We start from the raw sequence: 72,089 nt of genomic DNA, 5'->3' as shown, positions 1-72,089 counted from the left end.
TTCATGGGTGACACTTTCACATATGCATTCTCTCCAATTTCAAATTCCACGGGCCTTCTTTTCATGTCTGCCCAGCTTTTCTGTCGATCTTGTGCAGCTTTTAGTCGCTCTTTGATCATAGCAACTTTATCCACTGTTTCTTGGATTAGTTCGGGTCCAACGATGGCTTTTTCCCCTACTTCATCCCAATACAATGGTGATCGACATTTTCGTCCATACAGAGCTTCGTATGGTGCCATCCCAATACTGCTGTGGTAACTATTATTGTAGGCGAACTCGATTAAAGGTAGGTGCTCACTCCAATTACCACTGAAATCTAGAGCACATGCTCTCAGCATATCTTCTAGAGTTTGAATTGTCCTCTCAGTTTGGCCATCAGTTTGAGGGTGGTACGCCGTACTAAGAGTAACTTTTGTCCCCATAGCTTGTTGAAAGCTCTTCCAAAATCGAGATGTAAACCTAGGGTCTCTGTCTGACAGTATGCTAGCTGGAACTCCATGCAATCGTACGATCTCATTCATGTACAATGTGGCTAGCTTGTCCAAATTATAACTCATGCGGACAGGTAAGAAATGAACAGATTTCGTGAGTCTATCTACGATTACCCAGATACCGTCATGACTTTGTCTAGACTTTGGTAACCCGACAACAAAGTCCATGGAGATATGTTCCCATTTCCATTCTGGAATTTCTAGAGGTTGTAGAAGTCCCCCAGGTCTTTGGTGCTCTGTCTTGACTTGCTGGCACACGTGACACTTGGGAACATACATTGCCACGTCTTTCTTCATTTCACTCCACCAAAAATTTTTCTTCAAATCTCTGTACATCTTGGTACTGCCAGGATGTACTGAAAATTTTGACTTATGTGCTTCTGACATTACTTCTTGTCGAAGGTTATCGATGTCTGGTACGCACAATCGTCCTTTCATCCACAAGATTCCTTTGTGGTCCATAACGAAGTCTGGTGATTTCCCTTCTTTAGCTTGCTCTTTCAGTTTCACCAAAGCGGAATCTCTATCTTGACTTATCTTGATAGTCTCTCGAAGGCATGGTTGTGATGAAAGTGATGTCAGGATCTTCTTACTCATATTCTTTCAACTTAAAGCATCTGCTACCTTGTTGTCTTTGCCTGGGTGGTAGCTTATCGTCAAGTCGTAATCCTTCATGAGTTCAATCAATCGCCTCTGCCTCATGTTTAACTCTTTCTGAGTGAACAAGTACTTGAGGCTTTGATGATCGGTGAATATTTCACATCTGGCACCATATAAACAGTGTTTCCAAATCTTGAGTGCAAATACCTCTGCTGCTAGCTCGAGGTCATGTGTTGGGTAATTCTGTTCATACGTCTTCAACTGTCTCGACGCGTATGCAATCACTCTTCCCTCTTGCATGAGTACACATCATAAACCTCCTTTAGATGCATCACTGTAGATGGTGAAGTCTTTGCCTTCAGTTGGCAATACTAACACCGGAGTTGAGATAGGCTTCTTCTTCAAAGTCTCGAAGCTTTGCTCACATTTTTCACTCTTATTGAAACTTGGAGTTCTTCTGTGTGAGCTAGGTGAGGGGTATGGCTATTGAAGAAAATCCTTCAACAAATTTTCGGTAATAGCCCGCTAATCCAAAAAAAAAACTTCTAATTTCTGTCATTGACTTTGGTCTCGGTCAATCTGAAATTGCTTCTACTTTCTTATAGTCCACAGCTACTCCTGCTGCTGATATGATGTGACCCAAGAATGTGACGCTTTCTAGCCAAAATTCGCATTTCTTGAACTTGGCGTATAGCTCTTTTTCTCTCAGTGTCTGGAGGGTGAGACGAAGATGTTCTTTGTGATCTTCCTCACTTGAAGAATATACCAGAATATCGTCGATGAATACCACCACAAACTTTTCAAGAAGTGGTTTGAACACCCTGTTCATGAGATCCATGAACACTGCTGGAGCGTTGGTTAATCCGAATGGCATTATCATGAACTCATAGTGTCCATATCTTGTTCTGAAGGATGTCTTCGGAATATCGTCTGTCTTGACCTTCAATTGATGGTAGCCTGACCTTAAGTCGAGCTTGGAAAAGACTGAAGCTCCTTTGATTTGGTCAAACAGGTCATCTATCCTTGGAAGCAGATACTTGTTTTTTATTTTGATCTTATTCAGTTCTCTGTAATCGATACCCAATCTCATGCTTATGTCCTTCTTCTTTACGAACAGGACAGGAGCTCCCCACGGAGATGCGTTTGGTCGAATTTTCTTCTTATCCAACAATTCTTGAAGTTGTTCTTTGAGTTCTTTCAACTCTGCTGGAGCCATACGGTATGGTGCTTTTGAGATTGGTGTAGCATTGTGCACTAAATTAATCTCAAATTTCACTTCACGGTCGGGGATTGTACCAGGGATTTCTTCGGGAAAGACGTCCGAAAATTCCTGAATAACTGGAATATCATCTATCTTTAGAGTAACTTCGTTATTTACCTCGCTGATCATTGCTAGTTAGACTTTCTAGGTCTGAGAAGTAGAAAGGAAGGATTTCTGTTCCTTATCTTTACCACGAAGTACGATTTATTCTTGGATTGGGGTTTGGCATTCTTATCCCGTCAATCTACCATTACATGATTCTTGTCCAACCAATCAATTCCTATAGTATACTGTATAAGATCGGCACTTAATATATGCGTATCCATACTTATTTTATTCTATCTTAGAATTACCACGATTACTAACTCAAATCTTGAAACCAATATAGAATCTTAGAATATAACTCCTTATCAGCCGATTGCTTCAAGTCCCAATAATTATAACTTAGTTAAAATTTCTTTCAACCTTGAACGGAAGAAACTAAATCCTCAGACAATTCTTCTTTTACTAAATCTTTCCTTAATCAAAACTATGAGTCTAGCATGTTTTAACACAAACAAGTTTCATTGGAGGTCCTTCACTTAGCATCCCAAATTTAATGTACATATCATTAATTATTGACACAAAATTTTTCCTACTTATATAATCCTTATCTCATATTTTCATAAATAATTTATTATCCTCGAGTCAAACAATTCATCTTAAGTCAGAAGCTTATCTTCGATAGGTAAATTCCCAAAAATGTAAGTCAACTTATATCAGATAGGTACATTCCCAATATGATTCAACTTATCTTGGTACATTTCCAAATAATATTACACTTCTTTCTTTTCGTATGATAATACCAATCTAGTCTACCTTATCATCTCTCCATTATCACTGTTCTTTTTTCACTACATCTATAGGTACTTCTTCTTCTCTAAGCTCTTAATGTAGCTACTCTGATCAGTCATAATCTTCATCTAAAACAGGAGAGTGGATGTTCAGAATTGATCTCAAGAGTACAGGTTGAGTTATAGACAATTACTGGAATGAACAAAATCAGTACTGTCTATGCATTCAATGAAAGAAAATAGCTCAAAATTTTTCGGTCTCAGAATTCCGTAAAAAATTTACTAAAAATCCTTCACATCAAGAACATGAATGGTACCAAATTTGGTGTAAAAATGCTAAGCCGTTTGGAAATGAAAATTCCTCAAAGTTTCGAAAAGTTGAAAATTTTACGGAAATGATGATATCCCTATCTAAACGAAGGATTTTGGGGTTCGTCGGCGGTGCTAGAACAAATGTTGGTTCGAGGTTAGGTTCTCCTCGTCGAGAGCTTTCCAACGCTTACTTTTAATAGTAAAAATTCCTCCTGGATCAAAAGTTATGGCTGTATGAAGTTTGCGCGAAAAACACCTCAACTCCCATGCCATTTTGCAGGGTCTAGTGCATGTGCTTGCTGGAATACACTATCTACTGCAACTCTGATGCTACTGCAATCAGTCTGCTGCTTTTCCAGCATTGTCTGCTGCTTCCAGCACTGTTAGAACCAGTCTGCTGCATTCCGAGTCTACTGCCCCGTCTTCTGCATTCAGACCTACTGGTTTCCATCTACTGGTTCTGGATTCGGGCTACTGGTTTTGGGTCTACTGATTTTTTTATTTTTTTTCTGCTTATTTCAGACATGCTGCTTATTTCAGACATGCTGCTGAAACACTCAGAGCTCTACTGTATTCTGATTTGTTTCCCTTACTGATTTTTCCCAATGGTTCGTAGTTAGTCTATATTTTCAGTAGTCTATTACAGTAGTTAATTTTCAGAAGTCTATTACAGTAGCTTATTTTCAGTAATCTATTACCGTAATTATTAGGACTTATTTTCATAAGTCTATCAGAACTTATTATTTCTAGTTCCTCCTCCCCAGATTATGAAACCTGGTTTGCTCTGATACCACTTCAATGTCACGCCCCGGGACGAGGGTTGGTTGACACCGACGTTGCTCTCAAATTTGCATTCGAAAACAACCAGCCTCAGAGTACAGAATTCAGAAACCAGTCTTTTATTCATAATACGAAATAAATTAATTGTCTGTTACAACTCGAATACTGACGTTTTACAGCGAAAATGTAAAACCAGACATAACAGTGTCTTAACAGATACAGCGGAATTAATATAAAAATAAACTGAGAACAATAATCTTTTTCACCAGCCCCAGAACTGGATCTGCTCTTCTTTTTATAATTTTTCTTCCTCGTTCTTATCTGAGATGGATTTGGTGGGTGAGTGATATGATTGTCACTCAGTAAGCGGAGGCGGGAATAACTCCCAATTTTCGAAATCATTTTCAACAGGACAGTAAAACAGTAATATGCAGAAAACTCTTATTTTCAGAACAGAAATCAGAATTCATAAATCACAGATTTCAGAACAGAAATCAGAATTAGTAAGCACTGAGCACGTTAGTGAATTTCATGGCTAAACTGATATCAGTCCCCTATATGTTCTCTCCTCTAAGGGGTGAGGCCAGAATCAGAATCAGAATTCAGAAATGTTCAGAATATATATTCCTACCATTAGTTCACTAGGGAGTTTCAGTGCTTCAAAATCATATATCAGAAATTAAACATACAGAAACTATGATTTAAAACAGAATTATCAAACTGATTTCAAGATATTTACACATAAGCCCACTTACAGTATTTTGCTTGAAGGATTTCGGTTGCAGTCTTCTGGAATCTGGTTGCCTCGCTACTGGATTTTACAGCTTCGAAATATGCACTCTCTTAGCTCTAATTTCAAGTGATAACTCAAGGTTTTGGTAACATCAATTTCAGGGATTGAGGATGCTATTTATAGGCCAAAAATTTGACTGTTAGCCTTCCAATTAATGACCATAATATGCCATCAACAACCTTTATTCCATGTTAAATACTTCAGTTACCAGTCCTGAGCAGAACCAGTAGCTATCTGCTGGAATCTCGCTACTGAACTCTTCCGCTGCTGGATTTTGTCTGCTGGAAAATAACATCTTCTGAAATATGAGTTGCTGCCGAAATTGATAGCTTCTACTGAAATCTGCTAGCTGCCACTGCTGCTGCTGCTACTGCTGTGCTACTGCTGGAATTCCAGGATCTCACATGTATGATGAAATTCCTACTTTGATCAAACCAAGGTCCAAATGTTCCTTGATTATAATCTGCATATCCCTTTGATCAATTATGTTCATTGGGATAGGTTTGCATCAGACAAATTCATATTCTTTGTCTTCCTTAATTTAACGCAAGCTTTGATTTGATTTTTGTCCCACCATGCCAAGGGATCCTCATTGTAATTTTCTTTGATCCTTTTCTTGACATCTTCTAATGATACCTTATATTCAAACTCTACTTCATTCTTTTATAGAGGTATCTTAAGGCATTCTATTTCTTCTGGTTGGAGCTCTTTACTTGCTCTTAGTTGGAGCATTGTTTCTCCAAACCGTCTAGAATCCTTCATTTTTGGGTTCAGAAATTTTCCTTCATCACCACGCTTGCTGCGAAACTGGCTTGGCAATTTTTGATAAAATGTCTCTCTTAGTCTCTGGACTATAATTTTGTGATCACAAGGTGTTGTGAACACTAATCTTCTAGTCCCATTTTCTTGCGTATAGGATTTAAACATTTGTAGGAAATAGTTTCCTAGCAAAATGTTAGCTCATGTATCATGAAAATAATTGGTGGTGTTTTTACCTTGTACCAAGGTGTTTGTCCAGCACCGCCAATTACAATTTCAGTCATCTTAATCCCTTTGCATAAGATTAAGATTCTTCTGGAAAAGTCTCTTCCAGCAATCTTTGGTAATTCTTCTTCCAAATTATTTGGAAAAACTCCTCGTTTTGCTGTACATATTCCAGCACCCAAATCAATATAGGCACCAAAATATTCTGCCATATATTGTTCATCTAACATTCATACTGGAATGTATATCGAGAATGGTTCATTCCATACTCTAGACGTTTCCAAGGTTTGTGTTCCTCGAGAAACTCTAGTCCAAGGACCAATCGGTCTGGTTCTTTCCCAAGAATCCCTTTGATATGAACTTCCAATTCTCCGATATTAATCATTCCTTGGTAAGTTCCTATCATAGGTTGTTCCAAATAGTATAGGCTATTACAAGGAAATTGATTCCTTTGTTCCGTAATATCGAATACTATTTCTACTTCCTTCCACCCTTTTGGGCATCTAAGCTTTCCTATGGTAGAAAAACTTTTTGGCTCCTGTTGGGTTTCTTGAACATGCGCTTTTCTCCATCTGTAACTTGTAATTATATTTCCCTGAAAAGATAGTCTTCTTGATTCTAATCTAAGACTTTGATTCCTTTGTAGAATCGGTTTGTCTTGTATTTGGATATATGTTTCATGTATTAAAGAAACTCAACTCTTTCTGGATAAATTGTATGGGCAACTTTTTCAAATATCTCAAGTATTTCAATGAACTCATTTCTAATAAACAACTCTGAATGATGTGTATTAGATAGAGCATATGAAATCTGATAGGTAATAGAATATGGTCTATTACCTTCTTTCATCAGCATTTTTTCTTTAAAATTCTGATGTAATGTCAAAGCTTGGCTGAAATCTCGATCTGCCAGATTGTAGGCTATTCTTGGATAGATTACTCCTACAATTTTTCCCGCGCAGAGATTTTCTGAGATAGTTCCCAGTAGTGAATTTCTTGAAGGTTCCCCATTCTTTTATCGCATATAGCAATATCAATGGGTGAATCTATTCCTTCTTTGAAAGTAGCTTTTATCATAATATGGATTGCTCCGATAAGAATCCATGACATATTCCTTGCTACTTCTATCTTGCGTTTTTGTAATTCCTCCTTAATTTTTTCGGAAGGAATTAGTTGCATCTCCATTCTATTTCCTATAAGTTCCATAGGAATTGTCGTTTTCCTCCTGAAAACTTTATAGATTAGATGATGCTTTCTGTTTCTTAGGCCAAGACTTCCAAAGAACTTTTCTACCTGTCCTGCAGAGAATCCTTGATATCTCTGAAGATTAGGATTTTCTCTCGTGATCCTTTGGACCATGTTATGAGATATTGTTGTCTGGCTATAGAAACCAGACAAATCTTCATGTGTTTCTTGTCGAAACCCCCGTATTCAGTCAGATTCCGCTTCAGTTCCATCAGATTCTTCCTGACTCAAGACTTCTTCTTCATATATACTTTCCTCTGAGGCAATATCCTCAAATCGGTATATCTGAATGAGATCTTGGTAATAAACTGCTTCTTCAATATCCGAAGTTGGATCGAAGCATTTTATTCCTCTTTTTTCATTTTCTGGACAGTTGGTTGAGATATGAGTTTGCTCCACATGTCCAGTAATTACAATCTTTGAAACTTTCATTAGCTCGAGTATGAGCTCTTCTGAAAGTTTTCTTCGTAGGTGTTCTTCCTGTGCTTCGAGATGTACTCGATGCTTGGGATGATATCCTACTTCTTGATGGTCCACTTCTTTGCCCAGATTTATAAGATTTGGCCTTTTGTTTAGACCAAACTGTTCTTGGTTTCCAAGAACTTCTTCCACTTCTAGCATAAGGATGAGTTCTAAAACTTTTTCTCCCATGCTTTTATGGTTTACTTTCAATAACTGTTGGAAGATCATTTTCCTTACAACAAAAAGGAGTATGTTTGTTAATACCCCTTAATCATTTGTATTCTTTTGTAATGCTGCCATATGACACCATTCTGCCAATTTTCCTTTAAGAAAAGAGGCTCTTCGTGCCAATGCGTCAGGATTGACAGGTACATATTCTCTTATGATCATTTCTCTCCAAGAACTCGGTATTTTAGCGAAGGAAAGCTGCATAACTATATTTTCTTCGACCCCTGAAATCCCATCTATATTTAGTGAATAACATAATATATTCATCCATCAAACATATGTCATGTAATTCAAGGCTATACAGAGCTTGAGTATATTTCTTCCTGTTAGAATCGATTAGGGGGTAATCGTTGAGCTACAATAGCTCGGTTCTTGAAATATTGAACACCGATAAATTAAATCGAGTTTGGCTTAAAAAACCAAGCGGAAAATACTCGAAATGATCCTTCGTAAAAACCGATTAAATATTTTGTAAAGCATTTAAAATATATGCAAGTTGAATGAGTAAAATATTTTTTGTTGAAGCATTTTATCAAACACTTGGTATCCAATATTTTGGTATTTGAAGAACACATAAAATGCTTCAACAATGCATCTTTAAAACTATGAAAATGATAAATAATGCAATAGACAAATATACACAAATTTGTTTAGGGATGTTCGGAGACTTCAAATGTTCTTACGTCACCCCTTCTTCCCCTTGGGAAGAATTCACTAGAAAACTTTGATTTATACAACTCTTTATACAAACACACTCAGCTAGGACTTACCCACTGCCTAAACTGAACTCCTAGAACTCAAGATTGTAGGCAGGACCTCACAATCAGCATATTGTGTAATGTCTCATATGCAAAGACTACATACACATGTTTATTGTCTTTGTGCAAGACTCACTCAACTAAAATTTGAAGTTCAACTCTCTTGTATATGTATGAGTGATTGTGTGTGAGGAATTTTTCTTTAAAGTGTACATCTTAAATGTATCATCACACAAGGTTTTGTGCTTTCAACTAGCTGATTTCTTCATGATAACTGCACATGCTTTGAATCCACTTCAAAAGCTGTTGTTTGATCTTCAATATGTTGTATTTATAGGCTCCAACAATGATATATACGTTAGACACAAGAATATGACCGTTTGAAAAGTTTATGTACTGTTTTTGGAATTGCAACGGTCAAATTCGCCTTGCTGGACATTTTCCCGAATGGTCAACTCTGGTCAACTCAACTGGTCAACTCTGGTCAACTCAACTGGTCATTCAGTTCAACTGGTCAGCAGCTGGTTCAGTTAGATGGTCTGGTTCAGTTGGTCAGCAGCTGGTTCAGTTCAGTTGGTCTAGTTCAGTTTCAGTTGGTGTGCTGAAATCAGCCTAACTGATTTCAGTTTGTGCAGAACCAGTAGCTTCATCGTCATTTATCAGCATCTTACGCTTCGATTCAGACTTTGACTTCTGAAGATGATTTGTAGATCTTCGTCTTGTCTTTCCAATGCATACTGAATCGCTTCATTTCAATAACTGAGGTGAGAGATATGACCGCAACTGCTCAAACCCAACTGATTGCTGTTTTCGTGTGATCAGTTCGATAATTTAGCGATCAGTTAGACCATGATAACATCCGATTTTGCCCAACTGACCTGAGATACGACTTGTTCCAAATTGAGTTTTCTAATCAGTTTAGTTGGCGGATTGTTATTTGGATCATCCAGTTGAGAGATATTGTCAAAACACCAAAGCTTGCCAGAAATTCAGTTTGTGCAAAATTCAGTTTCGATTTGCTTCTTGTGTTAATAACTTCAGACTTGAGTAAATATGTTAGAAACACAATAACAAGTTTTGTTAACATCAAAATCAAGATTGCGAACATGAAATGTTCCAACAATCTCCCCCTTTTTGATGATCACAAAATTTGGATAAACAATCAACTCAACTAACATATTTCTCCCATTTTTTGTGTGAATCAAAAAGTCATATTTTAAAAATATTTTAAACAAAATTTTCTCCCTCTTAATATTTAAAAATAATCAACTCATTAAAATTATAACGAGTTCTCCCCCTATGTTTTTGGAAATTTGAAATTTATAAAAGAAGAGTGATAACTAACCAATTTTCTCCATGGCTCATTTTCTGCCGCATCACATATGTTCTGCATTCAATGAATAAACTGTATTTTCTCGAGCATAACTAGGATGCAAATTTTACACCGCTGTAAACCTCTATGAGTCTAGTTTGCAACATAAAAAGCGGTTTGTCATTTGGACATTCGAGCAAGGAGATATGTCATTTTTCCTACGGTCGCTGCAAGCTGCACGAAAATTCAGTTTTGCATATATATGTGTAAAAAATCTGAAATTTTCGAATTTTAAACATCAAAATCAGTTTCAATGTTCTTTCAAGAACATCGCTCTTATATCAATTGTTAGGATCGATTAGAGGGTTATCGTTGAGCTACAATAGCTCGGTTCTTGAAATATTGAACACCGATGAATTAAATCGAGTTTGGCTTAAAAAACCAAGCGGAAAATACTCGAAATGATCCTTCGTAAAAACCGATTAAATATTTTGTAAAGCATTTAAAATATATGCAAGTTGAATGAGTAAAATATTTTTTGTTGAAGCATTTTATCAAACACTTGGTATCCAATATTTTGGTATTTGAAGAACACATAAAATGATTCAACAATGCATCTTTAAAACTATGAAAATGATAAATAATGCAATAGACAAATAGACACAAATTTGTTTAGGGATGTTCGGAGACTTCAAATGTTCTTACGTAACCCCTTCTTCCCCTTGGGAAGAATTCACTAGAAAACTTTGATTTATACAACTCTTTATACAAACCCACTCAGCTAGGACTTACCCACTGCCTAAACTGAACTCCTAGAACTCAAGATTGTAGGCAGGACCTCACAATCAGCATATTGTTTAATGTCTCATATGCAAAGACTACATACACATGTTTATTGTCTTTGTGCAAGACTCACTCAACTAAACTTTGAAGTTCAACTCTCTTGTATATGTATGAGTGATTGTGTGTGAGGAATTTTTCTTTAAAGTGTACATCTTAAATGTATCATCACACAAGGTTTTGTGCTTTCAACTAACTGATTTCTTCATGATAACTGCACATGCTTTGAATCCACTTCAAAAGCTGTTGTTTGATCTTCAATATGTTGTATTTATAGGCTCCAACAATGATATATACGTTAGACACAAGAATATGACCGTTTGAAAAGTTTCTGTACTGTTTTTGGAATTGCAACGGTCAAATTCGCCTTGCTGGACATTTTCCCGACTGGTCAACTCTGGTCAACTCAACTGGTCATTCAGTTCAACTGGTCAGCAGCTGGTTCAGTTCAGATGGTCTGGTTCAGTTGGTCAGCAGCTGGTTCAGTTCAGTTGGTCTAGTTCAGTTTCAGTTGGTGTGCTGAAATCAGCCTAACTGATTTCAGTTTGTGCAGAACCAGTAGCTTCATCGTCATTTATCAGCATCTTACGCTTCGATTCAGACTTTTAATTCTGAAGATGATTTGTAGATCTTCGTCTTATCTTTCCAATGCATACTTAATCGCTTCATTTCGATAATTGAGCTGAGAAATATGACCAAAATATCGCAACTGCTCAAACCCAACTGATTGTTGTTTTTGTGTGATCAGTTTGGTAATTCAGCGATCAGTTAGACCATGATACCATCCGATTTTGCCCAACTGACCTGAAATACGACTTGTTACAAATTAAGTCTTCTAATCATTCCAGTTGGCGGATTGTCATTTGGATCATCCAGTTGAGAGATATTGTCAAAACACCAAAGCTTGCCAGAAATTCAGTTTGTGCAAAATTCAGTTTCGGTTTGCTTCTTGTGTTAATAACTTCACACTTGAGTAAATATGTTAGAAACACAATAACAAGTTTTGTTAACATCAAAATCAAGATTTCGAACATGAAATGTTCCAACAATCTCCCCCTTTTTGATGATCACAAAACTTGGATAAACAATCAACTCAACTAACATATTTCTCCCCCTTTTTGTGTGAATCAAAAAGTCATATTTTTAAAACATTTTAAACAAAATTTTCTCCCCCTCAATATTTAAAAATAATCAACTCATTAAAATTATAACGAGTTCTCCTCCTATATTTTTGAAAATTTGAAATTTATAAAAAGAAGAGGGATAACTAACCAATTTTCTCCATGGCTCATTTTCTGCCGCAGCACATATGCTCTGCCTTCAACGAATAAACTGTATTTTCTCGTGCATAACTAGGCTGCAAATTTTATACCGCTGTAAACATCTATGAGTCTAGTTTGCAACGCAAAAAAGCCGTTTGTCATTTGGACACTCGAGCAAGTAGATATGTCATTTTTCCTACGGTCGGTGCAAGCTGCGCGAAAATTCAGTTTTGCATATATATGTGTAAAAAATCTGAAATTTTCGAATTTTAAAAATCAAAATCAGTTTCAATGTTCTTTCAAGAACACCCGCTCTGATACCAATTGTTAGGATCGATTAGAGGGGTAATCGTTGAGCTACAATAGCTCGGTTCTTGAAATATTAACTACCGATGAATTAAATCGAGTTTGGCTTAAAAAACCAAGCGGAAAATACTCGAAATGATCCTTCGTAAAAACCGATTAAATATTTTGTAAAGCATTTAAAATATATGCAAGTTGAATGAGTAAAATATTTTTTGTTGAAGCATTTTATCAAACACTTGGTATCCAATATTTTGGTATTTGAAGAACACATAAAATGCTTCAACAATGCATCTTTAAAACTATGAAAATGATAAATAATGCAATAAACAAATAGACACAAATTTGTTTAGGGATGTTCGGAGACTTCAAATGTTCTTACGTCACCCTTTCTTCCCCTTGGTAAGAATTCACTAGAAAACTTTGATTTATACAACTCTTTATACAAACCCACTCAGCTAGGACTTACCCACTGCCTAAACTGAACTCCTAGAACTCAAGATTGTAGGCAGGACCTCACAATCAGCATATTGTTTAATGTCTCATATGCAAAGACTACATACACATGTTTATTGTCTTTGTGCAAGACTCACTCAACTAAACTTTGAAGTTCAACTCTCTTGTATATGTATGAGTGATTGTGTGTGAGGAATTTTTCTTTAAAGTGTACATCTTAAATGTATCATCACACAAGGTTTTGTGCTTTCAACTAGCTGATTTCTTCATGATAACTGCACATGCTTTGAATCCACTTCAAAAGCTGTTGTTTGATCTTCAATATGTTGTATTTATAGGCTCCAACAATGATATATACGTTAGACACAAGAATATGACCGTTTGAAAAGTTTCTGTACTGTTTTTGGAATTGCAACGGTCAAATTCGCCTTGCTGGACATTTTCCCGACTGGTCAACTCTGGTCAACTCAACTGGTCATTCAGTTCAACTGGTCAGCAGCTGGTTCAGTTCAGATGGTCTGGTTCAGTTGGTCAGCAGCTGGTTCAGTTCAGTTGGTCTAGTTCAGTTTCAGTTGGTGTGCTGAAATCAGCCTAACTGATTTCAGTTTGTGCAGAACCAGTAGCTTCATCGTCATTTATCAGCATCTTACGCTTCGATTCAGACTTTTAATTCTGAAGATGATTTGTAGATCTTTGTCTTATCTTTCCAACACATACTTAATCGCTTCATTTCGATAATTGAGCTGAGAGATATGACCAAAATATCGCAACTGCTCAAACCCAACTGATTGTTGTTTTTGTGTGATCAGTTTGGTAATTCAGCGATCAGTTAGACCATGATACCATCCGATTTTGCCCAACTGACCTGAAATACGACTTGTTACAAATTGAGTTTTCTAATCATTACAGTTGGCGGATTGTCATTTGGATCATCCAGTTGAGAGATATTGTCAAAACACCAAAGCTTGCCAGAAATTCAGTTTGTGCATAATTCAGTTTCGGTTTGCTTCTTGTGTTAATAACTTCACACTTGAGTAAATATGTTAGAAACACAATAACAAGTTTTGTTAACATCAAAATCAAGATTTCGAACATGAAATGTTCCAACACTTCCTCTTCTATCTTAACTGTTAAAATAGTCTACCCTTATAAATTGTGCTTTAAACAGGGTAGCCATTTTTCCAGTTATCTAACTGAGAGATTCTCCAGCCAGGACTGACTCTTTAGTTTCTAATGAAGTCATGTCTCAAGCAATTTACTGATCCCATAAGGCTCATTTCTAAAAGTTTAATGAATCATTCTCTGTTGAGATCAAGTGTTCCCGCAACGATTCTCACAGCAGATGTCTAGTCATCTATGAGATCTTCTCTGTTTTTAAATCTAGTGCATCAAGGTTAAGCATAACCCCATAAGGATGTATATATTCTAAAACAGTTTCCCATAGGGTGTTTGGTGCAAGAGAATCTGATTTCTCCTTGTCCTTGTTCCCGCTAGGTGTGATTCCCCACCGGTATGGAAATCGGGTTGAGATTCTCTCATATTTATATTCTGAGATCCCACACTTTCCCTTGGTGGTTCCTGAGAAGATGACCAGGTTATAGAAGGTGGTTCACCTCCCGTTGTGTTCATCTTCAGATCTACAACTTTGAGATTTGCAAAAGATTCTGCAAGCTTTGTAGATCCTTTAGACCAATCCTTTTTAAAGTTGTCATCAGATGAATTTCTTTTCTGAGACAGATTTAATTAGATTGATCATTTTTCTTCTTTAGTCAAAGGTTTTGACACTACTTTGGCCTTCTCTTTTTGATTTAACAAAGGTTTAGTACCAAAGGATGGTGGTAACCTTCCTTTTGAAGTTCTCTTACTAGAACTTGGTTGTTGTTCTAGGATTTGAATTCTTGTTCGAATATCCTTTAATATTCCAAGAATTACTTCCTAGTTTTCAAGGATTTTCTCCACATTTTGTAGTACGTAATACAACATATTTCCATAATTTTATACCGTTTTCTGAATTTCTCTAAGATCTTCAGAGAGTTTGGAGGAATCAAGTACTATTTTTAGGAACCTGTTGTTTGGAATCATAAGTTTACCTTAGAACTCTGATAAGTTCATTCTTGATATCTAACCTTGGTTAGATTTTCCGGTTTCAAATATTCCCGAGTTCTAGAATAAATCATGTAAATAAACAATATCGAACCTGGGTTCGGATTCATGTTATTTGAGAAAATTCTCCTCCTCAAACATTTAATTACTTCATAATAATAAATTTGTATGTTTGAAATAATTTTACATAGGCTCTGATACCATTTCTCTCAGAAAAATCAATCATTTAATATGTAAGGGTATTTTTTTCAACTTCAAACTTTTTAGAGAGTTTGGGCAAAGTTTTTGAGGTGTAGGGAGTTAGGATAAAGTTGAGTTTGAGTTTGAGGATTTAAAATCAATTTTTCCATTAATTAATTAGGACAAGACAATGGAAATAATAATTATATATTATTTTTTAAATAATAAATTAATTTATGTAAAGTGTATAACTATTAAAAATAAAAAACATTAAAATTATGTTGGAACATTTCATGTTCGCAATCTTACTTGATTTTGATGATAACAAAACTCGTTATTTTGTTACTAATGAACTTACCTAAGTGTGCAGTTAGCTGAACATAAATGCAGCCTATCGAAGAATGCAAACTGAAAGTATCAACTGATTAATCGAACTGAACCAGTTCAACTGGTGAATCATAAACCAGTTCAACTGATTGTCCAGCTGATAGCTGGTTCAGCAGAAGACCTTCAGAAGCCTGACCAGCTGATGAAGAGTTCAACTGATAAAGAGCTCAGCTGACCAGTTCAACTGAAAGAGTGAAATCAGTTCAACTGACGAGTCGACTGATTTCACCAGCCCAACTGAATATCAGTTCAGAACATCAGTTAGAATCAATCAGTTGCAGAACACGACAAGCTTATTCAATGGAATCCAGTTGTGCACACAGGTACGAAAACAATTGTCCAGTCAAAAGGACAATAATAGACGTTGCATCAGTGTTTAAAACCAAAACGCTCCAGAATGGTTGACGGAAAGTACAAGACAAATATCAAGGAACGGATTCAAAATGCAACAGATACAATAATTGAGTCTCACTGTACGATCAAATTTTGTGCCTATAAATAGAAGATGAAGTTCAGTAAAGACAAATAGAACAACTAATGTGTGAAGATCAAAAGAAGAAGGACACGCTCAACTCATATCTGCTTACAAAAGCAAATAACCCAGATTTGAGATAACACTTCAAAGTGTTATCAGCTCAGTTTAGGAGTATTTTTCTCTCAGTGTGTGAGGACACTTTCGTATTGTATTCATAGATTAGTTCTCACACACGCACACACACAATCAGTCACATATACAGAGAGTAGAGCTTATTGAATAGCTGACTGAGTCTTGCACAAAGACAATAAACTTGTATATGTAGTTTTGACACATAGATGTTAAACAAGTGTTGATTGAAAGATGTTGCCTTCAGTCTTGGCTAGGAGTTCATATTAGGCAGTAGTGTAAGTCCTAAGCTGAGTAGGTTTGTACAAGGTGTTGTATAAATCAAAGTCTTCTAGTGTATCATACCCGAGGTGGTAGAAGGGGTGACGTAGGAGCAGTTGAAGTCTCCGAACATCCAGAAACATATCTTGTGTATTTAACTGCTTAACTTTCATTTTAAAACTGATTTGATTAGTTCAGCTGATAATAGTTCAGTTCTCACCATAACTGAACTGATACAAGCTCGAACTGCTCCCCTTATATCAGTTAATCAGTTTACATTAAAAGCCTTTAAATTTATTAGATTTCTTAGCGAAGAATTATTTCGAGTATTTTCCGCTTGGTTTAAAACTAAACTCGACCTAATTCATCGTTGTTTACATTCTTAGAACACGAGCTATTGCAGCTCATTGAGAATATTATGTTTGAAGCAATTTCGCAGGTGCCTGGAACCGATCCATCAAATTAAATTATATCAAATCTTTCGATAAAATAATTCAATGACAAGTTAATGAATAATTTGACTTAAAAAATTAAATATGAACGAAAAATTTAAATAAAGTGTAAGTTTTTAAATAATTATATATAGTAAATTCGTGTTAAATTTATTTTGTATAAAATAATACTTATATATAGTTTAATTCGTGTTAAATTTATTTCGTCTTATCTCATCTTTATACTGTCTTGAAAAAGTAAAATGTATGAAAACTAATGAGTTATTTGTATTATTTGTATCCGTTTATTGTAAAATCAAAATCGTTAGATCATTTAATTCAGATAAATGATACGAAAAGATTGTTACAACTAGTAAAAATATTATTATTAATATAATACAGTTTAATTTTAAAATCATTAAACTTAATAAAATTAAACTATATATATTATTTTATACAAAATAAATTTAATATAAATAATTATTTAAAATTTTACCCATTAGTTAAATTTTTTGTTTAGATTTACTTTTTAAGTAAAACTAATCATTAATTTATCACTGATGTATTATATCTGGAGATTTTGGTTTAATTTAATTTTTCTATAAGTTTTTTAAAATTTGTAAAGTAATATGTTTTGCATGAATTAATTGAATATTTAAAAATTAATATATAATAATTATTTTTATCCATCTTGTGTTATTTAATTAACTGAGCAAACCAAAATGAGGGAAACAAATTTTTTTTAAAAAAAAAGTTTTGACAGAACGCATAACACTGTATGCTGTTTTTCTTCTCACAGTGAGGGATCCTCTCCCCAAATTTACTTAAATATCTATCAAAAAAATTAAGTGTTTGCTATTCTTGAGCCAAAACAAAGTGTATTTGTGCTCCTACTAACGTGTATTTTTTCTGATGAAAACGATATAAAAATAAAAATATATGATACTAATATACGATATTTGAGTACTAACTATTTCAGATCTTATACTAATATATGATTTTTGAGTACTCTGACATATATAAGACATATAACAAATATTGGTATAAATGAAACATTTATTTTTTTTGGATGAAAATCGTTACGGAACATTGAAAATATGATACAAATATATGATATTTGAATACAAATTGTTTCAGATATAATATCAATATATGATTTTTGAGTACGAAAATATGTGTATTAAATGGTGATATTAATAAATTTGTTATAATTTTATACCCAAAATATTATATTTTTTACCAGATCTAAAAGAGTTGGTACTCAAGTATAATATATTAATATCATATTTTAAATATTTTGTATCGATATTTATCGACAAATTTTTCATTAATACGAATATTTGCTATACATGTTCAAAAATCATGTTTCAATACCAGATTTGAAACAAATGATACTCAGATATCATATATTAATCCTATATTTTTAATTTTTTATACAAATTTTCTTCCAAAAAATACATGTGAGTACAGAGAGTTCAAACACATTTTTTCTGATACGAGAACTGAAAGCATTTTTTTTTCTTTTGGGGTTTTGAGCAATCTACCGATATTCCTTTCTCACTAAATTTTTATTTGCTCATTGTATTTTAAAATTAATGGTAATAATAATTTAGAGGAAAAGTTAATGTGTATTCTTGAGACTCTTAAAAAAATATTGGCTTGTCATGTTATGAAGACACCGGTGTTTTCAAAAACAAATTGAACGGATTAAGTTCAACAGGTTCGACTAGGAATCGATTAAGGGTTTGGATAACTCCTAAAAATCGTTTGACCTGTCAAACCGATAAAAAATCGGTTAGACCGGTGAAATGGTTAAAAATCAGTTGGACCGGTTCACTTTTTTTTAATTTTTTAAGGTTATATTTATTATTATACGGATTTTGAAATTTGTTAAAAATATTATTATAGTAGTATTAAAACTTATTTGATTTTTAAACATTTATAAATATATGTTTTTATTTTTATATACACATTTAAGATTTTAAGAATTTAAATATATTATTTATCATATTATTATTTTATATAATATTACAATGTTCTGGTGCGATCTTTCGGTTGAACTAGTCCGACCAGTTGAGTCACTACTTTAAAGTAGATCGTTGATTCACTACTTTAAAGTAGATCGTTGATAATTGATCTGATTATAAAAATATTATTGGACATGTCTCTATATTTTGTCATATAATCATGTTTTTTCTACACGGACCGAGGAAATGATTTGAGAATTCAAACAATCCGATTGTACTTATCTTGTAAGAAATATGGTACTATATATTATTATCGCGGAACAATCCTAACTTGAGATAACCCGGGTAGAATGCTTCCCGGGAGCTACCCGGGAGCTTGTATGAAAGACCGTACTTCTGGCAACCCGAGGAGAAGATATCTCGGGCACTTACCTGCCTGGTTTCCTGACGAACTCTTCCTGCAGGTTTACCCTGATTTGAGCTATCCATATAATATCCCGGGTAATCTATGACCCGGGCTCTAATGGGGTGTCAAGTACTATTGAAACATAAGCATGCAGAAGGCTTCTACTATCTTTATACTTAAGATGTGGTTTGTTTCTTAAGCTATCAAAAAGTTTTGATTTTTCTTAAATAATCCGAATTACCACAATTCATAACTTCAACTTTTAATGAAAATAAATAAAGCTGAAACGAACAAACTGAGGTAGCTGATTCTTCTTAAAAATAAAACCCAATTTCAGAATTAATTGAATCAAATTTCAAATTAATTTTGACTTGATTCGAAATATTGATCAAGGAAGTCAAGCTATTAATATTCAAACCAATGGTTATTGATGAATAATTTTTTAAAAATATATTAATTTGAAATAAAAAATGAAAAAATTGACTTACAAGACTTCTAATATGCTTTACAAAAGAATTGAAACGAAATTTACTATACATTCAAACAAATATTTTTGTTTTGATAAAATACTTCTGCATATTGCTTAGTCAAAAAATATCTATGAAATTGATCGATGTCTATATGGAACAATTTTACATTTGTTTGAAAAAAATACCATCACATAAAAATTAATTTTTTTTTAAATCCTTTCTCTCTTATTCCCAATTTTGTCTCTCTAATTTTACGTGTGCTAATTACGTCTTTCAAGTTTTAAATTGTGTCACATCCCAATTTTATCTCACCAATGAGTAGGTTTCTTATAGACGGTTTCACGAATTTTTATCTGTGAGACGAGTCAACCCTACCGATATTCACAATAAAAAGTAATATTTTTTCATGGATAACTCAAATAAGATATATGTCTCACAAAATATGACCCTGACACCGTCTCACACAAGTTTTTGCCAAAAATCAATTCTCAACATTCAATCAAAAGCCGAGACGAAATCGATACAGAAGGATATAATTAGTACAAAATTGATAATAAAAACATACTATAAAAGAATATAATTGTTAATTATCTCAATTTTACCAGGTGTCAAACAACGCACTTTGCCAACCCTTGGGCTTGCCAAACAGATTGACAATCTACTGGTTTGGACTCATTTCCACACAATTGAACAAGAGAACATGTCGCAAATTTTGTGAAACATTTGGACTCATTTCCGTACAATTGAACATGAGAACATGCCACAAATTTTGTTGAAACAAGCGGATCAATTTGAATCACAAATTCATAGGGCAATATTTCAGTTTTATGCATTAATTTACAAAAATTTGAAAAATTATTCAAGATTTGTGTCCTCCTGAATTCAAATGAAGATCATAAATCAAAACCGAATGATTTATGCATTAGCTAGACACCAAACATGGTTCATTTGTGCAATGACGCTTTTCACCTATGACTCGTTCATAAAAACAGTACCATGTCCATTAGCTTTCAAAAACTTCTTCAGTAGAAGGAGTAGTATAGCAATCGTAAGCCCAAAAGCTGCCCACGTGAACAACCTGTCATCAGCCTGCTTTGGAGCTCTTAATTCAGGGTTTCGCAACAGCTGCTGCCCGTTTGTGGGGACGTTAGAAGTGATTTGCGATGTTTGAGTTCTATTGGCAGTTGGAGGAGTTTCATTTGGTTCCTCGACAATCCCATTTTCGTCATCTGCATGAGGATGGGACTCGGTAGTAGCATCGACCACGTCATTTTGGGGATCGCCCTGATCTTCATTCTCATCACTTCTAGACCGTGCTTCAGAGATTTGGTTGCCTTGAGGCTCTGAGGGTGCTTTGCTCAGTATATATTCATGAATCTGAGTAAGAAAATTATCAGTTCAAGATCAAGTGATGTTTATAGAAACTAGAAAAGTAGGTGACAACAAACCTCGTCAATTAACTTCTGGCGTTCAGATGACCCAAAAGTCGGTGAAGCTTCACGAGATCTCACCGCAAGTTTTCGCCTCTCTTCTGTTGGGTAATCCAATGATCCCAGCGCACCATTTGGGCTTGTAGGCATGAATGCAATTAGTGCGACCAAGGCAGTTCGAACTGCCAAAATAACTTTATTGTAGTTCTTCATAGATAAATAAATAAAAATAGAGTATGATAATGTGAGACTCCTCATGTATCAGAAAGAAACACGCCCTAGAGACTAAAATCTCGTTTCTCCACATCTGTTCACATGCTGCATTCCTTGCTATTTTTATTTCAACACCTGAGCTCGTATCACTCACAGAGACTTCCACACTACGGGAAGAATAGCTTGACTATCATAAAAGAAAGCTCAGATTCATAATTCAAAGACAAACGCAATCAAAAGTAATGTGCACTTGATACAAAGAATATGGATAATGACAGCATACACAAGTCGCAGCATCTACTACTATTCTTATCAATTTGTCATATACTACCCATGGTTGTATGATCGGTCTGCCTGTAAATTTTTAAATAATAAGAAACTTAAACTACATACAGCAAATTCAATACACCAGTACACACAAGATGCCCAAATCCTTAGCATTTATATTGTAAACAATTGATACTACGAGAAAGCATATTTATCAGAAACAAAAAATGAAGAAATAAATACCACTCCAGGATGGTTGCCAGTGTTCTGGATGATGATTGGAAATGCTCAAGCATATCTTAGTTTGGGTTTCAAATCGACCATTTGGCTGCGAACAAAATTTCAATTGATCATCATACAATAAGACAAACTGAGCATAGTCATAGTAAATAGAAGATGTACATTCTTCATGCACACTAATAAACTATATGATGAGACATAGACAGTACCGTCAACAACATAAATGAAGGAGGCTTGAAAGGATATTCAGCAGGCAACTGAATTCTTCCATGGTAAATCCCCCCCTCAAACTCTGAATCCCTGGGTCCCCTAATTGCAAATTGCCATTCAAATATATTTTCCTGAAAACTACAAAGCCTATCAGCCAGGTTTCACGGATAAGAAAAAAGAAAACATAAAACAAAAGAGAAAATAAATCATCCTGCTTTGTACACGGTAAAGAGAAAAAGGAATAAAAAGAGGATTCGAATCTCCATTTTCAATCCGTGAAAACGTAGATTTTGTGAATAACAATATCAAACATAAAGTTTAGAATAATCGAATTCCCTAATACTTAAAAACATAAACAAGTAAACTAATTCGAAACTTCCCAGGTGAATTCCGTAACAAAAAATAATCATAAAAACCAAAACGACCTTTAAGATCCATAAGCTCATAAAAATCAACACAATCAAATTCACAAGCAATAAAAGATCTCGAATCGAATTTCGTCGATCTGAAATCAATTGCCCCCAAAAATCATACCTCGAGAGGAAGGCTCATGAAATCATCGGACGGATTGGATTGCAACTCTTTGAGCTCCTGCAAAATCCTCTTCACCGCAGGGTTCTTCCGATTGTACTTCTCCTCCGCCATAATCTCTCCCCAATTCTACTGACGATGGATTTTGTTTGATAAAAACAAGAAAAAAAACAGAAAATGTCGGAATTCTTTCGTACGGAGGGGTGTGCGTTTCATATTTAAGGTGGGTAACACGTCATTATGATAATATTTGACGTGGCACAATTTCATTGGTTCGGTTTCTTAGACTCTTGTTTTGATATATATTGTCGGTTTATTTCTTCCTATCCATGTAGACATTGATGGATGACCAAAATTTACCCATGCATATATAAGATCCATTTTTTTTAAAATTGTATGTGTGATAAAATCTTTCCCGTTGAAATGAAGTGAAGATAAGAATCTCATTAGCATATCGTGTCAACCTCCCGTGCAATGTTTTCATTAATGGTGATCAAATTTTTTCATATTCATTCTAATTATCTAATCAATCATTTTTTTCTAATATTTAATAAAAATCACGATTAATAATAATAATAATAAATTGTGTTGGATATATGATTAAGTAATTTTTTTCTTCCAATACCATATCGTCCCGTCTAAATAATTTGTCATAATATTTGACCTATGATTATAATATTTTATAAACAATATCATTTTCTATATCTCAACTATCTTCAAAGTTGTCACTCCTACAAAAAACTCATCTTCTTAATTATTCTTTATATTAGAGTTTTATTGGAGTATTTATTTCTTCTACTATAAATTTTAGCTTGAGTTTGGAAGTAAAAAATGACAAAATAGTGTAAACGGCATTTTTGTTGTGAGTGTGTTGTGTTGTTCATTATTATTAACTTAATATTGAATTTTGATTATTGTTTTATCTAACTTTATCTTTGTATGATTTGAGCTATATTTTATATATGAAAGACAATGTATTGTAATTATTTTCGAATCAATTCGAATATATGTTCTAATAATTTTCATTAAAAAAACCGCAACCGACCAAAACCGTAAAATAATTTTACATATAAAACCACTATTATTTTTAAAATTTACTAAATGACTGTATATAATAATTCAGTTTGAATAAAAAAAAAAAACGAAAACCACTCGTGAACACTCCTACTTTCATAATCGGATTAGTGATCGAATCGGTTTACCTTGAAAAACGGTTCAACCGGCCAGATCGGTTGACGGTCATACCGAAAATTCGTCATGTTAAATAAAACTAGTATTTTACTCGTGCGATACACAAAAATTATTTTATGTAATTAATTATTAAAATTATTAGGTAATAATGATTGAAAATTTATTAAAATTATTGATATAATATAATAAATATTTTTAAATTTTAACTATTATTATAAAAAATTTATATCATTTGAGATAGAGTTTAAACGAAGATAACACTTATTTGCTGTTAGTCGTTAGATTGATATTTTTATCTTGACTGAATGGAAATATTACTAATTTTAAAAATAGGAAATATATATATATAAAAATTCATTATTCATATATTATTTTGTCTATCAAAATTTTAAATAATAAATAGATATTTTCAAAAAATAAAATTTTATCATTTATTAGATAAATAAATTTTGATTTCTTCTATTAAATTATTTTTGTGAACATATTTAAAATATTTATATTGAAATTCTAATTAAGATACATAATAATAAAAATAATAGCAATCTATGGACAATCAATATACCAAAATTTAGTCATAACTCTTTAAAAAAGTTGAAAAACTTAATATTATTTAAAAAATTATATTTAATTAATATGATAGAGAGTAATGATACTAAATATATAAAAGTACTCCCTCAATCCCTCTTATTTATATTACATTTTTTTTCAGATGTCCCAATTATATAGTCAATTTTTCGTATTTAGTGTTACTTTCCTACTCTTTTATTATTTTGCCCCTATTAAATTAATATCATTACTACTTGTATAATTTTTTATCTCATTAAAGTATTCATTATATAAAGCTAAAATAGAAAATTGTTTTATAAAATTAACCATTCCAAACACTGCCTTAATCTATGTTAAAACATACACAAGCCTAAACGAGTGAGACAGAGGGAGTATGATAGGATCGTTCGGATGACAAACATTGAGCTACAATAGCTCAGTTCTTGAAATATTGAACATCGAGAAAATAAATCGAGTTTGGTTTCAAACCAATCGAAAAACATTCAAAATAATCCATCACAAAAATCGGTTAAATATTTTGAAAAGCACTTAAAAGATAGTTTGATAAGAACGACATATAACTCTTTTAGGACTTTATTTTATCGTATATGTGGTTATTTAATATTTTTATTCCGAGTTTTACGCTTAGATGACAATATTTTTATTGTCGAAGGTTTGACCAAAAGGTGTAAATCGTATAATTGTGGAGATAAAGTCGAAGAATTTAATGTCTAGTAGAAAAGGTTTCCGATAACGAAAGAAATAGTTGATTGTTGGAACTTTTCAAGTTCGCAATCTTGATTTTGATGTTAACAAAACTTGTTATTTTGTGTTACTAATAATCTACCTTAGTGTGCATAAGCTAGGATCAGTCACGAGCTGTTTACATCGCAAACTGAGAACTCAACTGATTGCACAAACTGAATCAGTCTAACTGTTACGTCAATTGAGCAGTCCAGCTGATTGTCCAGTTGATAGGTGGTTCAGCAGGAGAACCTCAGAAGCCTGGCCAGCTGAAGGAGTGTTCAACTGATGAAGAAACTCAGCTGATCAGTTCAACTGAACGAGAGTGAAATCAGTTTAACTGACGAGTCAACTGATTTCACCAGCCCAACTGAAGATCAATTCAGCTGACTAGTTCGAAGCATCAGTCAGAATCTTTCAGTTGTAGATCAAGACAAGCTCTTTCTAGTGTATTCCAGCTTTACACAAAGGTACAAAACAATTGTCTAGTCAAAGGACAATAAATGGACGTTGCATCAGATCATTAAAGACAAAACGTTTAAGAAGGGCAGTCGAAAAGTCGAGACACGAAGTCCAAGAAACGAATTCAAGATGCAACGGATATAATAATTGAGTCTCACTGTACGACCAGTTTTCTCGCCAATATAAAGAGAAGATCAGTGAAGAATCAACACAGATATTTAGAGAAAAGAAGCTTCAACGAAAATACGAGAGAAAAAGGGCACGCGCATTGAACATCAGCTTTCAGAAGCAATCAGCCCAGAGGGAACTCTTCACAGTCATATCAGCTTAGTTTAGAAGCTTATTTCCCTCAGTGTGTGAGAACATCCTTGTTCAGTTCTCCCACACAATAACTCTCACCATCACTCAAATACAGTCTTGCACAAATACGTTAAACTTGTGTATGTAGTCTTTGACACATAGACGTTAAAGAAGTGTTGGCTGGAAGGTGCTGACTTCAGTCGTAGCTAGGAGTTCAGTTTAGGCAGTAGTGTAAGTCCTAGCTGAGTGAGTTTGTACAAGTAGTTGTATAAATCAAAGTCTTCTAGTGGATCCTACAGGTGGAGGTAGAAGGGGTGACGTAGGAGCAGTAGAAGTCTCCGAACATCCATAAACACATCTTGTGTATTTAACTGATTAACTGCTGTTTTCAAACTGTTTGGATCAGTTAGAGTATCCGTCAGTTCAGCTGTCACCATAACTGAACTGATGAATGCAAAAAATAATCTACCATTTTTCAGTTATTCAATTTACACGAGTTAAAATGTTTTCTAATATAACAGTCTTCTTCACGAAGGATTACTTCGAGTTTCTTCTGCTTGGTTTTAAACCAAACTCGATTTAATTCATCGGTGTTAACATTCTTAGAACACGAGCTATTGCAGCTCATTGGAGAATATAGTGTTCGAAGTGCCTTCCAAGGCACTAGCACACTCGATCCTATATTGAAGAAGAGTTTTTCCTATCATTCAAGAATATTTATGATAAGATCAAGGAAGTTTTATGATCTTGGAACAAATTTGGGCTAGAAATGTGATTTTTATAACATTTGAAGTTGTCAATATGGAGTTTTGAAATAATGCAAAAATTAGAAGAGATTCTAAAATAAGGCTTGGTCATTCCCTGTTTCTGCTTCACTTATGTCTTGTAACTGCATGAAGGAGCTCGAAATTAATAATAAAAATAACATATTTTAAAAATCTTGATTGTTGTATTTGATTTATTGAATATTTTGGAGAGAGAGAAAACAATAAAAATAACATATTTTAAAAATCTTGATTGTTGTATTTGATTTATTGAATATTTTGGAGAGAGAGAAAACTTTCAGGATTGAGATAAGACAAGATTTGATATAATTTTTATGTAAAAACTCAATCTTCCTTATTGATAGACTTCATCCAATCATAAGAAGAGGAGTTTTTTGTATATTATTTTTTTTCTCTCTCTCTCTAGAACCATTTGCAGACATCATCGAGACGTGAAGAACAAGGATGAGAAGACACACCGGACGAGAAAAATTCACGCTCCATCGCTGAGATTTCTTATTTTTATCTTTATTTCTTTAATTTTATGAATTCAAACATTAGATTTTTGTCTAATTTTGATTTTATGGAGTAGTCGTCTTATGACTGAAACCAAGATATGACCAAACTTGTGATCATTGTTTCCATATTGGATTGATTAGAATTTTGATTTATTTTATGTTATTGTTTGATATTTGTGTAAACTTCTTGCATTTAATCTGTCCAATTAATTGCATGTTTGTTTTTTGATCTTGACTCGAAAGAGAATAGATTGAAAATAGCTTCAAAAATATTGATCAACACATTATTAAATCGATTAAAAATAATATTTGGTTTTAATGTAAGATTTTAGGAAAAAAGCTGGAATTTCATAGTTGTTAAATTCGTTTTTATTTAATTAAATTTAATTAGAAATAGTTGGACTGTTAAATAAAAATATGATTATTAATTCTAGAAATAGATTAATAATTAAAACAGAGAATTTCATCATGACTTTAAAATATTTATTGTTTGATTAAATCCAATAATTGATGTTTGGTACCGTTGTGTGTTCTAGTTCATTTTATTTGAATTTGAATTTATACTAAGCTTAATCCATTATTTTATTGAATTGTGTTATTTGCTTTAAAATCATTTAATTTATTTTAATTAGTCTAATTATTAACATAAATCACTTCTTTTATTTAATCTAAATTAAATTAAATAATTTATATATTAGTAATTTGATAATATTCTCTGTGAGAATTAATGACTTGAACTAACTATATTATTACTTGACCTAATGCACTTGCTAGTTTTCACAACCGAAATCGTCGGCCAAGTTTTTGGCGACGTTTTCGGGAGCTATTTGTTTAATATTAGGATTAATTATTTGTTTGAGACTAAGTTTTAAATTTTTATTTTTAAATTTTTTTATTTTAAGGTTTAATTATTTCTTTCATCCGGTGGTTGAATTGGGCACTTTGTTTTGATTTCATGAGTTTAGCTCGTGTTATATGAACCATGCTCGAGAAATTAAAAACCTCGTGCCACTTGATTTGGAGATTGAAAGCACTCTTCGACACATTTGTAGGGCCCGGAGGCAGAATAACCTAGCTCTTGAGTTTAAATTTGAGGAGGAATTTGACAGACTGTAAGGAAGAATGTGCAGAGAGTTCTGAAGATATCGCTAGAGAAGAAGATAATCGTACTCTGATGGAGCTTCATCGACCAGTGGTTGGAGGTTATTGGTCTAGCATTGTTCGTAGAACGATTCAAGCAAATACATTTGAGCTTAAGCCATCCATTATCCAGATAATTCAACTTAAATTCAGATTTAGGGGTTTACCCTCCGAGGATACAAATGCACATCTAGAACAATTTTTGTCGATCTGTGATACCATCAAATTCAATGGTGTAAGCAACGATGTTATTTGATTGAGGCTATTTCCATTTTCATTGCAAGGAGAGAAGATGGAGTGGCCCCATGATTTACCAGCGGGTCCTATCACCACATGGGATGGTTTGTTGAGGTCTTCATAAACAGGTATTTTCCACCAACTAGAATTACACAACTGCGAAATGATATCACATCTTTTAAGCAGAAGGATGAGGAATCATTGAATTCAGCATGGGTGAGATTCAAAAAAAAGTTGAGAATGTGTCCTAGACATGAGTTCTCAACATGCCAACAAGTTGAGACTTTGTACTGCAAGTTGGGTCCATCTGTGTGATCTATGCTTGATGCAACTTCTAATGGTAACCTATACAGAAAGACACCAGCAGTAATACTTGAAATCTGTTAGAATTAGAATTTCAGAGTTTGACAAATAAAGTTTTTGAAGATTGCAGAACTGATCGGATCAACTGAATTAATTCGATCTTAAAATACCCAAACTGAAGTTTCCCGAACTGATAATTAATTAGCTAAATAATCAAAGACAATCGAACTGATCGAAGCTAACTGAATCTCCAAAGATAACTAAACTATCAGTTGGAACTGATCAGTTATACATTTAGCTCAATTGATCGGCTATATAGTCAACTAATATTCAGTCTAGCACGTCATCAGTTAAAGCATAGCCAACAACTGACAAATTGTACAAAAACATACTGTAACTCATAGTGGAAGCGTCGCATATCAGACTGCCACCGTGTTTATTGTCAGAAGAATGTTGACACTTTCAGAAAGGACAAATCAACAGATATAATTCATTTAATGCATTCAATATTATTGTTGGAAGCAAAGCCTATAAATAGCTGTGGAGTTCAGCTGAGAGAAGTACTTTTGATTTGTTACTATGATTGATTTTTGAATATACAATGTTCAGCTACGATATTTTTACAGAAAAGCTCACGCTTAACAGAAGTATCAATAGCTTCCAGCCTATTATTTGAGCAAAAATACTAGCACATTATACTGTTGTATTCGATCTTTTAAGATCAATTGTGCTAAGAAAGAAAATCAGTTGTAGACTGATAAGTGTAAAGGAATTAAGAGTTTCAGTTTTGGCAGTGTCTAAATCCAAACTGAAGTGGGTTATTACAGCCACTGTATTTAATCAAAGTCTTTTAGTGAAAATCCTATCATTGTGATAGAAGGGGTAACGTAGGAGCATTTGAAGTCTCCGAACATCCATAAAATCTTTGTGTTCTTTGTTTCAGTTATTCGTTGAGTATCCAATCTATCAGTTAGTTTATTTCCACACTTAAACTAGTTAACTGACTAACATCGACAACAAGATTCCTGGATTCAGTTTATCACTAAATTAATTCACATTTATTGAAAAAAAGTCAAAATTTTATAGTGTTTATTCAACCCCCCTTCTAAATACTTCAACCCTTCAAACTAATCCTAACAAGTGGTACCAGAGCAGTTTCAATCTTTTTTCTGAATACTTCTATTCTTATGCCTAATCATCATGTCTTCCTTCAATAAAATTCTTATGTTCTCAAGAGAAGAATTCAATGATTGAAAAATAAGAATGCATGCTAATTTAACTGCACAAGATGACGATATGTCGTACGTTATAACTGACGGACCAATGAAAATAATGAAAGCAAATACATCTATTTTCATAACTGATGGAGCACCTCATCGTATTGAAAAACCAAGAGAAGAGTGGACTGCTGAAGACAAAAAAAAAAAAAAGCGAACTTGGATAATATGGCAAACGATATTCTATACAAAACATTGGATAATATCACATTCAGCAAAATCAAGATGTGAAAAAAGCCAAAGAGATATGGGAAAAGTTGATCCAGCTGTGTGAAGACAATGAGCAAACAAAGGAAAACAAACTCTCAGTTGTTGTACAAAAGGGCAAAGCACCTGCCACATCTGAAATCTTGTCTCCTGAAATGCCTATAGCTACTGATATCATGATTGAAGTAATTCAGTCCAGTTTGCACAACCTAATCTCAACTGTCTCCGACATGAAATCAACTCAGCTAATGCACACGCTTAAAATTGATTCTATGAAAGAGAATACAATGAAGAACTTCCAGCAGGTTACCAAGGATATCACCTCATTAGCTGAAGAAAGACCGAGTGTCAGTTCCAGCTCTCTTCCATACTCAAGAAACGGGAAGTCTCCGAACATCCATAAAATCTTTGTGTTCTTTGTTTCAGTTATTCGTTGAGTATTCAATCTATCAGTTAGTTTATTTTCGCACTTAAACTAGTTAACTGACTGATATCGATAACAAGATTCTTGTATTCAGTTTATCACTAAACTAATTCACCTTTGTCGAAAAAGAGTCAACAATCTTACAGTGTTTATTCAATCCCCCTTCTAAACACTTCAACCCTTCAAACTGATACTAACAAAATCATATCAAATATGGCTGAAAGTATTGTGGGTTGGCAAGGCAACAGAAGAGAGAAGAAAGTAGGATTTCTTGAGATGAATGCTCTAACAGCGATCACAACAAAACTTGATGGATTAACACACCACATGGCTCATTTGAAAGCTATTCAAACAAGAGAATCAATTCCAAGGAAGCACTTAGATAGCTGGGGGATCATCGAGTGGCACACAATTCATGCAAGCCACACCTTATAAAGGACCATCAATTTTTGAATGAGAATAGGTAAACTATGAGGGGAACCAAAGGGCTACAACAGTACAATCCATTTAGTTTCTCAAATAATCTGAGTTGGAGAAGTCATTCGAATTTTGGTTGGAAGCCAACGGAAAATCATGCCGAACCACACTACTTCAATCATTCCCAACATCCCCCACAACAAAAGTCTCATCAACAACCAGTTAAACCTTCACAAAGTACTGGACCTTCTATGCCACCAGGTTTCAAACAATCTGAGAGCAAGTCAAATCTTGAGGATATGATTGCTAAGTACATACCTAGAAATGAGATGAGATGGCAAAACCATGATGCTATGATGCAAATGACGGAAACACAATGGGAAAGTTGGCGAACTAGTTTGCTACGTGAGCTTCAAGCTCATTACCTAGTGACACATAAAAGAATCCAAAGGATGTCAATGCAATCATAATGGCTACACAATTGAAGAATGATGATGTTGATGTTGAAGGAGCTGGCTAGGAGAAATTATCATCTAAGAAGAGATGCGAGAATGCAAGAGAGAAATGTAAGTCTCTAAACTCTAAGGTTAAGATTGATATTGATATCAATTCTCTACCCTTTTCCCAAAGAGCAAAGATTTAGCTCAAATGCCCTCTTACACATAAATGTCCCTCTTACACATCAATTCTCTAAGGTTTCTTGAGATCTTTAAGAAGTTGCACATAAATATCCCGTTTGCAGAAGCTTTAGCCAAAATGCCCTCTTATACAAAATTTTTGAACGAGATTTTATCAAACTAGAAAAAACTGGTAGACTTTGAGATGGTTATGCAATTTTACAAAATAAATCCCTCGAAGCTTAAGGATCCAGGTAACTTTCTATTCCTTGTACCATTGGAAGTTCATTCTTTAGCAAAGTCTTGTGTGATCTTGGTGCAAGCATAAACTTAATGCCTTATTCATGTTTAAGAAGCTAGGAATTGGTGAAGTTAAACCAACTACAATTTCCCTACAATTAGTGATAGATCTATTAAATACCATGGGGGAGTTGTAGAGGATGTCTAAGTGAAAGTTGATAAGTTTATTTTCCTAGTAGACTTTTTTTGTTGGATATGGCAGAGGATCATGAGATTCCTCTTATTTTAAGTAGATCATTTTTAGTCACTGGAAAACATAGTGGATGTGCAATAAGGTGAATTGGTGTTGAGATTGAATGATGATATTGTGGTTTTTAATGTTTTCCATCCTATTAAATATCCCAATGATGTTTCAAACTGTTTTAGAATTGATATTACTGATGAGTGCTGAGTGTCATATGCATGAATTAATTTGTGAGTGTCCTTATGGAGATTTGTTTGACTCATTTATGTTCAAGAAAGTTGGAGAATGAAGAGATTGCGGGATACGTGCATTATTTGGAAGCAGGAAAACCGCTTTCAAGAACGGTGAATTCTAGGATTGGGGGTTTGGGCATGTCTCGATTGCACTAGAGATCTAAACGAAATTTGCATCGAGATTGGATCGCCGGAATTTCAGAAATCATGTGGCGATGCGGTCGTGGAACTAGCCGAATTTTTCTTTAAAATTTGTGTGGTGGTTGCAATTTTGCAAGGAAAGAAATGAGAACATTTTTGGTGAAAAAATTGTCTTATTCCATATAACCCTTAATGAAATATTTCTAGACTATAATTCATGATCACATCAAGAATCTCACTCTTATTAGGATTCATAATCATAATCACATTAGGGTTCTTTTATTTTAATTAATTAATTAAAATTCACATGATGTTAAAGTCAATTATTATATATATATATATATATATATATATACACACATGTATATACACATATGTAAAATTAAATAACCATTATTTAAATTTTTTAATTAATTATAATTTAATTAATCAATTCTAGAACCACTCTAGAATATTTCATGAGAATCTTGTACATATTCATAGTCATCACTACTGACACTATAATTTAATTAGTAGATTCTAAATTTACTAAATAAATAATTGTAAACTCATTATAACTCTGATCGACGAACGATCAGGCAGCACCGATGTATCGAGTGTATAAATCTCGTTCGTATAATGAAAATTTCGAAAATCAAAATTTCCACAAATCCATTTTTGACAACTATTAGTTTTGTGAGCTCTTTCACGTTCACAAAACAAGTATTTTCACTTTCCTAAATTAGTTAGCAGTTAAGCAAACTTCAAAACATCCAATACATGGAATTAAATTATAAACTCCTTTATAAGCAATTTGTTTGATCTCCATCAAACTACAGTCGTCGAATTCAACTCCTTGAACTTGACTATTTCAACGAGAACAAAAAATCCAATATTTGTGTAACCCTCAATGGTTCAGGTATACAACTAGTCGTGAGTTCACAATTTCATGTGATTAAGAATAACATTTATTCTTATTCAAACTTATCATAATCAGTCTCTTTCTTTTTATCAACCACTTGATCAAGAATGTCAGAACTCAAGTCTGATTGAATATATCGGATCAAGGTAATAACGTCTAGTAATATCACCTCTTGATCTCCTAGGTATCATTGATAGTACCTGCAAGAAGCTTAAGTTATGGTTAGTGTGCAATACGGTCTCTTCAACTCATATATCCATGTCAAATCTGCAACCAGTGGTATATCGAGAGTTACAATTGAATTTGGCAACAACGTGATCTATCTTTAATTAATAAGAGTGACATGATATATGCAATTAAGAAAACATATTTTCCTAAAGCACGTGTCTTGCTCTGGTCAGAAATTCCTTATACTATTAACTCATCATATCACATATGATATCTTCACTCATAGGCAAACAATGAATCCTCGACTACAACGCGTTGGCTCGTACGTATTTCGAAACTACATCCAACCTCACCACCTGATGATCCTCAATGGAGTCGGTAAACGAATCAAAGTTCAGTGCTGATATGCTGAGCTTCCATGTTGTCCCGGGTCAAAGAACTAATGGTGTACAACCATAACCGCATACTATTCCACTCGATAAGTGATAACCACTTGGACAGTTCGAATGAGATTTTTCAGTGCATCATCAAATAATCACCCACTTGTATGAACGAACATCTTCATGCCCTTACAAGTGAAACATGATGTTTATATCACAGATGCTAGTCTCAAGCTTAACCGACTTTTATCTTTATTTTAGGCGGTCGATTTGACTAGGAACCTGTTTATAATATACTCTTCCTAATGAGTTTTATGATCTTATGTTGCGAGACATACATCATGATACATATTGTATATTCAAGGACTTTATCTATGTAGCTTGCATGACTATATAGATAAAGTAGTTGTCATATTTGTATAAAACCGTAAAATGTTATTAAAATAAAGATTATTTTTTTTAACATAAAAATCAATAAAACCCAAGTCATAAGTTGGCTCGCTGAACACCTATTCTAACCAAGACAACCCGATCATGTTTTCCATTCCGTTTCGACAGGTCAGCAAACACGGGATTCGGGTGTGCAGTACTCTCCGGTGGTTCGGGAAAGATATTCTTCTATCAAAGAAAGACTCATGACGGAATGTAAGTTTTTTGTCGTGATTTCAGTGTAATGTTCTAGGTGGATTCTCAATTAGATTTCAACTATTACTGGTGATGCCAAGAATGTGCCGATATATTTTAAATGTGAATGATCGAAATTGGAAATATCGAAGGCATTGACTTCAAACCAATTTCTTGTCCAAATCCCTTCCCTATGAAAGTTTGTCCTTGTTAATGATGTCGGAATATTGTCGCCATCACCAAGGTCTGTATACATGTTTATATGGAAGTCATTGTCATGTGCTTGAGAAATATAAATATTTTATTTCTCGATTAGAATGATCATTATATGATTAAGAATGAATAGAGGAGTGGCGGAACGTCGTTTTGCAGCCGAATTCGAGGGAGTGTTTGTTGGTAGACCGTCTATAAGATGTTCACCAATATTTCACAGAATGAGTAAATTCACAGAAGCAGAAGGTTTAGATCAGTATGGATTATCAACCAGTCCAGAGATATTGGCAGAGCAGAATGGCCTCTGGGGAGGTGATCAAGAACAGGGAGAGTCGTGTATGGATGTGGATTTGTTTGGTTATGACACAGGATTCGAGTACGATACCGCCTATTCTGCACTTCCCATCTCAAAATCACACAGTTATCAACCTATGCAACGGTATGAAGATTTTGTAAGTTCAGATAATTTGTCTCCGGATGTTGTCTGGCCACGAAATCTATCTCACGGCAATGAGTTCAGGAATGTTGTTAGAAAGGATAACTTGGAGAGAATCGAACATGAGAAGAAGGGACCTTTCTTGTTTCATTCAGCATCATTTGAGATTTTGAAGAGATATGGAAGCAGGTGCAGAAAGTTAGATGGTGAGAAGATGAATGATGCAGAACCCAGAAAGGGGAATGATCCAACCCCAATGTCTACCGAAACCATCATCCGGTTAGCTGCAGAAAGATTCATCCAGTCCACTTCTCAAAGCGGCGACGAGATCTCCATTCTTAGCCATCCATATCCGTCTTCGATTTTGTGCCATTCGGCTAAAGATTCTGAAGGCGTTCAACTAGTCCAAAATCTCCTGTCTTGCGCGGAAAAAGTGGGGGAGCAGAAGTACGAGTGTGCGAGAAAACTTTTGGAGGAATGTGATAGATTAGGTTCCTCTAGGGCGGGAAGTCCAGTTCAGAGGCTGGTGTTCTACTTTACCGAAGCTTTACATGAGAGGATTGATAGGGAAACAGGGAGAGTTACTCCAAAGGGTTTGGGGAAAAAGTTCGAGGCTCCATTAGAAGCATTGACCACCCCGAACAACTCGGCCTTGATCGCGTTTCACAATAATTTACCTCTCTCTCAGGTAACCAAATTTGCCGGTATTCAAGCCATATTGGATCATGCATCAGAAGCTGGCAAGATCCATGTCATTGATTTCGAGATCAGAACCGGATTACATTTTACGATCCTGATGCAAGCTCTAGCAGTCCGATGCAAACATCCTCTAGAGCTTCTCAAGGTCACTGCTGTAGGGACCAGATCAAAGAAGACATTGGAGGAGGCAAGTAGGCGTCTGACCAACTTCGCCGATTCTCTGAACTTGAAGTTTTCTTTCAATGTAGTTATGGTGGCAGATATCCTAGATCTTGTTCCCACTATGTTTGAGCTGGATGCCGAAGAAAAAGTTGCCATCTTCGCAGCATACACCTTCACAGGTATGATAGTACAGCCAGATCGGCTGGAACACTTGATGCGAGTCTTTAGAACCATCAATCCATGTGTAATGGTCATCGCTGAAGCCGAGGGGAACTGTAATTCTCCAATTTTTGTGGACCGATTCGTCGACTCTCTCTTCTTCTACTGTGCTTACTTTGAGTCCATGGCCGCCTGTCTGAAGGACGATGAAAAGAATAGGGCCTTTGCCGAGTCAGACTGCTTCGGATCATCGATCAGGAACATCGTCGCCTGCGAGGGAGAGGAGAGGAAGATTCGACATGTATGCATCGGCGTTTGGAGGACTTTCTTCGCAAGTTTTGGTTTGGAAGAGCTGGAACTTAGTATGTCTTCCTTGTATCAGGCAAATCTAGTTCTCAAGAGCTTTGCATGTGGGGATTCATTCACCTTAGATACTGATGGGAAAAGCCTGATTATTGGATGGAAAGGAACACCACTTAGCTCACTTTCTGCATGGAAGTTTCACTCTGTTATGTAATAAAAGTACACAAAAATTCAGTATAACGATGTCACAAGGTCAATTTTGTGAGACAAGTATTCATTTATGAAAAATATTATTTTTATGTCAAAAGTATTATTTTTTATTGTAAATATGGACATTGTTAACGGATTTCACGAATAAAGATCCGTGAGATTGTGTTACAAGAATAATCTCATACAAGTTTGTTCTACATTGGTGCATGCTTATGAGTTACGAAGGTATTGCATTCAATCATGTATCTTTCATCTATTTTTCTTATCAGAAATTCTAAGGGTGTCAATTCGGGTGGGTATCTTTCATATATTATATAAATATAATATATCATATTTTGTCATTTAATTCTAGAAGCACAACATTTGCAATTAGATTATATTGTCCAAAACTAGTATTCTTTTCTCACGTAATATGTCCATACATTGAATGTTATATTTAAAAACTTTAGAAACGATTGATCAAAATATTGATCTAAATATGATAATATTTATTATTTTAACTTTGTGATTTTTATAATAACCTTTTATTTTTCCGGGAAGTCGATGGTATTGAATTTAGAGTAAGTCTCTTGTGAGACAGTCTCACGAATCTTTATCTGTGAGACTGGTCAATCCTACCAATATTCACAATAAAAAGTAATACTTTTTCATGGATGATCCAAATAAGATATCTGTATCACAAAATACGACATGTGAGACCGTTTCACACAAGTTTTTGTCTTGAATTTAAAGATAAATCTACTTTGATTTTATTTTTGTATGAATATTGACATTATTCAAATCTACTTTGATTTTATTTTTATATGAATATTGACATTATTCAAAGGTGCCACTAGCAATTGTCATTACTTAAATTCTGGTTCTGCCGGGGAGATACAATCTAAAATCAAGTAGGTACAAACGGATCGACTCGGTGTACATATATGGAAGGAAAAATAATAATTTTGACATAAAAAATAATATTTTTCATGAATTAGGTCGAGTAAAATATGTATCACAAATTATCAATAAATCACGACCACCACCTATTGTTAAAAGTCGTATTCTTGGCTTAACCTAATAATACTGACGAGGCTCCTGCTTCATAATTCGATGATTTTAGGATGCATAAATGCTAATTAAAAATTGAGATTTCAAGTCCTTATCAATAATTAATACTCGATTAAAAGCTTTGATACGCTCATGAAATCAAGGATCGATAATCACTTAATCAGGATAGACAAATAAGAATCGGTTTTAATACTCGAGCATGTTAAAGTAACTGCAATTTTTGGTACCTATACGCGCGACCAAAATCTCAAGTTTGAGACGAAATATCATATTCGATACCAAATTAGAATAATTTTCATCTCCAACTCAATATATATTAGCGATACTATGCACATATACGTTGTGTGCTAATGTAATCATTTTTTTATGTATGATATTTTTTTGTCAATTATATAATATTTTTTAGTGGATGACATTATTTTTTTTTCTTTTTGTATTTTTATTGTTCTTTGTTTTATGATGGCTCTCCGATTCCTTCACTTTTTCTTTAAAAAAATTTGTAACTTGTTTGAGATGGTTATATGAAAAGATTATTTTAATTAATTATAAAAGTATATTTCCTAATTTTGTGAGCAGTTATTAATTTTTTTGATAAGCTATCACATAAATAATTATTAAATTAGATAAAAATAAGGGTGGTTTTGAAATTTTGAAGTAATAATATCAAAATAATTTTTCTAAAGTGTTCACTCTTTATTTATACTAGTTATTCTGCATACGCGATACGTGTGTACAGTCTTTTTTATCATTATCGATTGACTAAAGTGAAATTTAATCAATTATGGAGGGATGAGATAAAAAAAATAAAAATAAAAATGTATATTGAATTTTAAAAAAAAAAACCAAAAAACACAAGTGTAATATAGTATCATATAAAGGTAAAATTGGAAGAAAAAAGTTGGTGTTCTTCTTAGGTGGTTACTATCATGCCCTCAACTTTAATAAAATAGAATATATATTTACACACACTATATAATAGCATAGATACACGCACTATACAATGAGAATCATAGGTTTTTATGAAAACGTAGTACTTATTGTTTTTTTTAATAAAAATTTAGTGATTTTTGATATGTCAACAAATTATTGTAAAAATAAATTAAAAATCTAAAAAACAATTGTGCTCGTTTTCCTTCTTGCAGAGGTGGTGTATAAAAAAAATATTTTTAAAAATATTTTTAGAAGCGGGGAAGGAAATTTAAAAATTAATATTCGGTCCCCCGCCTTTTGCACAGGCGGGAGAGTAATTGTATTATATACATATATATAATTTATAAATACATATTAAGCATTTATATATAATAATTTAATGTATACATACATAAATAAAATTAATGTCTTTTGTCACGCGATGTGTACATATTTATTAAAAATTTTGTTGTTCAATAATTTTTTTTTATGCACTCGAGAGATTAAATTAAAATTTTAAAATATTTTTATTTAAAAAAATCATTTTTATTTGTTATGAAATATATGATTATTTAATTTAAAAGGTCGAGTATATATTGATAATTTTTTTATTAGGATATGATAGATAGATAAAATGTCAATTTAATAAAATGTATTCGAAGACATTTTTATTAAAAAAATAGAATGTTTTGTAATGTATTTTTTTTTTGAGTAACACACTTCTGACCTATATGAGACTGATAAGAATATACTGGTGATGAATAAAAGTACTGGAGCGATTAGACTTGCATTAGTAATCGGAAACCTGAAATACATAACGATATAACAGCTGGTTTCTTGTAACAGCTCGAAGCTATTATTTTGTCAATTAACAAAACTTAGGACAAAATGAATATTCATAACAAAATATAATATAATCATTTACATATTTCATAATATATAAATACACGTATTTATTTATAAATATGTATTTGAAAATAAAAGAATTCGATAGTATGTTAACATAAAATTTTTTTTAAAAAAAGCAAACATATTTTGACATAAAGATGAGTTTAAAGTCGAGCTCGTGAAATCATTCATTTTCAAATATGAATTCAAATTTTAATTGATTCAAAAAATTAAATTCAATAAAGTTTAAATTCATATTTGAAAATGAATAGTTTTCGTGAGCTCAAATTTAAACTCATCTTGATAACAAAATTTTGATCAATTATTTAAAAAATAAAAAATAGATGTTATATATAACTACTATTTATATATTATCTCTATATTATACTATTAAACTTTATACCCGTATTCTAAAAAAACTAAAATTTGATGTCACGATCCATCATTTTATTCATTACCAAATTTTTCCTTATTTCATTTAACATTCATTATTAAAAAATAATAATTTATTATCATAAATTTATCAACACTGTATCATCACGAAAAAATAAATCAAATAAACAAAAAACTATATAATATTTTATTTTTATTAATTTTAAAACTTTTATATTTTTTATGGCATGCCAAAATGAACTCCCTTCATCCCCGTTCATTTAGTATTACTTTTTTTTTTTTATATATATTTCTTAAACTATGGGACGAGGAGAGCTCAAACTCGAGCCACTTACAGAAAAAAGAGGATGAGACCACTTGAGCCAAAGCCGGTCTCGTATTACTTTTTTTTTTTTTTTCAAAATCAGTTATTTGCAAGAAAATTACTTGTCAAATTTTTATTAAATAAAAATAAAATGATAAACTACTTTATAAAATTTACCTTTTCAAACACTTTTAAAATTTGTGTGAAAATACATATACATATTGGCTTAAATGAATCCAACGGATGAAGTAGTATCATAACATAGCCAAGGATACTGATATATTATACACGTGCATTGCATGCGTGTGTAGTTATTATAGTAAATTATATAGTTGAGTATGTCTCTTTTTAGGAAAAAACTTGTATGAGACGGTTTCACGATTCGTATTTTATGAGACGGATCTCTTATTTGGATTATCTATAAAAAAATATTGCTTTTTATGCTAAGAGTATTATTTTTTATTGTGAATATCGGTAGGGTTGACCCGTCTCACATATGAAGATTCGTGAAACCGTCTCACAAAAAACATTCTTCTCTTGTTAAATAGTTTTATAGATATTTATTCGTGAATCAATCGTATCTCTATTAAGAATAAACAGTAATATTTGATATAAAAAATAATATTTTTTTTCAATCTAAATAGAAAATTGTCTATCCAAATTAATTAAACTTATGAGAAAAGTTTTTATGATATTATGATACAATGCGTGTGCGGTGGTTGTTAACTAGTTATAAATGAAATTTATTACTGGTTGAGTGTGCCGTAAGGTGGAGGGAAGTACCTAGGAGAGGGCGAAAAGCTCTGCACAACCAATTTTCTTTGGGTTTTCGTCGCAAATTCGCGGCACAATCATCATAAAACCTCTCAGAGATCACACCTTTACTATTTGATTGATTTAGTTTTTACTGAACTTCAAATATTCCTCTTATTTTTTTCCCAATTGTCTTTGATTTATAAAGCTTGTTGTGGTTGGTTAATGGATAATAATCCTCCACGCACAAGTAATGTGTGAGTGTGCGTGAAATGGCATGTGAGAGCTCGTAGGAGACGGATTTAAAGATTGAATAATATTCTCAGAAAATTTTTAGCCCGCCTTCTCAAGATATGGACATGTCGATCTCAGGCAGGTTTTTGGTTTTTGTTTTTGTTTTCTTTACTAGGGATTTTTCGCTTTAATGCATTTGGTATATTTTATATGTAGGCGGGTTTTCTGTTTAAGGCTTAGATCAGTTTTTTTTTTTTTTTTTTTTTTTTGTTGGGATGCCTTGAATTTCGTTTGAACTTGAAAGCAGTTTTTTTTTTTTTTAAGTTAATGGAGGAGGAGTGTGTTCTTTGTGGATAGATGAAATGGGTGTTGACTAATTTGTGGAGCTGGAAATCGAACGAGGGGTAGATTAGTTTTTTTGCCTTTCCTTTTTTTAAACGACCTCGTGCTTGATTTGATAAATTATTTAGTCCATTTTGAAATTTGCAATTTTTTTGTGCTGTCGTAAATGCTATTGATCAGTCCACATTGATTGTAGTCTTAAGGTAATAGTGGTGAATGATGTTTGAATAATATGGCTGCTCTTATGGTTGGGATGTATAGTTTCTATGTGGCACATATTTTATTATGGTTAAGGTGAAGAAGATACTTTATATTTCTTCTCTAAGGAATACAGTTTCCTCCAGGCTAGATTTATGAGCGATATAATGGAATGAAATGATCTTAGAAGGAAACACATTCTTTTATGTCACAAGGGATTAATTAATTTCTCTGTAGAGAACATTGAGTCTACACGATAGAGAGAAGATTAGTAGTGTTTGCGTGAACTTCATCAATAAACTGATGTCCCAGCATTGGATAAATCGAAAATGCTTTCACTCGATTAATCGAGTAACAATAATTTCTGCATGAATGTGTATCGGGCAGGACTTTGGGAACCTTTTACGAATTTAAGGGAGAACTCCCTGGTTACTATTGGTCGATTTAGATATTCTAGTGTGCGGCCTATACAACATGAGGTCTACAGGATCTCGATGGGTTGATACTTCTATTTTAATCCTAAATGTTTGTGTAGTGCATCCCACAGCATGATTTATCAAACCATCAAATATTCCTGATTTTCATATTGGTTACAGCCGCATGTACCTTGAATTTGAATGCATTTATGATTTTGCAGGACTTCATGCAAAGCATCAACAGGACTTAGAAAATTTGACACTAACCTCACAACCTCTCAAGACAATAAAGTTCTTCATAATGGCCATCATACTGTATCTGAGAAAAACAGTATCTTATCTTTTGTTGCATAGTGGTTGGCTTATGCTGTTTTCTATCATTTTCTTTATACCTGGGGCACTACTTGTAATTGTTGACGGCCCCCATGAAAAGGTAATCAAATGGTTTATTTTGGTGTTCTTGATAGGCCAAAGCTTTCTATCATTTGTAGATGGTTGATGATTATTCTTGGATGGAACATTCCTTTCAAATGAAAATATGAATTTTCACCATTATCTATTGATAAAAGGGTGGTTTTCTTATGCCAGTTTAGTTGCTGTTGCTTTTGTCAATGGTCAAAATTTTTTTTGCTTTTCAACGTACATTTCTAATCTGATGCAGCATGTCGAGGAAGTTCTACGTTATTTGCAGTTTGGATTTTGGTGGATAGCTCTAGGTGTTGCATCATCCATTGGACTCGGTAAAGCAAACAGCACTTAAATGAGAATGCCCATTTTAATTACCACGTGTTCTTGAAAATAACAGTAGATTACCTTCTGGAATATCTTTGTGGCTGTTATGAAAATTTAATTTGTTGTCAGTAATATGATTTTTACAAGCTGAATCTCAGGAACTGCATAATCAGGGTGCAATCAATATTGTTAACTTAGCTTGCGTGCTAACAGTACAATGACTTTAGCAACTTTGGCTCAGAGGACAAGGTTGAGCCTTGCAACACATTTACAGAAATGAGCTCTTACTCTCATATACAACCTATCGTGGGTGGACATCTTAATTTATTAAACACTTTTTAGAAAATGAGCAGTATACTCAGAGCGAGATCCAGAATTACGAGGTAGGGGGCAATTCGATTGGTATTAGAGGGTGAAACCTTAAAAATTACAGAAAATCTCGATTTGTTTTTTGTTTGAATGGTGTGACTGACATCCAATTGGCTCTTTGACTGGGTATACTCTCCCATGATATTGATTGTGAAAGATATCCTCCTATGATTTCAGGTTGGCTTCAATATGAGGCATTCTAAGTTATTTTAGTCAAATGCAATAAGACCATTATCTTTTATGCATGCTAATTATCCAAATGTATTTAAGAGTACGACGGGGTATAGTTGATGACAAATGTGACATCTTGTTGACGATTACTTAAGTTGATATGTCTCCTTTACAGGATCAGGATTACATACTTTTGTTCTCTATTTGGGTCCTCATATAGCCTTCTTCACTATAAAAGCAATGCAATGTGGCCGGGTAGACATCAAAAGTGCACCATATGATACTATACAGATGAAACATGGCCCTTCATGGCTTGCAAGAATTGTTCTGAATTTGGGCCTTCAATGTTTTCATCCACACACGGTATACGTGTTCCTCTTAGTAGCATATTGCCTCAGGTCCAGATTGAGGCAATTCTGTGGGGCCTTGGAACTGCACTTGGTGAACTTCCCCCGTACTTCATTTCAAGGGCAGGTATTAATTTCTATTACTTGTTGGTAGTTCAGACTTTGTGTAGAGTTCAGAAATTTGTGTAACTTTAGAATTATATTATGTTGGCCTTGTTTTGTGAAAAAAAATCTTTATGTGATTAAGTGGGAATCAGAAAACGGTGTCTATCTACTGGTAAAGCTTGCAATCCTAACCCAAAAATTGTGATATTAGCTTCCTTGACTTTTATCATTGATATTCTATTAGCTATCACTTATGAACTCTGAAATTTGTTTTTGAATTTTTAACTGATCGATCAAAAGCTAAAACTTATGCTCCTACTTTACATAAAGTAGCAACTATGTGTATTAACTTGTTAAAGACCTCATATAAAAGCTCTTCCTTTTCCAGCAAGCATGTCAGGTGAAACGGTTGATGCCGTGAAAGAATTAGATGCTTCCTCCTTAATGGAAGACAATGGATTTATCACTACTCGTCTAAATCGGATGAAGAACTGGTTCTTCTCACATGCTCATAATATGAACTTCTTCTCTATTTTAGTTCTTGCTTCGGTTAGTTTTATTTCATATTGTTCCATGACTGATTTCTTTACATGGTTTTTCAATTTTCACTTTTATGTACTTCCTGTTTCTGTCAAATTTTCTACAAATGAATTAATAATTTCGTCTCATTTTAGCCGCTATTGTATCATGTCCATGGGGATTTTTTGTAGGTACCTAATCCTTTATTTGATTTCGCTGGTATCATCTGTGGACAATTTGGAATTCCATTTTGGGAATTTTTCTTGGCTACAATGATAGGAAAAGCTATAATCAAGACTCATATACAGGTTTGTATGTTGATTCTGTTTCATTGTAATTCATACGAGGTGCCCAAATTTTTTTATTTTTAAATTAACGTGTCAATCTTCTACAGACTCTACTCATCATTTCGGTATGCAACAATCAACTTCTTGACTGGATTGAAAACGAGCTAATTTGGGTGCTTAGGCTTGTACCTGGTTTTGACTCCGTCTTACCTAACATCGTCGCCAGCCTTCATTCAATGAAAGACAAGTATTCGGCCACCAAACCTCATGCTCCTTCAAATATTAAGGTACTTCTATTTCTCACTGTTACCCCCCACCTGAACTCGATTTGAATCGTGTTGAGTTGTAGTTTAAGGTCGACAAACTCAATATTCTTTCAATCATTAACTGAGCTTTCTAAGATTGAAGCGTGAACAAGTCATTGACAATGACATGTAACTATTGTAAAAAAAAAAATTAAGAGCGTGATAGACTAATTTCTAAAACTTTAAGAAAAAGGTGCATTAACCTGAGGAGCCCTCAAATCTAAGTAAAATGTGCTCATAGCTAAAGTTGATCTCGATCAAGCTAACTGGTGAGTGGCACAACTGCCTTTTCCAATTACCATAAGTTGTGCACATGATTATGGATTATTGTATAGGTGGTATGATCGAGAGGTATTTGTCGTTAGATGAACGAAAAAATATATTTTTGTCTTCACTTGTCTAACTTGATAAACATATTTTCAGGCAAAGAAATGGGATTTCTCGCTCGCTTTCATTTGGAATACCGTGGTTTGGTTCGTGTTGATGAACTTTTTTGTTAAAATTGTAAATGAGACCGCGCAAGGGTATCTAAAGAAAGAGCAAGACATGGAAACTGCTTCATTGCAAACCAAGCTATCACAACCTTCTGATGACTAGTCATTCATCTTGATGAAAATTTTCTTTCCATTTTTTCCTCTTTGTTTTTTTTTAAAAAAAATTAATGAAATAATGACTATAAAAATTAGTACCTGGAATTTGAAGTAGTTACTTTTAATGTGAAACTCGTACAGAAAGAAAACAATTTACTCTTTTTTGTTGTGTAGAGGTCATTGTAACACTTGGACATGATCATTGGAACCCAGTACTATTTTTTGGCAATGCAAGTCAATGTTTTGCTTATGTTTCTTTCAAAGTACCAGTCGCATCTAAACAGATTGTAGAGTTTTTTTTCTTACATATTCTCGAATCATCATTCTTAAACAAGAGAGCAAATATTGTAAAATTTGGGATCTATGTTTTGCCAATCACCTCCACCATTGCAGCATTCTTGTAAATAGTATTGGGGTACCATATTTTTTTGAAAATTGCATTTTTGGTCTTGTATTGTTTCATTGAGATTTTGATCATCACTGGTGTTAGTCCAATATCTTTGTTTTTTGGATAATTTAAGCCATTTTTTCGATGTGGCACTGATGTAGTGCTGACATTTGTAATGTCACATCAACGCTCTCGATGAAAAATTGTTAAAAATCAAGAGATATACGACTAAAACTGAAGTTTCATAATATAAAATATCGAAATCGCAAAATAACAAACATATATATGACCAATAATACAGTTTTCTCTTTTTTTTCCATATTTGATTTTTAACCAATTAGACAAACTCGATCAATTCACTGTCTTAATTCACTAATTTTTTTTCCTTCCAATTTTAGTAATTTTTAAAATGAATTTTGACGTGACACCGAATATGTTAGCAATGTCTAGTCGTGTCAATAAATTTCGGTTTCGTATTATCATTTTCGAACTTCAAGTCGGTATTACAATAAAAAAAATGATTAAAATTGAATTAAGACCATAAATTTGTTGGGATCCCGGTTTTCTTGTGCCCAAACGCGACGGAAGTTTTAAAATTTTTATTTTATTTTGACAATCAAAATATATTTGGACACTCGTATGGTTTCGTAATCAAACATTCATATGGCTGTTAGAATTATACCTTTAGTGAATTAATTCACTTGGCTCCAACTACTCTGGTATTAGCGGACGTAGCTCTTGTTGTAAATCCCTACGAACGTTCTTCGATTTTCGAATCAGGTCCACGATCGGATTATTTGTTCCTATTCTAATTTGCACTAGAAAAATTAGAAGATATTTTTCGTTGAGATTGAACACGAAGAAAAATTCGACTCAATAATATAAGCCAAATTTTCTTTCAACAGAAATTATTTTTCGAGAGAAGCACCCCTTGATATTGGAAGAGCCAAAGTTTATAAAAATCTTCCCAAAAGATTTTGGATGCCCTTCACGTAAAATAAGGATCAAATCCTTATAATTATGTCTAATCTTCAATTTACTTAATTAATTAGATAATTAAATCAATTAAAGATTCTACAAATATTTTTCATGCCAAATCATGAAACTCTCGGATGCATGGTACTAAATAAGAATCAAGGTGGTGGAGGCTAGGGTTTTTCAAAATTGTGAATGAATTGTATTTAACCCTAAGCCTAATACACATATATATATATATATAAGCTTAGGTCCCATTAACTAAATTAAATATTTAATGAGCTTAATCAATTAATTATTCTAGTCCAACTAGTTTAATTAATTAATTAATCTTTTAAAGTCCAATTAAGAACCTTAATAATATGTATATTGGTCTTGTACTTCTACAAGCCCATTATACATATACTCATTATATTTAATTTAAATCCCTTATAAATTCTACAAGACCATTATAACTTCTAAAATTTAATATTTAATAAACTCAATTTTTTTTGAGTTTAATAAATTAAATCATCAAATTTTATAAATTCAACTCTTGAATTTATTCTCTCCAAATTTCATAAATTCAACTTCTTGAATTTACTATCTCATAAATTCAACTCCTTGAATTTATTTTCTCAAAAATTTAATTATCATAAATTCAACTCCTTGAATTTACTTTATCATAATTTAAATTCAACTCCTTGAATTTATTCTCTCAACAGGAACAAACGATCCAGTACTTGTGTGACCCTCAATGGTTCAGGGATACAGTTAGCCATGGGTTCACAACTCCTTGTGATTCAGGACATAATCCTTTATTCGGGCTTACCCTTATTTGCCTCATTCTATATATCAACAATTGATCATAAGAATGTCAGAAATCATATTTTTGATTAAACTCATCGAACCATGGTAAGAGCGTCTAGTAGCATCGCCCCATGATTCCCTAGGTATCACTGATAGTGCCTGCAAGAACCAGTCAATTATGATTAACGTACAGTACGATCCCTTCATCTCATATATCCCGATCGAATCTGCAACCATTGGTTCATCGAGGGTTGCATAATAATTCGATAACTATGTGATACATATAAATAGTGTCATCGCATGTACCATTGGAGAACTCATTCTCCAATGTACATCTCATATTCTGGCCAGAGATTCCATGCACTATTATTTCATCAGTCACATAGGATATCCACACCCGTAGGTGAGCGGTGAATTCCCGACTACAATGCACTGGCTCCTATATGTGTCGCAAGGACTAATGGTGTACAATCATAACCACGAACTTATCCTCTCGATGAACGATAACCACTTGAAAAGTCCGAGTGAGGGTTGTTCGGTATAATCATCATATGACTACCCATATGTATGTTTGGACATCTCTATGCCCTTACCAAGAAACGTGGTACACAACATCACAGACACTAGTCTCGAGCTCAAGCGACCTTTATCCATGTTTTAGGCGGCTGAATCGACTAGGAACGAATTTAGATTATACAGTGTTTACAAATGAGCTTCAACATCGAATTACGATTCATTGTATTAAAGTATAATCAATGACTTTATCTATGCTGATTGCATGAGTATACAGATAAAGTAAAATAATACCATAAAAAGTTAAATTATATTAAAATAAAGACTGTTTATTATATTTGAGTCAATGAATTCCCTAACCAACCGTTGGATTGCAGGGCATCTACTCTAACAAAATTACCGACAAACAAGGGGGAAGACCTAAAACAATACTCTATCTTGAGACTTGTTCCGTCAGCTAAGCCTAATTGCTAACTTAGCTTCTATACTTAACTAGTATTTAACACGTGCGATGCACGAGATGATATTATTATTAAAAATTAGTAAAAAATAATAGATATTTAAATTGAAAAAAATAATATAATTACAAAAAAATAAAAATAAAAACTTTTTTTTCGTTAATTTTAAAAAACTTTCTTAAATACATATGTTGATTATTATTATTTTTTTTTTGCTAATAATCACTATCATATATCAAAATTTTAGATTGTGTTAGCCTAAGGCAATGACATGATGCTTATCGTATTTAGTGTATTGATTTCGACCACCAACTTTAATATATATTTAATTTTTTGATTTTCGAGAAGCTATATATTATTATTTTTAACATGTGATAAAAAAATATTTTTAAATCACATTCAAATAAATTAATGAGAAATTCTTTTTTAAAAATTCAGTAATTTCGTCTAAATCCACATTCACAAACAATTTTGTAACATGACACGTGTTTGACATATTTGAATGATAACAATAATTGTTTTATCAATATCTTTATTCAAATGGGTTGTGATTTTATTTACAAAATCACTTCATAATATACACAACAGCTTATTATTTTGAAAGAAAAATTAAAATGTGATATAAGTAAATTATGTATAAATCAGAAAAGTTATTTTATTAACATTTACTATGTGTATTCCAAAACAACGTCAATAAATTTTATAAGGTCTCTTCTAATAAGATGCGTACTTTCTTTAGAATTTGTTTAATCATTTCTATTACGGGACATTTTATACTATCACGTATCTGTAAACTTTGTAATATAGAAGAAAATTCACATTAGTAATACATAATAATTAAAATTTTGTACAAATAGAAGAATAATATTTTTTACTTCTCGATTATGAAAGACATATTTCAAACTTGATGTCTCGTTATTTCCATATGTAGGTAGTTCATAACAACGAACAGATCTAAATTTAAACGAACATTACATCTTGAAAGGATTCAACTCATATATGGTGCTGAAAAGAGGAGTCATTTCAGAATTCAATTTTGGAGTAGATAAATTTAGTAAGATAAATAGAATAAAATTGGTTTCTAATATAATATGCAAATATAATATGCAATATTGCATTATTTATAATTTAAAATTCAAATAAGACATCCCAAGAGACAAAAAATATACATTGGATGCTTTTGACATATTATACCATACATTAACTCTTTAAAATTATGAAAATCTCGAATTGCATGCATTGGGTGTCAAATATTTTTGATTATTGAGAGTAGTATACATGTTTATTGAGGGTAATTTAATGTCAATTTAAAATTCTTTTGAATCTATCTCTTTTAATTTTCTTAGGCTCTTTTATTTGAATTTTTAAGAAGATAATTCAATATATATAATATACATATGGTTTTGGAAGAAAACTACAATGCATTAATTCTTTCAAATTAAAGTAATCTCGAAATAATATGCATTTGTGATCAAATATATCATAGTAACACAAAATCATATCACAAATTAAATTAATTGATATAGTCAATGCAAATTTTTTAATGTAATTTATGTTTTCAATAGAGTTTAGTTTCAATTTGAATAAAAAATAAAAAACATATAACACATAAATTATATTTGAATTAATATAAAAATGAATTAAATTCAAATTTGAATTAAATGAATTGATATAATCAATGCAAGCAATAATTGAAGTTATCATTTATTGCAGTACACATATTTCAATATTCATGATATTTCAATAGATTTTCGTTATATTTTAATCCATTTAATACTTTATCTCAATCACATATTGTAACTTGTACAATTAATCCACCAATCCAAATCCAAAAATTCGAACGTCCATCCAGTCATGATCGATGAACATTTATTTTTAGTCATCAAAAAATTATCCATAATATTTTGTGTAGGAAGAGAAATCAATTACGGTCAACCATGAATTCCAATGACAATCAAAGGAAATTAATTACTTTCCCAAATCAAACCAAAATTTAGACCATCCATTTTCCTTGGTAGTAGAAACTATATTTCCTATCCATCACAAAATCCCATTGTTTTCAAACTTAATACCGTAAATTTAGGAAATTTTTTACTATAAAAGTGTCATTTTCTAATACCATAAAGTGCACATAATCTTGGTCTTGGAGATAATAAGGCAGGAGAATTAAGGACAAAGATACACGAAATATAGTATTTCTTTGGTTCTTTGTCTCCCCTCCTGCATTTGTGGAAAAAATTTCTGATCTTTCCAACCCTTTCGAGAATTCTCGTGGAAGCAAAAGAAATAAGAAGAAAATGGCAAGCGAAGAGCAGATCGTTTTCAAGTCTAAGGTCACAAGCTATGTGATGGCATGCTGGATTCTTGCTGCCTTTGGGGGCTTAATGTTTGGTTATGACATTGGTATTTCAGGTAAATATACGTTGTATTTCAAGATCAAAAATCAAGTTGAGTTCAAAGTCGCGTTAAAACATTCGACAAAAAGTGAAATATACTTGAGATCAAAATTTCATATTATTGGTTTAAAAATGGAACCTATAAAATTTTTTAAGTGCTTTTATTTTGACTGCAACTGCCTTTAATATCATAAATCATGTACTGTTATCAAATGAAGGCTAGGCTCAACTTTGTTTATTTGATTGTATTACTTGGCTTTGTTGATGAATATATAAATACTATTTGTGGGATTAATCTGATTGAAAATTTACTTATTTTATGTTAGGTGGTGTAAGTGGAATGGATGATTTCTTGATAAAATTCTTCCCCAAGGTTCATGAGAGAAAGATGCATGCCAATGAGAACAACTACTGTAAATATGATGATCAGCTGCTCCAACTCTTCACATCCTCGTTGTATCTAGCCGCACTCGTAGCCAGTTTCTTTGCTTCCAGAGCCTGTACAGTTCTAGGGCGCAAGCTTACCATTCTCATGGCATCTTCCTTCTTCATCCTCGGCGCAGCTTTCAGTGCTGCGGCGAACGTCTTGTGGATGCTCATTCTTGGAAGGATCCTCTTCGGTATCGGAGTTGGCTTCGGGAATGAGGTATACACATGTTTCCATTTATTTTTTTTAAGTGGTGTCGAAAATTTCAAGATTTTAGCTGGCCAATAATGGGATTGTGTGATGATAAAGCTTAATCTTTTGGCAGGCTGTTCCTTTATTCTTGACAGAAGTAGCCCCTGCACAGCACAGAGGAGCAGTCAACATCCTCTTCCAACTCTTTGTGACCATTGGAATTTTCATAGCAAACCTTATCAACTATGGCACCTCAACTGTTCATCCTCATGGCTGGAGAATTTCGCTAGGACTGGCCGCGATTCCGGCTATTATACTATTGTTGGGCTCGTTGGTCATAACAGAAACCCCCTCGAGCCTTGTTGAAAGAGGCCAAGAAGATAAAGGAAAATCTGCGTTGAAAAGGATTCGGGGTGTAGATGATGTCGATGCCGAGTTTCAGCAGATTGTCGTTGCCTGCGAACAGGCTCGACAAGTGAAGAAGCCATTCCAGAAGCTTTTCAAGAGATCTGGAATACCTCCTCTGACCATTGCCATTTTCATTCAAATTTTCCAGCAGTTCACAGGTATCAACGCTATCATGTTCTACGCTCCTGTCCTGTTCCAGACTTTGGGATTCAAGACCGATGCCTCCTTGTTGTCGTCCGTGATCACGGGTTTGGTGAATGTTGGCTCGACGTTCGTGTCTATCTATGCTGTCGACAAGATTGGAAGGAGGAAGTTACTTCTGGAAGCCTGCGTCCAAATGCTGATTTCCCAAGTAAGTTTTATTATTCCATCTTACCATATATGGCGTAATTCGTCACGGATGGAATGTGCATTCGTTTCATTACTGTGCCAAGAAATGAGTTGAGCAACAAATGCTGTGGTAGTATGATTCTTATATATACCATAAACATGAATTCACCTTGTGTTGGAAGCCCGGGAAAGGGTTAAATCAGTGAGGAAACTTGTGTTTGAATTGTTGTCCGGTTGTGCAGGCTCGATGCCTCGATTGTTGGGTTGTCCATTCATATATATACCTTATGATCTGATGTAATATGACTTGACTAGTTTACCGTTTGATTGATGGAAAAAAATCTATTCATTTCTATGTTTCAGATTGCAATCGGGTCTATCTTACAAATTCACTTGAAGGAAACAGGCTCACTAGACAAAGGCCTAGCAGCTGTGGTGGTGTTTCTTGTGTGCACATTTGTGATGGGTTTTGCCTGGTCTTGGGGTCCAATGGGGTGGCTGATCCCGAGCGAAATCTTCCCTGTCGAGACAAGAACTGCCGGGTTTGCGTTCGCGGTTAGCTCAAATATGTTGTGCACTTTCATCATTGCTCAAGCTTTCTTGTCCATGTTGTGCCACATGAGGTCCTTCATTTTCTTCTTCTTCTCTGCCTGGATTCTGGTGATGGGCATCTTCGTTTTGTTCCTTGTGCCTGAAACGAAGGGCGTGCCGATCGATTTGGTCGAAGAGAGGGTTTGGAAGCAGCATCCTGTGTGGAAGAAGTTCTTCGACGATGAAAAGCCAAAGAGTCTCGAAATGGCATGAAGGAAATATCTGGGAATAATTTCAAATTATCTGGGGTTGAAGTCATTTTATTTTTGTTGTCTTGTAAAAATTATTTAAATTTATTGTTTGAATCTTTTTCATTTTTTTTATCGGGTTACTGTGTAATGTTTTTGAGTTATATTATAGAAAAATAAGCTGAAATTATGCAGGGATCTATATAATATAATGGTTTTGGCATTTTCTCACCTGCTTCTTTTTTTAAAAATAAAACATTTTTAACGGCCAGATTAATCTATGCGTGCAATTTAAAATTATGTGTGCTATTTTTTAATTATATTTTTAAAATTATGTATAACCTTCTAAATTTTAATTATGTGTAAATTTATTTTTTTCAATTATGTGTAATTTTATTTTATGAAATAAAAAACGAATATTTCAATATCATCTCTGCAACATAATCTAACTCTCGTATATTCTTTTTCGAGTTAGAGCTCCAATAAAAAAATAAGCTATGGTTCCTTGCGGTTCAAACCCGATGCCACCTTTCTTGTCAACTTCGCGAAAACAAGGGCTTAATCCACATTCTCGATAGTCACTGTCACATCTTGTATAATTCTTTCTCCTGCTAAATGCTAGTGCAACTTTTAAAACAAATAGGATCAAACATAAAAAATCTTGTATCTGTCACCATCTATTTCTCTAACTAGAAATAAATATATTAAGATAGAACCAGTCTTGAAGTGAACGAATTAGAAAGAAGTAAGAAATCGAGCAGAGAAGGAAAAATAGTGTCTGAGAAGAAGTTATCAACATCGACATCAGTATGCAATAAAATTTATATCTCACTAACATCCTGGCATCATTATACATGCTCTTAGCATATGTTCTATTCAGTGACATGTTATTATTTATTGTTATTATTGACATTCTTATATTAATGATACGTTTATTTGTGAAATTATTTTTGCACCCATGTCATGCATAGGTAATAACTTTAAAATTGTTATGAATTTATAATCAATATAAAATGTTAGAATTATTAACTAATAAATTGTCAAAATGTATCTCTGCCTCTTAACCTTTCTAGTTCTACAAGCTTGTCTCCATCACAAAATATCTATGTATCATATTTTTTATCCACTTGTTAATTCACAAGACATACTTACATTTTTTTATCAGCTCCCGAGGTATGTTATCTCCTTTCAATAAGAATTAACATTAATTTACACCATTCAATATACCCCAATCAAGTATAAAAACTAATAAATTATTTTTACGACAAGGGCCAAGGAGCACAAGTTGAGCAACAATGCTAATGCTGCAAATTGGAATGTTATAATATATGGGGGTATTCTATATCTTCACACATCTCACACGATTGTTCGAGATTGAAGGTTGTGCATGAAATGACTGGTAAACCCATGATGCACAAAGAGATGGTTAGACAAAGAGGAAACATTAAGGATATCCGAAGGGACGACACAAACCAGGAAGCTTAAAGGTGAAGGAGAATAAAAAGATACAAAGTGTTTGTGTAATCTAACCAATATTTTACCAACTCCCATGAAAATCAACATTCAATGTTCAAATATATTATATCTCCCCGATCAAGTTGGTCGTGGAAATTACTCCTAAACACCTCGCCACAAACAACGGGAGGTTTGTAACATTTTACTGAACTTAGGTTCTCACCCAAAAAAAAAAAGCCAGAAAAACAATTTCTTGAATCCCAAAATGGTTTAGAGTCGGTAAAATGACAAATGTCAAATGGTATGGAGCAACTCGCCGTGCTAATGACACAGGCAACTACATTAACTGCTGCTTCTCACAATGTACTTCACTTGATATTCTATAAGAGTTCCATCAACTGATAAGCAACATCTGCAACAAAGAACCTCAATGTGTAAGAGTCGAAAACCAGATATCTAAAAGAAAGGGCATAGAGAAATTTAAACAAATGAGCCAAGTATTCAGAATATATAATCATTGGGTATTCTTTCCTGTAACCTTTCGTCTCCGCTGAGACCAGACGACATATTTTGATGATTATTTTAGCAGGAAGCAAATGTTGAGGAGCATAAGTGGTCATACAAATCGAACTAGAGACAAGCATACTAGATAAAAGTACGGGAAGAGGCAATTGATAGACCATGCATTCAATATGGTATAGTTATAATTTTAGAGACACATATGACTGAGATAAGTATAGAAGATTCAAGCTGGAATATAGAGAAGCTAAAATTAACTTTTAAACATAGATTCAGTGATTGGCAATCACTCTAATTCCAAACAAAATTTGGTAGTTGAGACAAAAGATAGATGTAGCTGGTGTGAATTACTTTAACAATAAGGCTTATACAGATGACGACAACAAAATGGAACTGAAACAAAGACAAAAAAAATAGTTTAATCTTATCAAATGACTATAATATACCCATGAAACTTCCTCACACCAGGAATCCTATAAAGCTACCCCATCGTTAAAGCCAGTTTTCTTTTGTTTGCCTAAGTTACAGTTTTTCAGTTTGCCTAAGTTACAGAGCAGCGGATATTTGCTAGAAATACATCAAGTAAACAAGTTTAAAATAGATGGAAGCAAAATCAGATGCAAGCATTAAACCTCTTTACCTTTGAGTACAGATGGTGATGTACGGAATTCCTCCCAAACATTGTGGCAGGAGGCAAGATTCATATTTAAAAACTTGGCAGCAAGATATGCAGCACCAGCAGCAATCTGGTGAGGTTTAAACTGAAGCCACAGTGAGCTTCGAAGCCTGCAAAAAACAAAATACCACGTCAAAACAAATCCCCAGCGAATGGAAGAATTAAAAAGAACAATCATTCCCATATCTAGATAAGAGGACTAATGAATAAAACAAACCATCTGGAGCAATGATAACAATTGAACTGAAATTGTCGCCCTAGCTGATGAACATATTCACAATCAACAAAGTAGAAGTGCGAGAAGACATTAAAGAGAAATTCCATTTCTAAAAAGCCAATAGTGAACCAAAGCAGCATTCCCTTACCAACTAAAAAATCAGCAACAGAGTCGGAAAAATCCAAGATTCTTCTGCAGACAGTTGATTGAGTATCTTAAATTAGAAAACATGTCACACCATCTACAGAACTATCAACTCCTGTTCCACCTCTGCAGCTTTGTTATACTGACACATACTGATTTGGCATACAAGAGCAGCACCATATGCTGCAGGAAGCTAAAACTCCCTCGCCATGACCAAAATCTCCACAAATTTTAATGGAGGAAGGAACGAACAATGCGACCTTAAATGGCCTTTGTGTATTGAAAAAATTGTTCAAACAGAATTACCGCACAGCTTTGAGACATAAAATACAGATTCGATGAACTAATATATGATCAAGAATAAATTAGGCGGCAAACATGCAGATGGTACTATAAATATGTCAAGTTTTATTTAAACGTCAGGTAGGGATACGTCAATTGAATTGAAATTCCTTCATTGATCGAAATGAATGGATCATGCAATAGCATTTACCTATATATTTTAGGTGGGAAAATATAATTAGTTAGTTGAATTTTGATTTTGAAATATTTCTGAAATAGAAAACAACGAAGGACATGATAACTTGTATAATGAAAGGAAAAAAAATATCTCTATGCTTCCTGAGAAAAGAAGGATGAGAGCTATTTGGACAAGAATGTAGTATGCACATCTCAATAGTCCAATGGAAGCATGTATAGTTAAAATATTGAAGTTCCTTGGATGCCCAAATCAATAGAATTGCAAGAAACAAACTTCAAATCATGGGTCCAAAAATCATGAATCCAATACTGAGTTCATATGATAACTATTACCAAGAAAATCTTATTTATAGATTTGTTAAAAATAAATAATAATCAGCGATAGAAGTACATAAAATACTTTGGAGAATTTTCACACATCCATATCTATTGGGACAAGAAAAAACCAACACTACCAAAATATGTAACAGCATATGCTGGATATAGACCAAGTCTAATCTAAAACAAATAAATGACACAATAAAAAAAATTAGCATAGAAATTTTCCCGATATTAGACAATACCTCAGATGCTACCTTTTTTCAACTAATCTATGAAAACATATCTATCACAGCGTGAAACCACAAGTAACAAGCCATGATTATCATAGATTCTTTAACTTCAAAAAAAATCCTCGTGAGAAAGAAGGCTTGATCACGACTCAATCACATTTGTCATTCAGTCCATAACCCTTAATCTGTGCACTACATCATAACAATTGGTCAGCTTCTCGAATGCCTGAACAACCTATTTCTGAGCATAGTTAATAATTCCCCTGTGGACCATACATCAAGCAATTTTCATGATAGCATCACTCATCTCACAATCTTTATGGAGTAACCACCAAAGTTAGTGCATCCAGAAATCGGAATCCTTTCCAGTTAAAATTTCTAGCTAGGCCATAACCATGTGGCAATGGTAGATAACCAAATAAAGTTTATGTTCTATGACAAGGTTAAAAAGTAAGCAAATACACATTTTCCTCAACGGACCAAACTGAAGGGAGTCATGCAGTAAAACAGCACTAGTCACATAGAAAACTACATATGATACTAATCCATACAATGTGTTACCAATACCTAAAAATAAAAGCCTACCACTATACAGAAATACCTTCGGAAGATTCTATAAAACTACTCCTTTCACTGGCAAAGCGAGGGTAAAAATACTACAAGATAAAAAATATATACCTTTATTACTGTCAAAAACATTTTGTTATTCTTTTTAACCGTATTTTACTTATCCATTTTTGACATATTCTCTTTTATCTGGGAGGGGGTAGCACAGGCAACATCCCAACCAAACATGATTTCTTGCTATAACTTTCAAGTATCTATCTGAATCATACACAATTGTGATGATAGAAACCAAAAGAAAGATATGAAATTTACAAAACCAAACCCAATGACAACAGAAAATAAAAATCATTGCCTTGAACTTCAAGAAGATGCTTGCTGTCAACAGCAAAAGCTGTGAAAAGTGCCTATTTCCCCCACCTTAATTTTTTACCAGTTTCATATGATAAAAATTGAAATTCGACAAATCCTGGATTCTTATTCTTTGACACGGTAGATAAACTGCGAAAAAAAAAATAATGATTAATTGGTATACTGCCTGCCATACTGGGTTTCTGGGTATAGGCGCATTTCGCGTGGACACAAGCTTCTCCCCAGTGCATAAATCAGAAGAACTTTCGGTTGGAATCCAAGATAGATAGGGTATAAGCTTTACCAAGTTTTTGCACAAACTACGAGCTTATCATCATAAAAAAATCCAATTTCATTATAAAAATTTGGAAGATGAAATATGAGGTCAGTAGAAGGTTTAATTAACAACAAGATTCTTCAAAAGGATTTAAAAACCAGGCCTTCTTTGTGCAGGAGGTTTGAATGTGGAGGAGCAGTGTTAATTTAATCTCAGAATTTTTCAAAATCATTTCTAGAATGCGAGGAAGAAAATTTTTGTTCAGTAACCATGGATAGCCCACGGAACTATAAGCAACAATGGGAAATTATGCACAAATTTCTTCAGAAATTCATCAACCTGTTTGTAGGTATCCTACATGGTTTCCAGTGAAAATAGGCAAAGGCATATACCGTACAACTAATTCCATAAGACAAATATCAGAATGTCAAATGGCCAATTAGTTGACTCATCCATGAACTGTCTTCTATAGCTGATGCGCATGTATCATAAGTGTGTCATCAAGGAAAAAGCAGTCACTATCCCTAGTTCAACTTCAGATGGAAAAAAACATTTCATGAACAGCACATGAACCTCCAGCTACTAATATCATAAGGTCAGCATGCTAATCCTTTACAGACCCTGCAATTATATGGCAATCCAAAACATCAATATCACACCCTAAAAATTTACAAAGTTGAGAAGAAATACAACACCATTTTAACAGGCAACTCGATAAATAAAAAATAACACTAATTCAGAGTTATCCCGCCTCAAATGACTGGACCAATGGGTTCCTTTTACAAAATCCAGGTTTCCAAATCTCGAGTACATATGGCAGTTGAAACACGGCATGGTAGCTAAATCCTATAAGTTTGAAGCTGAAGAGCCATGATTTAACACAAATATTATTCAAATGATAATCAATGAATCAGCACCAATATGGAAAAACAATGGATGTGGTACACTTACCCTTCACCGACCAAACAAAACGCCAGATTCACCAGCATTGATTGTGAAAAGCCCAACTTTTGAAGTGTGGAGGTAAGTGATTCATATGGATGCTGCACGTTTAGTTCAAAATTTAAGGTTGTCAATATCAAATGCTCGGCCTCGGTTATCCTTTCACGATACTGCTCGAACCAATCCTATAGACAGCAAAGGATGTACATATCAACAATGTGACTCATAATCTGAGTTTATGAAATAATAAACATCAAATTAAAATTAGAAAAATAAAAATTAACAAAATTCTCAAAGGTCAGCATGGCAAATGTATATGGACATGAAGTCTGCACAAGGAAAGTATAACCTCTGTTTGACAAACAAAACCTGCAAAGTCATACTGATTATTATTAAGTTTGACTTCAGTAAAACTTCCGTGCTAACAAATTGTCATTTCATCAAAAATGATCTTACTGTAACAGATTTGTTTATCATTTCCTGCTCGATCGCTCAAGAGCTCCTCAGAACATGAACATAACGAGCAATTTACCCCAAAATCTACATGATATTTTAGCAATTGTTTCAATGAATGATAGCTCTACTTTTCTACAAGTGAATTCTGAAAGGCCAGGTAATTGAACACATCATAGATTATTCTCCCATTATAATGCATAGGACTAGATTTTAATACACATGGAAAAGAATAGTGTAACCTAAGCTGCCTATGCAAGCTTCACAAGATCTCGTTTTAGACCGAATTCCTTGAAAATGGGTTCACAAGAACTGACTCGAGCAATTGAATCTGGGGCCAATATTTTTAAAATTAGGTCATATTGAATTCAATCTCAGACCCTAGCGCATTAGCATGTATGGCAGGAGCCGGGAAAATATTTCCAGTTTCTAGAACCATCAACATTAGGGTAACGACCATAAAAAACAACAAGCATTTTAAGTGATTTTATAAAGTGAAAATGGCATTGCCAGGTTGCCTCAAAATGGTCGATTAGCAGACACTTAAAGCAAAAATGAGGGAGACAGGAAAGGTTACTCACAATTGGGAGCATATATGAAAGAAGAAAGAAATCCTGATTGTGGAAGATTTCGCATGATGCTCTTAGCACGTCGTTGAGAGAGCGAGGCGTTTCCTCAGACTTCGAGGCAAGGAAGAGCACAGATGTAGCAATCAACTGCAACATTTACATATTAGTGACTTAGATTTACAATGACATGCCAACAATTTCAACAAATGCTAGAAAATAAGAATAATCTCTTTGAATCATGCAAGATCTTATCATCGGCCGGTTTGAACATGGTTCATTCGATTTCAAAAGAAACATGTTAGATTCAAATAGAAAAGATAGAAAAACTCACGAATCTATCATGAGAGGCATGAGAGCGGCGAACAAAAAACCGATGACACAGAATCATAGCAGTTCCAATCGTGGTTTGAGGGCTGCAAAAACACAAAATTATCAGTTCTTAAAACCAATGTTTCATAACCGGACCGATGATCAAACCGGTATACCTTAAAAAAAACGGCACAACTGGTCGGACCGGTTTAACCGGATGGTCGGAGCGGAGTACTGTTATATTATAAAATATTAATATAATATAATGAATAATATATTTTAAATTTTAAAACCTAAAAGATATATAGAAATAGACAAAAAATATATATTTACCAAAGTTTAAAAACTAAACTATATACATATATTCAAAATACCAATTATACTTGTATATTTTTTAAAAACAAAAAAAAAGATTAAATAAAAAATAGTGCTATTAAAATAATATTTTTAACGAAGTCCAAATTCAAAATAATCATGTGTATATATAATCAAATATTAAATTTAAGGTTTTAAAATAAGAAAATTATTTTCCAAAAAAAATCGAAAATCGGTTGAACCAGTTTGACCGCTAGAACGGGTTTTGAGTGTTTTCCGGACCGGACCGGACCTGTGACCGGTTCTCGGTCGAACCGGCCAATCCGATCCGATCCGATTTTGAGAACACTCCTTAAAACAATGATTTTCAAACCAGAATATTCAATACAGTGATAAGATAAATCCTATAGTTGCACACTGAAGAATCTTTTAGCAGACAACATGAAATTATCAAGCATGCTGAGAGACTTACAGATCAAGCCGAGCTCCAAGATTCTGAAGGAAATCACAATATGAGTATCGCAGATGTGCCTCCTGTACAACATCAATACCATCTTTTCTTGAGGGAGAGCACCTCTCTATCTCATCTTTTGACATAAGAACGAGTTCTTCATCCTCAAGCTTTGATCTATCTCGTTTAGATGTAGAAGAAGAATAAACACTGACACCATCATGTCTATTAGCAGCAATGACAGTTGAACTGTCATCAAATACTGGACGAGTATTGCGGTCAGTAAAAGGGTACTCAAACGGTGCATATTCACACTGATTCGTATTATTTACAATATGATTTTCATATTGATTTTGTTCCTGATAAGGTCTACCAGTGCTTTTACAAGGGAAAGTTGAGATCTTTCTTCTTTTTGAAGAAGGTGCAGCATCAGGCCAAGCACACCTATAATTAGGTCCATCCAGCCTAATATTGAGAGAGTAATCATGGGAATAATTATAATTCCTCGTATAGAAATTGGCATTGTATGCATGACTATCGTTGTTATGGTCGTAGTTAGAAGCACCAGCAATTTCCCTAGTGTTCATGGTGTGGTTTACACCAATAGATGGCGTATAATAATTGTGAAAATGGCCACCTTGCTGCCTGACAGATTGAACAAGAGACATTATTCCTGTTGAATTCACAAAAGAATACTTAGTAATTTACAAACATAAGACGATGCTGCAAAACATAATAAATTTATATAAACAAAAAACTGATGTTCTCAGACAATATTATCATGAGCTAGGCACCCTAAAAAACCATTTAGCAACTACCAAAAAACCAAAAGATGCATTGGAATTTCCAAGATAACTTCACAAATTAAAGTTCAGCGCCTGACTAACATCATAACTCACCTTCAATCCTCCACTATTATGCCAGTGGTAGAATGTTTGTTATGGCTGGGACGAGAGGAGCTGTCAACTCCACTAGCGACCGCGCATTTATAAAGATAAATCCAAATAGTGAAATTCAGCAGTTCACGGAAAGGATATAATGGTACTACCGTCATATCACCAACAATAATTTCAAAACACAAGGAATCATGATTTCAATCCAACCGATCAAAAGAAAAAATTACATCGGATCTCACTAGCTCTTTGTCTAAAAGCAAGGGTTTTTACATGTCCATAAACATATCTGACAGTTTTTAATAAATTACTGAATGGATAATTTTAAAAACATCCGGCAGAAGGCATACGAAAGTCAGAAAACAAGCAAGCTATACAAATCGATACATAATGTTTCGTGATCATAAAGAAAACCTTCCGTGAATCGCGTATATACATATATACAAGGGCAAGAATAATTTATTCCACGTAAAATCAGGGGGAGAAGAGGATCTATTCACCTGAAGATCTAAGAACTCCGATCTCGCTGGAGAAGAACGCTCCTGGTAGAGAATTAAGGGAATTTTTTGACTAGCTAGCGTTCGTATGAGAAGTTAAGCAAAAGGACAAACGAGGGAATCAAGATTGTGTTCGGATGGAAGGGACCGATGACAAGTATTTGCAAGTGAACCACTTTATTTTGGAAGAATTTGAATGTACCCATGGAATGTAATAATAATTATATAAATTTATATTTAAAAATTTAAAATTAATAGATTAGATTATTAATCTAAAAGATTTTATTTGGAACAAAAAATTTGGATGAGAATTTTCAAATGAAATAATACATATAATAAATATTAAATATATATAATTTTTATCGAGTTCTCACTTATCAAAATACTTCTATTAGGTGGAGTTGGATTCTACATGAATCAAATATCAATGATATTCAAATGTCTTAGCTGAATTTTGGAAATTAATTAGACCTTAAAATTGTACTATAAAAACTATAGATTTCGATCTTTTTGAGCTCAAGTAACTCGATATTTTCACAAGTCAATATTGATCTTGAAACTAAATATTCAATCGACATCGAGCTTACAAAATTTAAAAAGATTCAAACTCGAGTAGTCTGATACTCGAGCTCGAATCAACTCGCTTGCATCCTTAATCTCACCTAATCAGGGTCCAGAATGAGAAACAAAGTGTGGGGACCCGGACGCGAATCAATTCTTAATCGTCATCAGGATCAATTTGCTAATCAAGTAATTAGGGTCATAATTTTTTTTTTTTTAATGCGGAAAGTAGTGAGATCAAACTAATATACAACTCAATATAAAATAAAGTACAAGTCCTGTACCGTCTACAAATCAGTAAAACTAAGGTTCAACATCTAATTATCAAGTGCCAAAACCCTATATACATCAAAGTCCGAAGTCTCCACTCTATCACGATCTCTCCTCACCTCCTGGACCCTGATCATGTCCCACCTGTTGTCATGTACACATACAAACAAGACAACAGCCGGATAATTCCGGTGAGAATATAATCCCAGTATAAATCAACGAAACATGCAATCATATAATAAACATAAAAGCATGGATAGATAACAGCAATATATATCAAAAGCTGAAACATAATCAATATCAAACTGTTGACAATGTTCGTGACTCCACGACTCAGACTAGACTCAATCCTAGTCTAGGGATCCCGGTTTCAGATGTGGGTATTCCTATATCGACCAACAGTAATAGAAAAGACTCCAGTTCTATCCACGTCGATATAACCAAACATCCAGTGTCCTGACCTAACCGTCATGGACTGTGGCCCTATCGCCAATATCCTATCTTGTGACACCGTGCAATGTGCCCGTGACGATCCCGCCACTATCAGGTACATCTGTCCCAAGATTTCTATACTATCTTGTGACATCGTGCAATGTGCCTGTGGCGATCCCGCCACTATCAGGCACTTCTGTCACAAGATTACTCGTCTAATATCTGCTATCTATAATTCAAGAGAACAAGTACATCAATCAAATCAATGCAAATATCAATGCAATAAAGTAAAGTATGTGATTTAGGGAAACTCAAGTCTGAACCGACTCAAGTCGATCTCTCAATACCACATTGACTTATACCTTTCGTTTGTAGTCTCGGTCTGCAGCAATATCAGTTCTGAACTCAAGACTGTCTCTGTAAATCTGAAACGACATATTGAGAATCATAATATCAATATTCCATTCTCAATTCAACACTGAATCTTATTAATCCGGATTTAATTCAAATCACAGCATAACGGCACAATCTCAGTATCCCCGTCAATACCACATCAACAGACATCAATTACAAATCATAACTCATATCCAATACAATTTGTAATCCATCCATAATCCAAATCTGTCCGATTTCAGATCAATATAATCAGAAAATCATAAAAATTCCATAATCAGTCCGTTTCTTAATCTGACTTCGATTCTATGATGTCTAACATGTCAAGAACATCATATATGAATTCCATTCAATTCTGACAACATCATAATTTCAAAACATATCAAAACGTAGTAAAACTTACGTCCAGTTGTAGCCTACGTCGACGATAGGAACACAGTACTGAAGTCGGATTTAAAATCGGACGGACGGATTTCTCACAAAAGGCGTAAGGATTTTTCACTCTTTTCCAGAAACCTTTTCTCGATTCCCTTGTTGCTGAATTGCGAAGGAAACGAATGGCTCAACATATATATATATATATATATATATATATATATATATATATATATATTGCATGTAATTGATACGTGCCTCCCTCAAAATTCATCCAAAGCCTCTCGCGCATGTGCGCGTATTGAGGTCGCGCATGTGCGCCCAATGCTCGGTCTCTCATTATGGCTTCCGCACAGCTCGCGCATATGCGCGCCTACTCTTCGCGCATATGCGCGAGACCTTCGGTCCTCGCACCAACAATTCCCACATAAAATCTTCTTTTGTGTCTCGGTTAGCCCCTCTCATAATCGTCTCGATTAAAATCAATAATCATAATTTAACACGATATTAAATCTCGGACATTACACAAAGTTTGAAACTTGTTCTTTTAATCAAAATCTCGCGATTTATTGAATAAAATCTTGCAATATAATGATAATAAATAAGTGATTGATATATAGATATACATTTAGCATTATACATTATATTATTGAAATATGAAATTGGTAATATTTATTGAGTAATGTTACAGGTACGACCAAATTTATACAACAATTCTTACAGCAACAAAAATTCAATAAAAAATTATATTTATGAAAATCTCACGATAAATTCAATACAAAATATCAAAAAATAATTAAAAAATCTCACGAAATAATCGCAAAATATCATGATATAATTATTGTATAATCGTTGTATCCGATATTTTAATTATACCTTTAACATTATTCATATTTATTCCCCCAATTTCTAATGGCCACAACATGAAAGGAGGAAAAGCTTCCGGTGAATTCGAACTCCACAAGAAACAAGAACCTTACTCAAAGTCTTGCACGAAAGAAGCATACGCGTCAAATCCATAGTGCAGCCTGTTTGGGCAAAGTACTTGAAATCCGAATCATCGGAGAATCTTTTTCAAATCTTACATTTTTTTGAAACCTATTCTAAAAAGATGATCATGAGATAACATTGATGATGAATCAAACTAATAAATCTTTCTTCCATATTGAAGTTTAAATGACTTAGTATGTTCTATACTGAAAGATATGAGTAGGTCTCTTGTGAGACGGTCTCGAATCTTTATCTGTGAGACGGTCTCGAATCTTTATCTGTGAGACGGATCAACCATGCCGATATTCACAATAAAAAGTAATACTCTTAGCATAAAAAGTAATATTTTTTCATGAATGACCCAAATAAGAGATCTGTATCACAAAATACGACCCGTGAGACCGTTTCACACAAATTTTTGCCAAAATTCAATTTTGCATATAATTATTCGAATTCATTATTTGATTAAACTTATGTATTAAAAATTGAATTTATTAGTTTGTATAAATTCGATACATAGACAATTTTTTAATAAAAAATTTTCTTTTAATAAAATAAATAAATAATAGAAAGTAAAAAAAAAAACACGAGCATTTGATATTAAATGAATAATACAACACGAACACAATATTAAATATTTGGAATACTATATTGTTCTCACAAATGCTCAATTAATGCATTTCGTAGTTCATAGTGAACATATCTTTTTTTTTTTAACGAACGAGAAATTCTTAAAATCTTGTATTTTCGTCATTACCTACCATTTCAACGTCTAGATCCGGGCTTCTATAACATCTTGAATTGGTGTATTGAGGTCACATTCATCTTCAACAAGCATGATGTACGTGATAATGCAAGCTTTCAAATCAAAGTATTAAAAAATTTATAATTAATATTTCAAACTTTAAAATAAAATTAATTTAATATTTATTTAAAATTTTATTTAATTGAAATACGAAAAAACTAAATCATTTAAGAATTTTTTTTTAAAAAAATAAAAATTAAGAAAGATTTGGAGTTGCTCATGGCACCACATTGGTGCAACACATTTCAGATGCCTTTACGGCTTTTGACGTGAGGTTTGCGGCATCTAGCTTAAATCCGGACAACACGAACCCGAAAATTTGGTTATTTAATTAGCCAATATTCATAGCGTAGGCTGACTGACACTAAAAAGAGAAGCTTTTTTCATAATAGGAAGGCCACTTTATATATACATGAGCTGAAATAAGAGGAATCACATTCGACTCAACTAGAGCTATTCTTTTTGTTGCATTGTGGATACGTATTAGGGGATGGCAGTATTAGCCACTACCTCTCAATTTTTAAAAGATTTTTACTTTATAAAATTAGGGGCGCCAGAATTTGAAAAGAGTGTAATTATGGGATAGAGATTGCAGGAGTGTGATAATTTTTTTTGTCGGTAGAGCGATCGAATCGTGATGGTTTGAGCTGTTGTACAATTTAAAATATTTGAATTGTATCATTACCACTAGCTAGAATTTTTGATAAAGCGGTAAGATATTGTTCTTAACATATATTAGTTTAATATAAGAAGCATCTTATTTTATTAAAAAAAATTAAAATTTATGGTTAATATTATTATCGTAAAACTTAAAACTTTATTAACAATAATATTTTCATCAATAGTTTTTTTTTTTAGTAAAACCTAGTTAATCAAAAGCGAAATAGAATTTTTTAATATATATATATATAAATCGGATTTAGAATGAAATGCGTTATGAATATATTCTTCACAGAAAAATAATTTTTTTCCCAGAATTTGTGTGTATAAATATTATGAATTATTACTAAAATATATCATGTTCACTGATACCCTCGGACCGAGGATGGGTCCGTCCCACTCTCGATAGCCCAGATAGTTAGTGGCCCAGTGTTCAAAAAGACCACGAGGTCAGATTCATGACAGCACAGCGTAAGGTCACCTCATCTTGATCTGAATCCTCTGGGAGGTCATCCCAGCCGACCTCCCTTATCCACAATCTCGTCGAATCAGAAGATGTGGCCGACCTCCCAAAAGTTTCCGAGCCGACCTCTCTTATCGTGGAATTGGGTCGATTGGAAGTGTTATTGTCGAGCTCCCGAGCCGAGCTCCATTAGGACCCATATTCTAGCCGGGCTCATACCCTAAAGAGCCTCTATACGGAATTTAGCGGGTAGCACATAGAAATCAAGCCCAAAAGAGTAATGCTCATTAAAGATCTAAGCAAATCATTAAAGATCTAACCAAATCTCGCACAAGATTCTGAGGATCTATATCTACCAAATCGAGACTCTCTCTTTCCCCTATAAATACCAGGTTTCATTCATTCATTCATTCATTCAGATATTCACATTCTCTCAGCACACACATTACTCTCTCAGTTTTCTGACTTGAATGTCGGAGGGGCTACGTCGGAACAACCTTCCGCCCCCTTCTAACGTTCCTGTTTGTGCTTCCAAATTTCGATTGTCCGATCTGAGCTTCCCAAGTGAATATCCGACCTCCCAGCTACCATCCCAAATTTCAGCACATCAATTGGCGCCGTTTGTGAGAAATACTGAGCAAAGACGTAGACATGTGAGAATGCAAAAGAAAATTGGGTGGAAGAGCTCCCAAGCGTGATGTGGTCGTACATTACCACTCCAAAAATTGGCACCGGGGCAACATCTTTCAGCTTGATTTATGGAAATGAAGCAGTCTTTCCAGCAGATATCTGTGAAGAGATCTCCCAAGTAACGTTTTATGATTAGCAAAACGATGAGAGACGGGCGGCAGACCTAGACCTAGTTGAAGAAAAGAGAGAAGCCACAACCATCAGGATGAAAGCTTACAAAAGATGCATAGCCAGGTCCTACAATCGAAGGGTCATTCAGAGGAGCTTTCAAGTTGGGGACCTTGTTTGGAAGAAGATTCAAGATGTGGCTGTTGGAAAGTGGGATCCGAGACGGGAGTGGCCATTCAAGGTGGTAGAGAAACTCAGTTCAGGCGTCTGCTATCTGGAAGAACTGGCGGGGAGGAAGTTGAAGCGGCCATGAAATACTTATCACCACCGGAAGTATTATGCTTAGCCGTTATAGCTTTAGGCTCATTTCTTTTGTTAATTAACTTTATTGCAAGAACATCATACTTTGGTTTTATGTCAAGTTATATTTGATTATACTTACAAAATTGTACATTTTTATCAGAGAGTATAGCAGATAAAGGGTTTCACCTGACCTCAGCTCAGGACCCTGATTACGTCAGACCTCACATCGCCTTGGTTACGCAAAGTTTATAAGGGTTTTCACCCCAGTTCAGTTCAGAAGCTTCAGAGCTCACCTCATCTTGGTTATGCCAAGTTAATAAAGGTTTTCACCACATCTCAGTTCAGGAGCTTCGGAGCTCACCTCATCTTGGTTACGCAAGTTTATAAAGGTACCCCACCACAGTTCAAGAGCTTCAGAGCTCACCTCATCTTGGTTACGCCAAGTTAATAAGGGTTTTCACTCCACCTCAGTTCAGGAGCTTCAGAGCTCACCTCATCTTGGTTACGCCAAGTTAATACGAGTTTCCACCCTATCTCAGTTCAGGAGCTTCAGAGCTCACCTCATCTTGGTGACGTCAAGTTTATAAGGGTTTTTATCCCAACTCAGTTCAGGAGCTTCAGAGCTCACCTCATCTTGGTTATGTCAAGCTTAAAAGGGTTTTCACCCGTTCTTAGTTCAGGAGCTTCAGAGCTCATCTCATCTTGGTTACGCCAAGCTTATAAAGGTTTTCACTCCATCTCAGTTCAGGAGTTTCAGAGCTCATCTCATTTTGGTTACGCCATGTTAATAAGGGTTTTAAACCCATCTCAGTTCAGGAGCTTCAGAGCACACATCATCTTGGTTACGTCAAGTTTATAAAGGTTTTCACCCCATCTCAGTTCAGGAACTTCAGAGATCATCTCATCTTGGTTACGCCAAGTTTATAAGGGTTTTCACACCACCTCAGTTCAGGAACTTCAGAGCTCACCTCATCTTGGTTACGCCAAGTTAATAAGGGTTTTCACCATATCTCAGTTCAGAAGCTTCAGAGCTCACATCATCTTGGTGACACCAAGTTTAGAAGGGTTTTCACCCCACCTCAGTTCAGGAGCTTCAGAGCTTACCTCACATTGGTTACGCCAAGTTAATAAGGGTTTTCACCTCATCTCAGTTCACGAGCTTCAGAGCTCATCTCATCTTGGTTACGCCAAGTTTATAAGAATTTTCATCCCACCTCAGTCCAGGAGCCTCAAAGCTCATCTCATCTTGGTCACGCCAAATTTATAAAGGTTTTCACCCCACCTCAGTTCAGGAGCTTCAGAGCTCACCTCACCTTGGTGACGCCAAATTTATAAGGGTTTTCACTCGATCTCAGTTCAGGAGCTTCATAGCTCACCTCATCTTGGTCACGCTAAGTTTACAAGGGTTTTCACCCTGTCTCAGTTCAGGAGCCTCAGAGCTCACCTCATCTTGGTGACGCCAAGTTTATAAAGGTTTTCACCCTGTCTCATTTCAGGAGCTTCAGAGCTCACCCCATCTTGGTCACGCCAAGTTTATAAGGGTTTTCACCATGTCTCAGTTTAGGAGCTTCATAGCTCATCTCATCTTGGTCACGCCAAGTTTATAAGGGTTTTCCACCATGTCTCAGTTCAGGAGCCTCAGAGCTCACCTCATCTTGGTCATGTCAAGTTTATAAGGCTTTTCACCATGTCTCATTTCAAGAGCTTCAGAGCTCACCTCATCTTGGTCACCCCAAGTTTATAAGGGTTTTTACCCTGACTCAGTTCAGGAGTTTCAGAGCTCACCTCATCTTGATCACGCTAAGTTTATAAGGGTTTTAACCCTATGTCAGGTTAGGAGTTTCAGAGCTCACCTCATCTTGGTTATGCCAAGTTTATAATGGTTTTCACCATATCTCAGTTCAGGAGCTTCAGAGCTCATCTCATCTTTGTTACACCAAGTCTATAAGTGTTTTTACCCTATCTCACTTGAGGAAGTTCAGAGCTCAACCCATCTTGATCATGCCCAGTTTATCCTGACCTCAGCTCGCCAGGAACTTTGTTATTCATCAGATTATTATTCATTAAGTGTTGGGCCGAGCTCTCCGAACCCGGCCGCCTCTCTCAGTATGACCTCATTTGGTTATTATTCATTAAATATTGGGCCGAGCTCCCAGAACTTGCCGACCTCTTTAAGTATGACCTCCTCAAGTTATTATTCGTTAAGTATTGAGCCGAGATCCCAGAACCCGGCCGACTTCTTTAAGTATGACCTCATCATATTATTATTTAGTGTTTGGTCGAGTTCCAAAAGCTCAGGACCGCCAACTAAGAACAATCAGTGGGCCACCGAGAGTTCAGACAACCACGAGCTTCTGGTCTAAAACGTCAGCTCGACTTGAGAGGGGGACTCGTGATACCCCTGGACCGAGGATGGGTCCGGCTCACTCTTGGTAGCAGAGATAGTTAGTAGCCCAGTGTTCAAAAAGATCAAGAGGTCAGATTCATGACAGCACAGCGTAAGGTCACCTCATCCTGATATGAATCCTCTAGGAGGTCATCCCAGCCGACCTCCCTTATCCACAATCTCGTCGAATCAGAAGATGTGGCCGACCTCCAAACAGTTTCCGAGCCAACCTCCCTTATCGTGGAATAGGGTCGATTGGAAGTGTTATTGTCGAGCTCTCAAGCCAAGCTCCATTAGGACCCAGATTCTAGCCGAGCTCATACCCTAAAGAGCCTTTATTCGGATTTCAGCGGGTAGCCCACAGAAATCAAGCCCAAAAGTGTAAGGCCCATTAAAGATCTAACCAAATCTTGCACAAGATTCTGAGGATCTCTATTAAATCAAGACTCTCTCTTCCCCTATAGATACCAGGTTTCATTCATTCATTCATTCAGATATTCACATTCTCTCAGCACACACATTACTCTCTCAGTTTTCTGTTCTA

At 34.1% G+C, this 72,089-nt stretch overlaps 4 protein-coding genes and 1 pseudogene across 9 annotated transcripts; 3 read left to right on the top strand and 2 right to left on the bottom strand.

Moving 5' to 3' along the window:
• Positions 1 to 20,495: 20,495 nt before the first annotated feature.
• LOC142551334 (ubiquitin-conjugating enzyme E2 32) lies at positions 20,496 to 22,823 on the bottom strand. Its single transcript, XM_075660515.1, has 5 exons — positions 22,623 to 22,823; positions 22,088 to 22,219; positions 21,882 to 21,966; positions 21,177 to 21,340; positions 20,496 to 21,105 (listed from the first exon to the last, which is right to left on the bottom strand). The coding sequence occupies exons 1-5, from the start codon at positions 22,731 to 22,733 to the stop codon at positions 20,698 to 20,700; spliced, it is 900 nt and encodes a 299-aa protein (XP_075516630.1). The 5' UTR covers positions 22,734 to 22,823; the 3' UTR covers positions 20,496 to 20,697.
• Positions 22,824 to 35,035: 12,212 nt separating this feature from the next.
• Positions 35,036 to 36,883, top strand: LOC142550696 (DELLA protein RGL1-like). The gene has a single exon (XM_075659774.1). It carries the CDS (start codon positions 35,036 to 35,038, stop codon positions 36,881 to 36,883), a length of 1,848 nt encoding a protein of 615 aa, XP_075515889.1.
• A 4,263-nt stretch (positions 36,884 to 41,146) lies between these two features.
• On the top strand, positions 41,147 to 46,041 carry LOC142551333 (vacuole membrane protein KMS1-like; annotated as a pseudogene).
• Positions 46,042 to 51,042: 5,001 nt separating this feature from the next.
• On the top strand, positions 51,043 to 53,672 carry LOC142551332 (sugar transport protein 8-like). The gene is made up of 4 exons (XM_075660514.1): positions 51,043 to 51,326; positions 51,637 to 51,956; positions 52,063 to 52,689; positions 53,031 to 53,672. The coding sequence occupies exons 1-4, from the start codon at positions 51,212 to 51,214 to the stop codon at positions 53,469 to 53,471; spliced, it is 1,503 nt and encodes a 500-aa protein (XP_075516629.1). The 5' UTR covers positions 51,043 to 51,211; the 3' UTR covers positions 53,472 to 53,672.
• A 1,255-nt stretch (positions 53,673 to 54,927) lies between these two features.
• Positions 54,928 to 63,311, bottom strand: LOC142551331 (cyclin-T1-5-like). Of its 6 annotated transcripts, none has more exons than XR_012821562.1 (8): positions 63,113 to 63,311; positions 61,741 to 62,392; positions 60,976 to 61,057; positions 60,657 to 60,791; positions 59,632 to 59,807; positions 56,462 to 59,301; positions 56,061 to 56,206; positions 54,928 to 55,313 (listed from the first exon to the last, which is right to left on the bottom strand). XR_012821562.1 is itself a non-coding variant. In XM_075660509.1 (8 exons), the coding sequence occupies exons 3-8, from the start codon at positions 62,385 to 62,387 to the stop codon at positions 55,282 to 55,284; spliced, it is 1,218 nt and encodes a 405-aa protein (XP_075516624.1). In that variant the 5' UTR covers positions 62,388 to 62,392; positions 62,619 to 62,763; positions 63,113 to 63,267; the 3' UTR covers positions 54,928 to 55,281. The 6 variants fall into 6 exon arrangements, 4 of the variants coding, with proteins under 4 accessions (XP_075516624.1, XP_075516623.1, XP_075516628.1 ...); XM_075660509.1 differs by lacking the exon at positions 56,462 to 59,301 and adding an exon at positions 62,619 to 62,763 and having other exon boundaries at positions 63,113 to 63,267; XR_012821561.1 differs by having other exon boundaries at positions 56,061 to 59,301.
• Between the last annotated feature and the right edge of the window lie 8,778 nt (positions 63,312 to 72,089).

This window comes from Primulina tabacum, chromosome 7 (genome assembly GCF_025594145.1).
Source record: "Primulina tabacum isolate GXHZ01 chromosome 7, ASM2559414v2, whole genome shotgun sequence".
In the NCBI taxonomy this organism is placed as follows: domain Eukaryota; kingdom Viridiplantae; phylum Streptophyta; class Magnoliopsida; order Lamiales; family Gesneriaceae; genus Primulina; species Primulina tabacum.
Note: the sequence above shows the minus strand (reverse complement) of the source record. Positions and strands in the feature narration are given on the sequence as shown.

What these genes read in the sequence shown, in the direction of transcription:
- LOC142551334 (XM_075660515.1), bottom strand. Translation starts at nt 22,733, where the DNA reads ATGGCGGAGGAGAAGTACAATCGGAAGAACCCTGCGGTGAAGAGGATT. An exon ending in TCATGAGCCTTCCTCTCGAG is followed by an intron (nt 22,220 to 22,622) that starts GTATGATTTTTG and finishes TGTAGTTTTCAG; the next exon opens with GAAAATATATTTGAATGGCA. An exon ending in GCCAGAAGTTAATTGACGAG is followed by an intron (nt 21,106 to 21,176) that starts GTTTGTTGTCAC and finishes TTTCTTACTCAG; the next exon opens with ATTCATGAATATATACTGAG.
- LOC142550696 (XM_075659774.1), top strand. Translation starts at nt 35,036, where the DNA reads ATGAATAGAGGAGTGGCGGAACGTCGTTTTGCAGCCGAATTCGAGGGA.
- LOC142551332 (XM_075660514.1), top strand. Translation starts at nt 51,212, where the DNA reads ATGGCAAGCGAAGAGCAGATCGTTTTCAAGTCTAAGGTCACAAGCTAT. An exon ending in TTATGACATTGGTATTTCAG is followed by an intron (nt 51,327 to 51,636) that starts GTAAATATACGT and finishes ATTTTATGTTAG; the next exon opens with GTGGTGTAAGTGGAATGGAT. An exon ending in GAGTTGGCTTCGGGAATGAG is followed by an intron (nt 51,957 to 52,062) that starts GTATACACATGT and finishes ATCTTTTGGCAG; the next exon opens with GCTGTTCCTTTATTCTTGAC.
- LOC142551331 (XM_075660508.1), bottom strand. Translation starts at nt 62,387, where the DNA reads ATGTCTCTTGTTCAATCTGTCAGGCAGCAAGGTGGCCATTTTCACAAT. An exon ending in ATGCCTCTCATGATAGATTC is followed by an intron (nt 60,792 to 60,975) that starts GTGAGTTTTTCT and finishes TAAATGTTGCAG; the next exon opens with TTGATTGCTACATCTGTGCT. An exon ending in ATCACCATCTGTACTCAAAG is followed by an intron (nt 55,314 to 56,060) that starts GTAAAGAGGTTT and finishes TCTTTGTTGCAG; the next exon opens with ATGTTGCTTATCAGTTGATG.